Source organism: Thunnus thynnus, chromosome 17, assembly GCF_963924715.1.
Source record: "Thunnus thynnus chromosome 17, fThuThy2.1, whole genome shotgun sequence".
NCBI classification, from domain to species: Eukaryota; Metazoa; Chordata; class Actinopteri; order Scombriformes; family Scombridae; genus Thunnus; species Thunnus thynnus.
The window spans coordinates 21,215,832-21,273,722 of NC_089533.1; the positions used below are offsets into that span (position 1 = coordinate 21,215,832).

Here is a 57,891-nt window from a genome sequence, read left to right on the forward strand (position 1 = left end):
TCCTTATGAATTGTTTTTCTTGTGTATTGCTTTTTTTTGTAATTACTATAAATTAGATTGAAAAATCAAATCAATCTCTCCCTCTCCCTCTCTCTCTCTCTCTCTCTCTCTCTCTCTCTCTCTCTCTCTCTCTCGCTCTCTCTGTGTGTGTAATTTATTTAACTGTTAAACTGAACTTAGGAACCACAATTTACTTCTTTACTTCCTCTCTGGATTCTCTCACAGATATGTATAGGACAGAACACAATCATCACCCCTACCACACTATCCTATATGCGTTCACAAAAGGGATAGATCATCATGTATGTGGCACCTGCACCTCTCTGCAAGGAGTTCATGGGGAGTTCATTGACTCCGAAATGTCAGAGAAAATAACCACAGTCTGATAAAAATAAATTCATCAGGGCTATAGATCTATTGCAGTGCACAGAGGTGTGTATTTCAGCTCTGCAGCAGGGGGGTTGAGTATAGGGCCTAATGCCAAAAAATGGTGGTTGAAGTAAGTAAGCAAAGAATCATTAACTTTCTCTCCATTCATCTGAGGTTTTGACCAGATATGGCAGAGCACCGTTTCCTGTCTATCTGTGTAATATATTTTTAACTTTTCTCTTAACTTTGGGGTTGTTGAAGAACAAGTCTTCTCTCACTTCTCTCTCTCAGTTGATGTATAACAGTAATCGATATTTCCTATGGCTTAGCGTCCACTGTATATACTATGTGGAACACAAAATTACTGACAAGGGTCAAAACACATTCAATTAACATGTTATTTTAAATTTTTGTAATAAAAAATGTAGGGACATCACTGCTTCATTTTGCCTTGAATACTTTGTGCAAGTAGGATTTTGATATGTAAAGTGATTAAAGTGAAAGGATTATAGGTTTTTTTTAGCACATACAGAATGACCACTGAATCTTGTATCAACCATTAAAAAATGAGGAGTATCAGTGATAGTACTGCATTAAAGGGTTGGTATTAAGTAAATCATGGATGGATTTTTAAATCTGCTTCATTTAAAAGTGCACTTTATGAGGCTCTATAGCAATTCCAATGAATTGCTTGATAAATTAAGTGTTCAAACTCTATTTATGGCAGCTGTTCTTGCTAGCTCAAATATGGTATAGATCTTATTTGTGGATTGGGAATTTTCTCCATCTCTATGTGCTTAATCTTGCTTCTAAATTTTTATTGCCTTATCTATTTCATTTAACCTGACACACCAGATGGTTGCCGAGATCTTGTGAATCCAGCTGCCTTGCAAGAATCTCACTGATTTTTTTTCACATTTTATTGTATTTTATTGTTTGTTTGTGACATTTGACTTGTAAAGTATCTTGACTGTTTGTTTTTTTCATGAACTCTATGTGATATACCTTGACCTGCATTTCATGTATGTAAGGTATTATATAAATGAAGTTTATTATATTTAATATTTATTATATATTTTTTAGGTACATAAGTAACATAACTATACTTTTTATGGACAACAAGTTGTTTAAAAATCAGTTGGACACTGATACTTAAGATTGTGATCCACCTGTGAGTCTTCTGAGTCAATATATTTCTGCATTCTTTGCACTTTCACTACAAAAGCTTTACCACGTATTAAAAGAAGTAAATGATTATTTTTACTATGTGAAAACATATCTATTTTATATTGTTGAATAAAACATGCAATGTGGCAAACACACACACCCAGACACACTCATACACTCCCAGATGGTCAGGGTTTACAGCACATGTCGGTTTGTTTTATGGCTGGGCCCTGTTTAATTATTTACTCCAGTCTTTCTCAGGCCACAGTGGTGTCAATTACCAACACTCTGAGCTGCCTCCTCTCTTCAACTCCACGTCCAGTCTGATACGTTCAACTCCACTCTCACTGCTCAGAAAGGCTGTGGTACATTTGCTAGATGATTTAAGAGCTGCAGACCCTCTCAAGGTTTCATTGACGTTGCACTATTGTGGATATAAACATGTCGGGGGTGAACAGTGATCAGCTGCATCGCGCGACCTTGGGGATTTACTCAGTGAGTAACAGATACTTTGTGTTGGCCAACAGCTCAGATTAGACAACAGATTTACCTGTGAGACAAACAGTAAGTTGTTGTGTGAGTAAGAGCATTTATAACAGTGGTCTGTCTCAGGTTGTGATTTGTTTTCATGTGACTCTTCAGGAAACTGGAACACTGTTCATGGAAAACATGGCATGAAGATCAGATTAACTTTTTTTAATGTAATGTCTCTCAAGCAGACATGATGTGAATTGACAAAGTCAGTTTCAAATTCAAGGAGTATTTTCTCCATTTGGAACACCAGAGATCAAGAGTTTTAGGTTTTCTGTACACATGTTGAGAGGGAGAGTTTGTGCTCATAAATACAGATTGAATTAAAGATGGATCTTATTGATTCTCCTTTAGGTTGGTCTCAAAGTTTCTCTAAATTTCAAAATTCAACAGAGTCTGTGGTATAATATGTTTGTCTGTGTGTATGTGTTTGTTTTTCTCAAACAGGGCTTGATGGATGACTTCAACCCAAGCCTACAGAAACTGGTTTCACTGGGAAACAGCTACGTCCAAGCTTTCCAGGGTAAGACAGAGAGAGAAAGGAAGAAAGAAAAACAATATGTTAATCAGAATTTCTCACTTTAAGATTATCTAAATGTTTTGTACCGTATGGGCGTTCCTGTCTATGAAAACCACACACCTTCCTTTATGCGTCCTTTAAGTGTCATAAATTAAACAAACTAATGGTAGTACACAGTATACAAGAGCTGTTAGGTATCGATTTCACTAGAACTCATTCCAAAGTCCTTCAAAATTATCTGGCCGTGGTTATGAGCCTGTAACCAAGGCCTTTGAGGGTTGTTTTGACAACATTGTCAACAGACAAACAAGGAGACACAGCTATATTTAATTTTCCTATATAGAGGAAGTGGTTTAAGATATTGAATGTAGTTTTAATTGGCCACACTGGTTTGGATTGATTTTTATATCTATACTTCTATATTGGACTATGTTGGCTGTATGTCCCATAAGGTAGAAAATAGATTGTTATCATTAAACTCTTAATTTGAATGTGAATGTACAGTAATTGCATCTATATTTTATGTCTTCATTATCCACATTGTAATCATCTCTAATACCCGCATTGTATTAAATGTGAAAGGACTCTAAGATGCCGAAATGCAAATGGAATTCAGCTACAGATGCAGTTTTACATGGTGATACGACTTATATCACATTATACATGTTTGTTTAATGTATGCACTAGCACTAATGCTACATCATCAGCAATTACTTCATAGTAGAGCCACTGCACCAAATGCCCTGCAGACATAAAATACAGATCATGATGTCTCTCGTTGCCACCTGTACAGAGGCTATAAGTTCCCCCCTCTTTGTGTTCAGGGTAGAGCCATAACTTCTTGACATGTTGATCAGCTTTAGCCAAGAATGAAACTAAAGTCTGTTTAGATCCAACTGACACAGCTCTTATACTTAAAAGATTTTTAAAAAGGTATTGGATGATACTGAAGCATCAGTGTGTAAGCGGCATGTTGTAGCTGCTGGAGGTGGAGCTAGTTTGAACTACTTTATATACAGTTAGCTAGTTTAGTCAAGTGGTTCCCAACCTAGGGGTTGGGCCCCTCGAAAGGGTCAACAGATAGAATAGATAGACAGATAGATAGAATCATGTAAACAGGAATATAAATACCAGGTTTCTCATGCTACTTTTAAACATCATATCCAGAATATGGTGAAAACCAGGATAAGACTGAAAAATAAAGTTTAATTTTAAAATAATCATTTGTAGTAGAAGCAGTTGCAAGTGGTCAAAATGCAAAGGTAGCAGTGATTTTATGCCATAGACTTGTTTTAATCTTAAGCATATTTCCAAATGACAGCACAGAGATAATTGTGTGTATGGAAATGGATAGCCTATAACCATTTGAATTATTGAATAATTTCCTCTTTTGTAATTAATAGATCTGTTTAGCTGCTTTTGTAACTCCATGCGAAATGGGAAATGATGTGCCAAATAAATTTGCATTTCAAATGACTACATTGTGTGTGTGTGTGTGTGTGTGTGTGTGTGTGTGTGTGTGTGTGTGTGTGTGTGTGTGTGCGTGTGTGTGTGTGTTTCAGCTCTTGCAGTAACAAGCGAGGCCTACTTCAGTGCACTTTCAAAGATTGGCGAGCAGGCTTTCCAAACCATGTCCTCACGCTCCATAGGTATGTGCATCTATGCATTCATGCACAACTGACTCATGCAATCTCATGATTATTGAGTGGTAATAAAAGGGGGAATTTCTATACCTACAAGCCAGGATGTGAGTGTTTTGTCTTTGATGTGTTTATGGCCATTTATTAAACTAATTAAACAGTGTTCTTCCGTGTCATGAGGACCAAAGTTTACCCTCTGGCAGCACTTTCACAACACAGCTTTCACAATTACTAACACTCTGTGCATGTGTAAAATGTATGTGTGTGTGTGTGTGTGTGTGTGTGCATGTGTGATTAGCATGCGCTTTGATGTGTGAGTGTGTAAGACAAACTGCAAAGTTATTGAATGCAGGTATTTCACAGTATCTATAACAATCATTGCTTATGAAGACTAATAGACTTTTTTACCTGCAGCTCATAATACATTTAATACATTTATAGAGCTTTTATATATGTTTGAGTTTGTTTTTCGTGAGATCTATCTGAGAGACAGAGTGGGTATCAGATGCCAGCAGGGGGCATGAATAATAAACGATGACAGGCAGCGGGCCGTGCTCTGCTCACTTAACCCAGCCGATCTAAAATGGACTCATGTTGCTTTTAGCAGTTGGAGTTGATGATACTGTCCAAACTAGATCATTAGTCTACTCTCACTGTAGAGTGATGCAGTTCATATTTACTGAATATAATGTTATGTCATGGTAGAAAGTAATATTAAAACTGCTTTTTAAAAGAATTTGAGCTTTTATCAGGTGTTTAGGTCCCATCTCCAAAAATATTCCGTATCCGTGTCCATGCCACAAAAAATGTTTAGATTTTATTCATAATATTCTGACCTCATAGAAGTCAGAGTTGCTTTTTATGTGGCATAAACAGCAGCCACTGTGGCCACAAGAGACAAGCATGAGAAAATGCTTAAATGTAGTGTAACAGTGGCACAAAGTCAGCAAAACTGACTCAGTAATGTCAGTTACATAGCAATATGTATCTAAAGTGAGTGTATTGAAGAGAACGATGGTGTATTTTATTCCTTATTAACGTAACTTTACATTTGTGAGACAAAGAAAGTGTTATTTCTACTTTCAAAAGTTACATAGTCTCGCTTTAATCTTTTTCACCTGGGAATCACAGTGGCTAAATGTAAGTGTGTGTGTGTGTCAGCTGGTGTGTGTGAGAGAGTGTGTACTGTATATGGCAGTGTGTTTAAGAGATAAAGCCACAGATTTTGCATTAGTGTGTAGAACAAGGGTTAATGAATAGATAAGAGGTGGACAAAGGAGAAAGATTACACAGTTGCATGATTTTATTTTATTGTTTTCTAATAATATACTGTATATAATGTAGCATGTAATGCTTCTCTTGAAGGAGATATTCTGATTCAGATATGTGAGAGCCAAAGCAGACTCACCATGGAGATGAAGGGAGTAGTAAGTTACATCAACACTACACTAATCAGTCCATCACAACTTCTGAGTATGATAAAACCCTTATGTGCTTCATTTTCTCGCATGTTTAATATGATTTTGTGTGTGTCGTTCCAGTTCCGCTGGTTCAGCATGGAGGTTCTTCAGGAGATGGAAAATAACATTAGACTGGACATAGACTACATATCAGTGAGTGAGGGACAAACAAGGGCATAAGAAGGTCAAAAGGGGCTCTCACAGAATGACAAGCTGTTATCTCATAATTATATTCAGAAATTAAAAGTAAAATGAATAACTGCAGGGTATTCTGGGAATAGTAATTGACATAGGAGTAGTTTGTAGAGTGAGTTATCTGATAAATGAATCTAGCAATAAAGCAGTGGCAATTAATTCCACCACGATATTAGCATGAACATTTATCCTGATGAGATTGCCACTGTTAATGGAAAATGTCTTTAATTTCACTGGATTGGTATTGAACTGAGACTATACTGCAGTTTCTGGATGACTGAGATTATATAACAAAGACGTGCCCTGAATTCTCTGCTACACAGGGCAGTAGAAAGCACTATGAGATGGAAGTCCACAATCAGGCAGCAGCTCTGGATAGACAGCTAAGCAGAGGAATTAACCAGGTCTGTGTATTTCTCACTTTTTCTGTATAAGTCTATATATATATATATATATATTTACTGTATATATACATGTACTGTCAATTATGTGTATCCTCAGGATTGTAGTGAGTATGTGCGGTTCCTCAGGGAGAGCCATGGTGAGGCTATGAAAGAGGAGGAGAGGCGATATCGCTTCCTGGCTGAGAAACACTGTGGCCTGGTACAGTCCATCACCCACCTCATGAATAAGGTGTGCATCCTACTTTAAACAGCATTAGTGAATGTAATATTTCATGGTTTGTTTTGGCTTATTGACTACAGGTGCCAAGTGTGCCAGGTTTCTCATGCGACTCATTACAATGAATGTCAGGGAGACAATGACAGGAAGGCACTCAAAAGATAATTCACAATAATGTGTAATGATTATGTGAGATGTTATTGGCCCCTGCAGGGATGAGGCCCCTTTTATAATGAGGGTCAATCGCAGAGCAGTGGCTTTGGAGGTGATAGAAATTCAGTGACTTCAGCAGGACTGATGCCTTATTAACAGGTCGCCTGTTTGAACTTTGGACTCCCTGCTCACCATTTTATCACACCACCATACTGACCCAATTAAACATTTACTGTCTGGCAACTTAAGATCAGTAAACTTCTAAGAAATATATTTATTACTGCGTCTTGACCCACATCTTCATACTGTGGTACACACTTATAGAGAATTAGAAGTCTGTTTTTTTAATTTTCCATAATGAGTCACAGTCACAAAGCCCTTTGAGACTGTGCCAATGGTTGAGGACTATAATAAACCTGACACACATGTGTCTGATGTGTGTTTAACCCTCTGCAGCTGAAGAACTATTCAGATATTTTACTTAAGTGAAAATACCAGTACTTCTATGAAAAATACTCCATTACAAGTAAAAGTCCTTCATTCAAAATCCTAAGTAAAAGTAGTAGTATTATTAGCAAAAGTACTTAGTACAAAAGTTGTACTCTTATACTAAAAAGGAGGTGCAGAGAGTTCTGCTACATTATTTTATTTATTTTTCATGTTTCTCAATTATTTTTTCACTTATATTTTGGTAAAATATTAGAAATTTTGGCCTCAGACACTTGATTAAATGAAACCATCTAAAGGGGAAATATTTTTTGGGTGTGAGCAGTTAAATTTGCATGCCTTCGGGGTTCTCACATGGTTCATGCAAGGGTCGCAAATATGGTGTTAACTTCAATTAGTGACATGGCAAAATTAGCGAGAGGGAAGTGATCTCATGTTGCTCATGTTGCAATGGGCCCCTAAAATGTAACAAGGTGCTCCAAGATGCAGCTTTTTTGTAAGTGGTCACAAGCCAAAAAATGTATTTATTTTTTATATAAACTTGAAAAGTAACTAACAATAGATGTCAGATAAGTGTGTACTGGAGTAAAAAATATTTCCTTCTGAAATGTCATAGAGTAGAAGTATATAGTAGCAGAAAATGGAAATACTGATTGTTTAAGTATAGTACTTGAATAAACATACTTAGTTACTTTCCTGCACTTTCTGTGTGTGTACCTATATTTATTTCTGTTTCTATATTTGTGTGTGTGTGTGTGTGTGTGTGTGTGTGTGTCTGTGTGTGCCTGCGTGTGCGGCAGACAGGGGGTTCTCTCCAGCAGAGAGCGGATGCCTGGACACAGGATGTGGACGCCACCAGAAGACCTGAGGCCAGACGGCCCACCACACTTGACAACACTGTGAGTTCATAGAAATCAGTCACTCACAAAGCAACTCCACTGAGTTTATAAAGTGAGTTATTGGAGCAGGGTCTGAGACGGATTGAGAGAAGCTCTATAAGATCTGTCTGATATTATAACTTTTAAAATTTTGTTCTAAAGTTACTGAATGAACTGAATTTATAAGACAAATATTAGATAAGAAGTCATATTTTGATGGAAGTGGGTGTTATCAGCACCAAGACATGGACGATATTCAGACTTAATCTTCTTTTAATTACTACATTACACACAGTCACACAGCATGTTGGAGGGAAACAAGTGAATTTTTGCAAAATATTTTTGTTACCAGGGTGCCCTCTGGTGGTTTGAGCCTGATTGAATTTGAAGCCATCAGTATGACTCACACCTCTGGCATGAGGCATAATTTTGTTACGGCAAAGCTTTCTGAGGAGGATTTCACCTGATGCTTAAATAGAAAGACACAGATTGTCTCGCATGAATAAAAGACTATGTAATAGTGATAAGATTATAAGTATTTTTCTGCACAGACACTTAAATAATTGAAGCTGTCATGCAAACTAAATCTGTAATGTCTTTGAGCATGAATTCAGACAACTTAACATCTCAAAATAATAGGATTATGGATAATTCACAAACTCAAAGCATATTGTTCTTTGAATGAAGGCTGCAATTACTATTCAATTGAACAACAGAGACGCTCCTGAGATAAACCCTGTCAGTTTCAGTCTGTTCCTCATTGAAAGGTGACATGCCAATGAACCCTGCAGATCCTGCATCCTACTGTAATAACAATCAGAGGATTAACATGGATCCTGTGTTTGTTTTGGTTTGAGGTGGGATTTATTCCTGCCCAGAGAGAAGCCTGTGAGCCAGTTCAGGCAGATATTTTAGTTGCTACAATCACACACAACATGCTCTTCGTATTGCATCATGCATTATATCCAACACACCCTCCACATTAAGACGGTTTATTTAAGATAACATGCACTCTCTCAGTCTACTTTAAACATTTTCTATCAATTCCCTCCTTATATACTGTGTGATTTCAGTGATGCCACATTACATGATGAAGTCCTCAAATGCAGAAAGGTTGCAGTTGTCATTTGGAGCTGCTTATGTGTGAAATTCCAAACTGACAAAACTGGCTGACTGACCTTTTTTTAAATTCTGATATGAGTTAGCTGTTTTCCATTATGACTGTGGTGTTTCCTGGTGTTTATAAGATATATTAACATTACAACTGCAGTGATTAAGTTGTCTGGAACAGTGCATGTAATATAATGTTGTGTATTCTTGGTTGTACAGATGGGGATGAGGGAGGAGATCGGGAAGAGCAGAGAAGAGCAGCCCCTAGGTTTCATACCATCAAGACGTGAGTGCTTCATTTGAACAGAGCTTCAACCTCTTAGTTGTTGAAGTCCTCAAAAAACATTTTTTCATTTTACTTTGTTGCAACATTTTTCATTTTTTGTTTTGAATCACAGTGTTTCTGTAATATTCATTTTCGTCTGTAAGTCATTTGCAGCTCATAATGCCTCTTCCTGTATATCAGAGCTCATTTTGCCTTCACTCTACCAGCCGCTTTATCATTCTTTAAGCCGTTTATCTCTGTTTCTCCCTCTTTCGTCCATCTCTCTCACTCTCCCTCTGCATCGTTTTGCAAATTATGCACTTTCATACCTCCTCATTTGTACTTTCCTCTGCCCAAAGTCATTCTAATTATTAAGTTTGCTAATCTAGAGTAAAAATAGATACAGTGAGGGTGTATCAAAAACAGATATAAAGAATAAATAGAATATTGAATTGTACTTCTCCTTAAATTCCATGTTTCCCCTCTAAAAGATTCTTTGCCATTTAAGTAGGTTCACCAAAGCTGCTGCCTGTGTTGTAAACTGCCCTCTCTGCACCTATGTGTTTCATTTTTCATCTCTACAGCCCCATCTCCCTATGGAGGCATGTCTCGCTCTGGAGATTCAGCTGGAGGTGGTGGTGGTGTTGGTGGAGGAAGATCCATGAGGGCCCTGGTGGCCCACCAGCCTAGTGGCTCCAAACCCACCCTGCTGCCCTTCGCCAGGGGAGAGATGATCACTGTGCCAGTCCAACAGCCCAAGAACGGCTGGCTGTTTGGACGTTCTGACAGCAGTTCACGGTGAGAGATGTGTCCCTGTGAGTGTGTGTATCTGTCACTCTCTATCTGTATCCACTGTACATGTCAGATACATTCAATAGTTCAACATATTAAGTTACTTTACAAACATTATTACATTCAGTTTCGTAGACACATGCCCCTTATTCTTGGGAAAAATCAGCTTTTACATTTATAGAAGCAACCATGTTTCGGGGAAAACAGAATATTTTTTAAAAATGAGCATTGTTACAGGCTAGAAGATGAAAAGATGAAACTGAAACATTAATGATAAGGATAAAAACTACTAACAGAACCTTTCTGTACACTTTGTGTACTACAAAGTGTTCTTTTATATATTTGTACTTTTACATTAACATTGAATCTACTATGTCACCTTTAATTTCTGTCCCTTTCATTTTCAGTCAGGGATGGTTCCCAGCTTCCTACGTGGAAGCAGTGGAGGATTTTCCAAAGTCAACTAGCTCCAGGTAAACGTCTATTAAAATGGACCCAATTATGACTGTTGAATAACATTTTGTCATGCTAAGGGCAGAAATGTATAGTCATATCATGCTAACTTTTACTATGCATAACATCATGACAAAAGACAAGAGTTACAATAGAATGCAAGTTAAGTCCTCCATATCTGTTGTTAAATATTCATGATTATATACAGTAGCAAGAAGGTAGCAGTTGTCAACATCCCAAAGACACTGCCAGTCTTGCATTTCTGAACTACAAACAGAACTACAGATGCTGCCAAAGCCACTCTTCCATCTAATTTTATAACAAGACATAGCAGCTCAGTGAGGCTGCACTTTGGCACAGCAAAGTTTTGAGTGAAATGCTAACATCAGCATGCTAAAATGCTGACAGTGTGAACATGCTTATGTGTAGCAGGTAATGTTTACCATGTTCACCTCCTTAGATTAGCATGTTGCCATGATAACATTTGCCTATTAGCACTGAGCACAAAGTACAGCTGAGGCTGATGGGAATGCCATTAGTTTTGCAGGTATTTGGTCACAAACCAAACTGTACAACTTATAATTTTGATCTGATGATGGCGCTAGATGAAAACTCAGAGCATCGCCACAGTACAATTTACCCTGAGGAAGGATTAAAAAAAAGTCGCTAAAAAAAAACAAATGATCACTAAATTCAAAGACACCATCATTGCCATCTATCTAAAAATGATCTTTTCCTATTTTCTGTGTGACTTCATTTATAGTTTTTGAAGTATTTTGAGCCTGTTGGCTCAGTCATTAGCATCACTGCCTCACAGCAAGTCAGTCTGAATTTGACCATGGTCCTGGAGTTTGTATGTTTTCTCTCTATGTTTGTGTGTCTCCATCAGTCCAAAGAAATGCAGGTCAATCACAATGAAACCCTAATTGCTAAATGCCTATAGATGTGAGTGTGCCTCCAGCTACACTATGTATTAGTGAGTTCTGTGATAGATTGACAATCCATCCACTGCATGACGTTTGCCTTTCAAACCTGATACATAATACATTTTGCAGTTCCCCTAGGCTGTTCCTACTGTTTTATGGGTTTTAAAAGAGGGTCATCATGAAACTCAGGCCTGGAATAATAACATGAACTATTTAAGATATTTGGGTGACCCATTGCTGTGAGGTGGACCAGTAAGAGCCTCTAAACTAAAGTATTGTTCAGTCACTGGAGACACATGCCATGGCTAAATGCCTAAAATGTGAATGTAAATGTAGATCAAATGCACTGAATATATGTATTTGATGTGAAATCTAATGTAGTTCAAACAGCAGAGCATGCTTCATCTCATATTTTTTTATGTTCAAATCTAATATTCTTTAAGTCTGAAGTACAATGGGCATCTCGTGAGGAAAGGAGCTCAAGTGTCAAGTGAGAAAAAACAGATTTCATGCTTCTTCAACAAAGAAAACAAGGTGAACTTTTGTGTATTTTCAGTACTTCCACTCTCCGAAGCAGCAGCAGCATGAGCAACCTGTTCAACCAAGCAGGAAACAGCAGCCAGAACGGAGCCCCGCCCCCTCCGCCTCCACCTCCGCCATATATGTCTTCAAATAAACACTCTGAGATGCAACCAGTCACTCCCACCCTTGACAGAAGGGCAGAGTCGCATTCAGAAAACAAGGTATGGCAATCTGACACTGACTGATTATTGATCATGCTTAGCTGAAATCAATCAATTCTCTCTCATTAAAAGAATGAAAAGCTCTTCTACAATCTATGTTCAAGACATTTTGGGTTTGTAAAGTCTTTATAAGTTATAATTAATGGCTTTATTAATGGTTAATAAATCATTTACTAATGCTTTATTCATCAGTTAAAAACCCAATAATAGGAATAAAATTCTGAGGTAGCCAGGTTGTGAAAAATCCCATCGGTGTGCTGGTGTTTATGCTTTCTTTTTGATAATAATACAGTTGATATTACATTAATAAATTCTCATGGGTTTCTCACTTTCTAATAAGATATCAAGTCTGCATCACTTATTATAGATGTTAATAAGTGATTAATAGTGGGCTTTAATCAATCAAATTTGCAGTTGTACATGTTCATAAGTTGTTAATAAACAAATGTTTGTTTAGATTGTCCACAGCTGTTTTCCAGAAAATGATTTATTAGCCATGAATACAGCCAGTAGTTACAACTTATAACTCATTTATAAAGAGTGCCTTATTAGAACAGTGAGTTTTATTTTGGAATTTTTGGTTATATTGTCTTGATAAATCTGTATTTAAACTAATTATTATCAAGTTTTGGTAAAAGTAGTTTGCATTAACCAAAGCAGAGACAGCTGTTGAACACAGAGCAAATAGGGGAACTGAGTGAACGTGTATAACCGTAGACTGAGCACTTTTGTATTTTCTTCAATAAGAACAGAGAGATGATATGGGACAGCTCCAGTGAGATACAATATACTATGTATATCTTTGATGGTATTTTGCGTGTCTGTCCAGCAGGGGCACTGTGGCACGGTGCTGTTCTCAATGACACCTCACCCCTCTTTCTGGTGGATGCAGGGAGGAAGCTCTAGCTGCTGATGGTGGAGGTTGTGTGTGTTGGTGTGCGTGTGTGTGTGTGTTTGTGTTTTTCTGTTCTTTCTGATCCTTTGAATGCTGATTTTTAAGTTAAAGACCTATTTGAAGTTCGTTCCTCTTGACGAAATAGGTCTGATGTTGTATGCAACCCTTACCGTGCTGCTGTGTGATAATGATTCCTTGGAAATGCTTTTCAGTCACATAATGGTTTGAAAAGCATTTCTGTTTCCATTTCATGCAGAGATATTTTAGCAGGAAGGAGTTTGATGAACGGCCCTCCTCAACTGTGGTATTTCGGTTTTATAAAATGATTGATATTGAAGCAAATTATCACATAATAAAAGGGCAATAAGTAAGATATTTCATAATGGAAAATGGTGCTTTTAGTGACACTGCAAAGCGTTTCAGCTTTGAATCTTGATCTCAAGCCAACAGTGCAAATGACAAAGCAGATTGTGATACTGATACATTTTACTAGATGTCTCTGCATGGTTTCTGCTGTAGTTTGTCAACTGGACACACTATGAAGTGTGTGTGGGGCTGACTGGCACAGCACATCAGTGAGCAGCTTGTGGGAGGACTGACTGAAAGCACAAGGGTGAAGGGTCAAGGACTGGAGCCTGCTGAGACTCCATTAGCGCATATGTCTAGGTTTTGTGGTTTGGATTGGCCCTCGCCTTGCTCACCTTTTACCTTTCTCATATGTTTCCGCAGAGATCACAACCTCATGGATCACAACCAGAACTCTTCCCGAGGTAAGAATAATGTACCTTGAACGCATGCAGCTCTGCTTTGAAAGCGCAGTCGGTTTGTAAAATGTTCAAATGGAGGCCAATCATGTACTCCTCTGGAGAAACTAATGATATTTTTGAAGTATATCATGAACCCATTAAATCAGAGAACAACAGATGAGGGCAGTGATCTAAATGGCACCGAATCGCTTTCCTTCCATTAGAGTTTGAAGTGCAGTTTAGTACTGAAACCATTTTCAGTTATGGCCATTTGGGAACGATGGCTAGCGTTCTCACTTCAAGTGAACAGTTTGTTAGATGATGCTTGTTGGAATGCAGTGCCCATTTCTCTTCCTATAACCTCTACTGTTAGGCTCAAAGACATTATTTTGGGCCAGAGCATTTTCTTATATAAATTTTCTCCACTTTGTCTCTGTCTTCTTCTGACATTAATTTCCCTCTCTCCTTTCCTCATTCTTTTTTTTGCAGGGGTACCAACCCATTTGCTACAGTTAAGCTGAAGCCCACGTTGACCAATGACAGATCTGGCCCGCGTTTACATCGCTGATTCATTTCTGACCTTGGAAACAGCAGTGCAGTATGTGTGGCCAAAAAGCTAAGCTAAGCAAGTCCACATTGAGTGGAGATTGTTTTGACATTCTTCCGTTTGCTATAATGTCCTCCTACACCAAGTAGGAAAAGGGGACATAAAGTTGAATAAATATTCTAGGATTCTTGGGTGTGCAAGCACTGTAGATATACATTTTGTAGATCTCAGTAAACCAACCAACCACCATCTATTCATGTTTTTTGTTGTCCATAATGTCCATGTTGATTTTTACATGATTGATTCTGGTTTTGTGATCAGTAAAATGCTAATAATGAATCACTGTGATACCAATGTGTGCAACATAAAACAATATGTGCATTGATCTTACCTTGTCTTATATGATCATTCCCTCTCTGAGATATATGATATATTGACATTGAAATCTTCTCTGACAAGAAATGACACTTGAATGACTTTATTTGGCAACAAATGATTACTGTCTATGAAATGTATATAATGTACAGCTGATGTTAGGAATTGGTGGCAAAATGTTGTCAGGTAAGATGTTAAAGCTCAGGGAAGGAGCCATGTACTGTATGTAGCTGCTTCAAACATCTTTTTTTACGTCTTTATTGCCATTGTATTGTGTCTCTGCCATTTTTCTCTACGTGGTCTACTAAATTAAGTCCATAACCGAATGTTAATTACATTACAAATGTACTTTGGAAAAATGGCTTGTAGAAATATGATGATGTAACCTCTGGCAGAGAGTGTAATATCTCGTAAAAATAGGATAAAATGTCAGCGGCAGAACTGCAATGAATAATGCAATGCATTCATGGTTAATGTAATATCATCTTAATAGCATCATATTATTCCTTTGTGTATCACTCAATAAGCAAGTGACATATTGAACTGATGGCATAATGATAATATTGCTCTATAATGTGAAATAGTAACTAACAAGAACAATAATGAGTTACTATTACATAATAAACAGTCATACTGTGTTTATTAAAGGGACCTTGTGCAACATTTTGTCACTTTTATTCTCTGTGTTTGAGTATCACTTTGTCACGTTAAGAGGATGCCATTTCCACACGTGTCCTCTCTCTCTCTCTCTCTCTCTCTCTCTCTCTCTCTCTCTCTCTGTCTCTCCAGTTATGATTTGTTTTTCTTATGAATTGACATTGACCTTTACAGTCTGAACTGAACTTCTGCGCTTGTTGTTTAAGTGGTAGCTTCCAAGTTTGAGATCTGTGTTTATTTGCTTAGGCGGTATAATGGCCTACTAAAGAAAATCAGCAATCCCGCGTTGCCTGTTCTCCGCTGGGTCTTCCGCTGGGGATACTTAACCCAAATTGAACCTCAGTATGAATCCAATTCTGCTAATGGCTTTACAGCATGGTTCTGTTAAACTGGCACAGCACATCTGAATAAAGACTGTTTGGCAAGTGGAATAATACAGCTTCCTCCTCCCTTTTCATATTCATATGTAATATGGAACGCGAAGCAAACGCTGGATAATTGCACCGAGTTTGTTTTAATGCAGTTTCTTCTTCTTCTGTCACTACTGAGATGAAACAGACAGTGCTAATGAATACTAACAAATGACACTGAGGGATCATTATGACCTCCATAAAGACAAAAAGCTTTTCAAGGAACACTTCTTTATACATTATTAGGTTGCTGTCAAGCTATTTTTCACCTGATAAGAGTAAAAGTGACAGCGAAACAGAGAAAGAGGGAAAGAAGGAAAAAAATCAGATAAGAGAGTCTCATCAAAGCAAGGAATTAAGAGAAGGGTCTTAGTGAGTCACAGTTGTCGAGGCTTTGTTTTCTTATCACTTTATTTTATTCTTTCACAGCTTGACTTCTTTCTTCTTTTGGTATGTTTTACAACAGCTCATTACCAGAGGAAAGAGGGATGAATAGATGGATGTAAGGATGGATGGGGTGGTGGTGTGAGAGGGGTGGATTGGAGGGAAAGGAATGCAAGAGGGGAACAGTGCCAGAAGGAGAATCGATAAAGAAGAGAAAAACAGAAACAGGTACAGAGGGGAAGTGAGGAAAACGAAAAGAAAGAGGGGGACGTCAGAAACGTAGAAGGAAATGAGGGTCTCTCTCTTATAATCTCAGTTTTCTTTACATATCTACTTTATGCTTTAAAATGTGAGGTTTATTCCTGCAGGCATGTTTTATATCTATACATAAACAGAGACAAGAACAGTTTGTATAAAAAGGATAAAATAAATAGGATGAGTGTAGCTGTGGGGGCATTTGATGGGGAGATGTGTGCGTGTGAAGGTATTGGAGCATTTAGGGCTGCAAACCACAGCGTACTTCAGTGCAGCATTGTGCTTAGTGAAGAGAGCAGTGGGGGAGAGGTTGAGGAAGAGGAGTGTGCGTGTGTGTGTGTGTGTGTGTGTGTGTGTGGCAGGAATCGGCTGCAGTCTGGTGGGCTGGGAGTTTGGGTGGGGTGGTGAGGTGTAGGTGCTGGGTAGGAAGTGGGGTCAGTGGGTGTCAGGATGTGGCGGGGGTTAGGAGGTGATCTTGGAGCGCTAGTCAGCCATGATAGGTGACTGTTCATTCTTTCACAAGGGCAGCGAACTCTGCAAGAGAGGGAGACAAAACAAAAGTTGTCAGGATGTTTGAGTTTTTCACATTTTTCCAAAAGCTTCCATTACCATATCTCAGTAATGTAATGTAATATAAATTTCAAGTTATGCTTCTTTGGTATAGTAATACAAATGATCTACATAAAAATGAGTGTAATGTAAGATTGTCGTGACCATAATGGCACTGATGTTGTAATCTGATAACCATCGTTAATAATTAAAAGCCCAAAATAATAATAAAAAAAAAAAAACCTGCAGTGAACTACTGTCTTTTCTTATGGATTATTCATTGAACAAAAGAAGTTAAACTGCACACATCATCACATGTAGACCAAATAATGACCAATAAATAAATGTTTGGTTAATTCCCACACTGACATTCTGCCAGTGTGTGTTTGCATGTGTGACTTTTGCCTGTGTGTATCTGTGTGTGTGTGACCTTGTGACACTCCCACTAATGGAATTTGATGTTGGTGTTTACCATCGATTCCAATCTTGCCATCTCCATCCTTGTCGGCTGCTTTTAAAAATGCTTTGGTTTCTTTGTCTGTCAGGTCCCTGCCATCTTTGGCAAAACCCTTCAGGACGAATCTAGACACAGACAGAAAAGCCAAATGGATCTGTGTCACAGAAATATAAAGTGTTGTTTGCAACAAGATCATTCGTTGCCTCTTTTTGGGTTTTTATTTGTGTGTGTGTTTGACTTACTTGAGCTCCTCCTCCTCTATGAAGCCGCTGTTGTCGGCGTCCAGCACCGTGAAGACCTTCTTCACATCATCAGAAGACTTGGCCTTCAGACCGATCATCTCAAAAAACTTCCTATGATCAAAAGAGTCAGCAACTACGCACATACACACACACACACACACACACACAGGCATACAAACCCAAAGATGATTAGTAATTTGCATGCACCTCTAAACCAACGTACACATGGGTAAGTGTGCATACTCATAAGCACATAAACAGGAAGGGGATGAAACAAAAAGTTACTTTAAGTTACTGAAAGTTGCTTGTTCTGATCTGGGTGATGAAGCCCAAAGGCAAAAGAATTAATTGTAACAAGGCAGCGTGACAGTTATAGATTGCATGTTTGCCAGAGGACCTGTCAGTTCTGGGTCATGGAGCTCTGTCTTCCTCTTTTGTCTGTCAAGTAAACACTACAACTAACTACAGGTATGCACATGTGTAAAAGAAAGACATGACACTGACAAATTTATACAGACATTTATATGACATATTACACAGGCCTATAATGTCCAGATAGTAAGTATTTGAACAGTTACACCTCTTTTGTTCTTCAGGTTCTTGTGCTTCAGCACATTCATTTTCAGATAAAGTAATGGATACTACATTAAAGTGCAAAGTCTCAGCTTTGATTTGACTATGGTTTACGTAAATATTGAAAGAACTGTGTGGGAGATGTAGCCCTTTCAACACATAGTGTCCAAAGTTTAGGGGTTCAAACATAATTGGACATTTGGCTACTACATGTTTCTTGGGCAGCTGTGTGTCATTTAAACGTGTAGCTCAAAGGCTATGTTCACTCTACATGCTGAAGTGGCCCAAATCCTTTTTTTTTTTTTTTTTTTTGCCTCCAATTTACTCAGACATGATTTTTTCACAGAGGTGTGAACTAATCAAATCAGATTTTTTCATATCAAATCCGGGCAACTTGCATATATGGACTGATTTGTAACCTATTTCTGGATATGCAACCGTTGTCAGAATGGTCAAGTCAATGGACAGATGAGGAAGTTTCACATTTGTTGGACATTTATGGAGAAGCTTCTATTCAAGCCAAACTGGAAGGAACTTATCTTAAATGAATGCTAGCACAGCCATGTCATCCATGTTTATGATCTGACTGTCGCACGAATTACGTTATTGTTGTTATTCTTGTCCGCATGCGGTTCACATTTCAGTTAAATCTGCACGAGTGGCATATTAGGACCTCAATGGTGTTAACACCGGACCAGAACTTATGTCACTTACAAACATGAATATGAATCATTACCACAAAAAGATTGGATCTGATGAAAAATCAAGTTGAGCATTAAGGCCTGTAAAGTGAAGGTAGCCAGGGTTGATTGAGATTAAGAGTTGGGGAGTTGCCACTCAGATTGAGGTGGAGTTGTCTGTCATTATGAGGAGTAAAGAGGTGACCATTGAAGTGAAAAAGATAGGGAGAGAGAGATATCCAAGATTTTCCAAAACCAACAGTTGGGTACATTCTAAAAAAGTAAGTGTGCACAGGAAAACTAGAAAATGGCAAACAAGCTGGTAGACGGAGGAGTCTTGTGTCATTACTTTATTTTAAACTGAAAGTGCTGAGAACAAAACATGTGTAACTGTCCAAATACCTACTGTCTGTATTGCAAATCCATTAACATTTGTAGCAGCGTTAATTTTGCCGATAAAAGCTTTAAGCAAAACTATTCATTAGTATCAGATTTTGCATGACAAACTGTTTCAGCCAACGTCAACAGTTATATTCAACACCAGCTCAAGGCTAATCCAAGCTCTGCAACGTGAAGCTGAATCCTATCCCTCATCATCCACCCCCTAAATCCTAATGAAATCTGTGAGGTTATTTGGGCCAGAGCTGGAACGCATTTGCAGCCAAGTGTTGGTACACTCAGCTGCAATCAGCCCTTCACACCAGGCTACCCTGTGATTTATCCGTGGCAAGTTTTTACCTGCAAATGCATCCAGAGCTTTCTTGATGTCATCAGCGTTGAGGATGCTGGTCATTGACATCTTGGCTGCTGGAGAGGAGAGATGAATAAGGGAAAAGAGAAAAAGAGACAGGGACAGGGAAGAAGAAAAGGACAGAGAGGGGACAAGGTTAAAAACAAGGTCGTTAGAGAGCAGAGAGAGAAGTCCTAGACATTCTCGTATTACACTGGTGACACTCTAGAATTGGAGCAGGAAACCAGGACATGTGAGAGGGAGGTGATGAGTGACAGAATGAATTAGTGACAGTCGAGGAGGAGTGACAAAGGGAGAGAGGAGAAGGAGATGTGACGGAGGTGGAGGGAGGACATCGTAGAGGGATGATGTTGAGGGAAACACTTGTGGGGCTGGGGACCTGTTATCAGGCTGCTGTGGAGGTGGGAAAATGTATCAAAAATGTTCAAAACTGAGGGAAAGATTAAGATATAAAGTAAATTCTAGCATGAAGGAAAGGAGGGGCAGAGCAACCAGTGAAGTGTTCATAACAATGTTTTCCATTTTATGAGTGTGATATCATTGAGCAGTTACAGATGAAAGCAGGGCAGATGGCCAGAAGCCAAGTCAGCAGGGGTTTAACAGACCATCTGAGTCTTCTGCTGTGTCTGAAATACCCGAAGAGGATTCAGTTTGTCAGCCCAGTCCAGACGGAAAATCTTCTTGTACCTCACACTATGAAAGGTGAGCCCAGCACTTAACAGCGCTTTGGCTTTTCACTTAGTGTGTGTGACTGAACCTGATCACCGCTTATGAAGTTGTCACCTTCTCCCCGACTTTGACTGATGCCCTCCTCTCTTCTGTTGCTATAGCAAGTACACATATACAGCTTGTATAAACTTTGGGCTGAATGCACAGAGGATCTTCAAGCGAGCAGTGGAGGAAGACAAGGAGTCTAGAGAGCTCGAGCATTGAGGAGTGAGTGGGTGATGTGGATTAAAGGATGCTCATTGTGGTCTGACAAACCTTGATAGGGATTTGCTTGTGCCAGACATTATTTCAAGTAGTCTGTGTGACAGATGATTGACACTTCACTCGCACATCCACACAAACTTCCTCAACCAATTGAACACACACACACCTTGAGCTGTCAGTGGTCTTTGCTTCCAGTTTCCAAACCAGAAAAACATGGTTTGTTCTTATTCTTTCAATAACTTTTTATGCGCAACAATCTGACGTCAGCCCATTGACAAGGTAGAAAAAAACGCCACAAACATTCAAAGCAGGTTGAAGCCCTTGCTTTTGACTGGCAGGGAGCATTTCTACATATGTTAACCTCAAGTTTTGGAACTTTGACATGTTTAACATAAATATCTGAAATTATAACAGTATTCATATAACCACAACCAAGAAAACCACAAAAAACATAATAAGTCCCCTTTAAACTGTGACTTTGATGCAAAGTGAAACATGAAATTAAATGTCTCGAAGAAAGGTGACAGTGCTGAGACTATATCACCATCATCCTTGTACCATCGTCATCACAGTGTTCCCTCTGTGCAGCAGATAATGCTGAGCTGGCTGATATCATCGCTCTGTCCTTCTCAGAGTTGGAAATACAGTCTGAGTTGCCTGTACATTTCCACCCATTACAAATCACTCATGCTACAGAATTTTGCTGCATCATGCCTCAAGCAGTCTCACTATTCAAATATAATCCGCTTCATTATTCGTCAAACTGTGCTTTTATTTGGCTGCATTTAAGACTAATATCCACAATAACACTAATGTTATTCATTAAAACATTAGTGGGGAAATCATCATTAATTGAGCAGAGATCGAACTAATAATAAGAATGACCATATTTGCAATGATGATACCACACAATTAAAAGAAATTATGACACATTTTAGAAGATGGTATACTGTAGATGTCTAGATCTTTAAGTGTTAAGTGTTTAAGAAATAAACTACTAACAGATAAATGTAGTGTTAACCACAATCTGAAGTAGTTCATGAATGTCTTCCATTGGTGTCACACTCAGCTTCAATGATGTATGAGCTTCTGGAGAGGTACAGTGTTATCTACCTCAGAAACATACTGCTGCGTGCACAGATCAATACTGAACAGTGCTTAACTTGTGTGGCCACACATCCGATCTTTTATCATTATAAAAGCACAGCCTCCTTTTCTGACCTTTAGCACAAAGGTATCCAGGGAGGGGAAAAAAACAATTTACCGTGAAATAAGGAGGATAAGATTGATTTACTGAGATATCTTTGTCAGTGTGCTGCCAGTGGAACTGTATAAAGTCACCCACAATAGGGACCCATTGTGGTTGTGCGGATCTGTTCTCTGTCCCTGCAGATTTTTGGTCTCAGTCAATAAAAGATGTTGAATTTACACAAACTCTGGATTCTTTAATATGCATTGATTGCTAATCTGTTATTTTATCTGTGGGTGTTTTTATTTTGCAGGCATGTCTTCTGTTATGCTACATAGTCAGTCAAAGACAAATTTTGTTATGCAAACACATGATATCTTCTCATAAAAACCCTTCATGGTTAAATACATAAATTTAAAATACTCAGAGCAAAAGGCTTTACACTGGCAACAAGGTTTATAGTCAACTGAACACACAGTATGTGCTTCATATGAAAGGAGAAGAATAAGTTCCTAATATGTGACATAAAAATGGAGTTTAAAACGTTTCTGCAGGACATCTCCATGGCCTTCCGACATGTGAGGGCTTTGAAGCAGAGCAATAATGTGATACAAGGGTTTCCTTCAGTGGGAAGTCCCATCACCCTGATGGTCACATTAGGTGTGGGAAACCTAACCATACTGCAGGGCTGCCAACTCCCACATCTACTGTAACAGCTGCATGACTGTGTGAATGCAAGTGTGTCTGTATGCACGCAAGTACAGTATTTATGTGTGTTATGGTGCCGAGCAGGCTAGCCTGAAGAGGTGGGAGGCTTAAAGAAGAATGTCCTTGCAACTCATGAAACTTGAGCCCCTTGTGCTCATTTGAGCGGTGTGTCTGCATTTGTTGGGGAGTCTGTAAAAAGCAGAGAAAATGTGTGTATGTGAATATGTGTTAGCGATATAGAGAGACATACTGCAGAACAAAATATGCCACTTCAATATCATTGCATGCCAGTTGTGAACTGGAATTGAACTTTTGTCCTCTACAGAAATAGCCTCTGAAGGTATTGTTTGAGTTGTTTTTTTGTTTTTTTTTGCCTTCATGCCGCTGTGTCATTGTATTTTAAGACACTGAGCATTGTTTTGTGGAATCATTGTTTTTACATGATTCATCCACCCCTTGAGCTTTATGCTATTTCAAGTTTAACTGAGGTCACCAATATTCAGATTTCTTTTGTTATGACGTACTGAATATGAAAGCACATTCTTCTGTATGTGCCTTTGGCTATTTATATGAACCCCAGTGCTGTAGCCATAATACACACATAAGCTTCTTCACTGGCTGGCAGTGTTCGAACAAAGAAAAGTTTACAGATCTACTAGGACAGATCCAAATTTGAGTGGATAATATTAAAATGCTTTACAAATGACGGCCAATATATTTCTTGCCTTGCCAGTCACAGTAAGAAATTCTTCATATTTATTTGTCTTAAGCATTTTCTTGTCACATGACAAGCTTTACCATGCCCACTGTTGCACCATAAATCTGAGGAACATGAACAACTCTACCAGACCGTTTTCCCGAAACACAGTGGCCCCAGTGATTTTCGTCTCCCATAAAAGCTTTCTATCTGATTTACCACTGATCTGTACAGTTGATCTTCAAATAGGCTTGGTGGTTGAATGTGGTTAGAGCTATCTTTTCAGTGTGCATTACAATGTCTATTGATTTTACAGAGAAGCTGATAGGGAGAGGAAGTACAATGGTGTTTGTTCGAAAACAAAAACAAATGCACACACCCATGTACGCACACAAACCCACAGTAAGGAAAGAATGGATTTGATAAGTAGTGCAGAGGCCTGGGGATCATCTGGCTGTTATCACCGCTGTCCACTGTCTAATCCTCTGGCAGGTACAGGGCAGGATAGCTTAACCAGACAGTTACAGTTTGGCAACAATACCCTGCGTCTATGTGTGTGTGTCCAGCTGTACAGTATATAATTGTCTTTCTGATTGACTAAGTCAGTTTGTAAGTTAGAAATGGTGTATTTATATATGTGGGCACTTCTTGCTTATATGATCATTTTAGTCACTTTGCCGAATTCGATGCAGATAATCTTAAAATCTGTTTAACCGTATTTTTATTTTGGTATGTGTGAAAACCAGACAAAGAGTCTCCAGCCTCGCTATACTGGCTCTGTGAGGCTGTAGCCAACTTAGGCTGCATTTAGACCGAAATCAGCCTTGTCTTTAAGCAATGCAAAGGACTGGGTTGGTGGAGGCATGCTTTTTAGGTACCGGTAAGACACATCTGATAAAGGTTTATCTCAAGGTTTATGTCAAAACACAGCATAGTGGTTGATAATACTCACAGACAGGATTTTACAACTCTAGAAAGTTATCATGGCAGCAACTGTTTTATCTTTCATTGTGACATTTGCGAGGTAAACAGCAGAAACGTGGCGTTGATGTTATAAAGTAATTCACCAGGAATGCACGGTTGCATGTATGTGATTGGCCAGCATTATGTTGCGTTGCAGCAAAAGTTGAACCAGGTTACTTTTTTTTCTGGACGACCCTGTATTGTTTTTCTGAGTCCTACGCACCCCCGCTGCATCAACGGAAATTAGCTAATATGTTCACAATGACAATGTTAACATGATGATGAGCAGGTATAATGTTTCCCTGTTCACCATCTTAGTGTGTTAGCATGCTAATATTTGCTTATTAGCACTACAAAGAAAGTACAACTAAGGCTGATGGGAATGTTATTAGTTTTGCAAATGCAAATTGAATGATGATGCTAGATTAAAAATGTATTTAGGTTTCATCCTCCAGGGGCCATGACCGTCTGTATGAAATTTTGTAGTCATGTACATAGTGTCATAGCCTCATAATTGTTATTTCAGTCTGGACCAAAGAGGAGGACTGATCAACATTGCCATCTCCATAGTCATGCTACTAGCATGGCTAAAATGTATTTGGGTATATGTGCATGTTCCCCTGGTGATACACTCACACTCACATAGGAACCATTAAGGTTCACAGTCTAATAAAGTACCACACTAATGAGATGACTTTGCAAAACAAACATGTGATGAAAGCAGTCTTAAGCACACAAACTCGATATACATTTGCATAAAATATTAACAAACACATTAAAGATGTAAATTCCATTTAATCATCCATTGAAAGCAACAGCGTGAAGAGTGTTAAAATGGCACACATATTTAATTCTGACACACAAACAAAATATGTGTCTTCTGCATTAATTAACTGAGATGGCAGCGACTTAAGTATCTTTCCTTCAATTAACATTCATGGTACATAATGCACCTACTTTACATGCAACATTTTTTTACATATCTGTGATCACCCATAGAATTGTAAGTACACAGAAAAAATTCTGAGGAGGAACTTTATGCTTTTTACTACATCAGCATTTTGACAAAGTTACGTTGCCCTGCAGCACAGACGTCAGACTGTAGTCAATCTCATTAGATGTAATTAAAAGTTGACCTTGAAAGATATCACAAGTAAGCACTGCAACAAAGTTACGCCTGTGCCTCTTACTTTGGCAGCAAACCACTGCTATCAGAAAGTAATTACCTTGTTGATATACTGTCTCTGTATCTAAATCTAATCTCTAGTCTATAGAGGAGCCTGTAAAAGGAGATAAATTACATTTCATCGGACTTTTCTTTAGCTCAGATTCTATCACCTTTCCTATTAGTTTCATCTATCACTGCATTGATTACAGAGCAACATTAAGAACTGTAAAACCACTGTAATTTCAATATCAACCATCTGCTATCCATATTTGTGCCTTGTGACAGGTAACCCTCATCTTAAAACATGTGATCTGTTAATGCTAGTAAACTTAAACATTCATTTTTGTTGCCCCATTTTACAACCCCATATAACCTCTCTTACCTGGTAACTGGCTGACAGGTGTTGATTGGGCGGGTAGGTGCAGGAGGGACGTCAAATAAAAGATCAGAGGCTCTGCTTCTGTTTTATATGTGTCCTCTCCAACTATTTTAGGATGAAAAATGGAAACCCAGTTCAGCATGGGGTCAGTGATGTTCGGCTGCTGGGCCCAGGCGTATCGCTTTCCTGACTGCACTCATGCTAATTAAACATTACTATTAATAATCGTCAATCTCCACCTCCTCATTCCAGACTTCTTTTCTTATGATCACCCTTTCTTGGCCCTCCCTTCCTCTAAAGCTCACTCCTTCCTCCCTGCAGCCATTTGATTTCTCCACCTAATTTTCTCACTCCTCCCACCCGAGGGACCTCGCTCTGTCCTCTAATCCCCCTCTGATCTGATCTCTCCCCTTCTCTTTGCTCTGCCTCTCTCTGTCTCTGTTCTGTTAAACTTTTAATTTTCACTTTCAATTCTCATCTACCGTTTCCTCCTCCAAGGCATTCAGCATCATCAGTGATAAATTATGAGGCCCAGTGCTCCTATACCACTAGTGGTTTTTCTCTTTTGCTAATCTAAAACATCACAGAGAAGAGAGTAATAGAACAAAGCTTCTTTTGGCTAAATCTTCAATCAAACCCATGTTACATGCCCCGGCCTCCTTACTTTTACTACATCTGTCATGGTTTGGTTGAAATGACAACTGTTGCTGGTAGACTTTATCAGCTGTAGCTAGCTAGCTAATTAAGCAAATGTAAGCTCCATGGCTTTTTCATGTTTCCAGCTCATTTTAAAATGATAATCTTGTCAAAGGGGCCTGTTCTTGATGGCTAGATACACAATACCATGCTAAAAGACTGAGGCTGTATGCTGCATGTCTCTGGAATAAAATTAGCATCCTCAACAGTTGATAACTGTGTTTGGCTGCTTAGCTTACATACTTATTCATATTTTCAAACTCATCACTTTTAACATTACAAGAAAGAAGAACTAACTGAAGTGTTTGGCCAATGTACTTCTTGGGTAATGTTGGCTGGTTTTACTGGTATGTAAACTACCCCAAATCTAATAAAGAGTAGAACAGAGTAGGAAATGTTAGCCTAAACTCTGTAGCATTCAGGAAACCAGCTTTTACAAAGTGGAGAAATTCTACACAGTGGATGTGCAAGTCCTGAACAGGGCATTTTTTAACATTAACTGTAACCCCATAAGCTAATCTAACCTAGTTAGTTAATAATGTGCTCATTGACCTATGTTAGAGCAGACAAATAGTGTCTCCATTCACTTTCACTCTTGTGTTTTTGGCTTTTGAAAGCCTAAAAAAAGACATCAGCCCCATGTACACTGGAAAAATCCAAGGCTTGACAGGCTTCCTGTGCCTAGTTACAAAATAACAAAGCTATGATTGGACAATTGCTGTTCAGGGGAGGGGGTTAGCAAACAGTAAATTGATTCTCTCACAGGTCGCATCCATTTGAAGATTGAATTTAACAAAACATTCATGGGCATTGTGGTATTATGTGACAGCAATAGCCAGATGTGCATTGATCTTGAAAACCTGTATGGTCTACTACATCTACAAAGCCACACTGTGACTTTGTAGACAGAAAATGTGAGGGCCCCATTGCTTTTCATCGCTAACCCCAATAGTAAAACACTAAGACACTGGCAGTATATACATCCCTCTGAAACAGCACTCCCTGCCCAGGAATCCTCCCTAAGGCTCACTTGTAGATGTGAAGTGATTATATATCACAGCAAACATCAGCTGTTTCCACCAGTGGTATTACTGAGGACCCTCTCACAGTGACCTTTATGGGGCTTCGGTTGGGAGAGACTGATTCGAGACTCAAAGGCTACTGTCTGTACATGAAAACCATAAACAAGTTTTGTTGGGAGGGACAGGTTTATGTGTGTTAGAGTGTCTGTGTGCGTGATTTGAATGTTTGTGTGTGTTGGAGTGTGGGGAATGGTGCAGAGTGTGTGTGAGACATGAAAAAAGGGATCTGTGTTCTCTGCTGTGTGATGCTTTTGACGACAGGTGTCATTATCTTTGTTGCTGTCATGGTATTATATTGATGAGACAGCTATCAAATTTTTGATAGACTTTTTACTGATGTGGGATGTTTCATACCAGAAATTTTGAAAGTGGCGGAGATTTCTTACCTTTGACACTTAATCATTTTGTAGAGACTGTCCTTACCTGCAAATACTTAATGACCTATGTTTACTGGCAAAAGCCATCTTATGGTCATGTGAATAATCATACAGTAGTATGTTATACATTGATGAACAGTGTTGTCAGTAATACATTACTGCGGATGTAATTACTTTTTTCAATAACATGGTGTGTAAGGGATTATGGAGTGCTATGTGCATCACTGAGCCTACGCTACTGCTAGCTGTTGGATGGTCAGTCAGTTCTTCCAAACGGTCTCCTGCCTGCTTGTTAAACCACAAATGTCTCATCTTCTATATCTACATGTGTTAGATACAAAAAAGCAGCATGTGGGTGTGAGGAGGATTTTGAATTGCTTAAAGGCAACTTTGATGGAGCTGACAGCTGAGTAACGAAAGTAAAGTAACAAGTAATATAACACATTACTTTTGCTGCTGAGTAATGTGTAAAGTAATGAAATTACCTTTACAATAAGTAATGTGTAAGCAGTAATTGATCACAGTTTTCAAATAATTTGCCCAACACTACTAGTGAACTATCTATTTGTCGTTTTGGTATGAGGACTAGTTGATCCGCCTAGCTCTTTGAAACTTGCCTTTGAGTCTCTTTCGTCTCTTTCTGTCCTCTAATCTGTATTCTCCTCTGCATAACTGCACAGGGACATCACTCCCAATCCAATTCTAACCTTCTTCTCAAAGCCCTAAATCTTTTTAACCATTGCATACCCTTTCACTCATCTCTCTCTAAACCGTGTTTATCTAATTTTGGTGCAATCACGTGACCACTGTTCCTCTCTCGATATCTTACTCTTTTGCTGGTACAAATGTATCACCTTCTCCATCCCCTCACAGCAGCCAAAGGCTGCAGAGGGTGGATTGCTTTGATCCCATGATCTACCAGGGTGCCTCTTGCAGTTCTCTTAGGGCTGACAAGGGGCTCAGCAGGGGAACAGGAGGAATGAAGGAATGAGAGAAGGAGGTGATGGAGTAGTGACAAGTTGGGGAGGGAGGGAGATAGAGGTGGATGATGAAAGGGGAGAGATTAAAAGAGGAGTTCCATCAGAGCAAAAGAGAAAAGCAAAAAGCGAGAGATGAGACCAGTGAAGTGGTAGAGGGATGGAAGTCAACAGGAGATCTTACCAGGGAATAGCAATGTTAGATGAGGCATGGATTGGAGTATGGGGTGGGGATGAGAAAACAAAATTGTCGAAAATCAGGAAGAGATACTTCCAAAATTGAAAGGTTTTATCTCATCCAAAGCCTGCATGGCTATTGCTTGGAAAGGAAAACCATCTGGTTTGGCTTCTGAAGACTAAAGGGAAACCTCTCGTAGACTATGTTTTTCCTCTGTTCCCTTATTAACGGCAACATGACATTCTTAATCAACGCAAACTCCTCATAGCTAAACACCATCAGAATTTCAGTCCCAGTTGTCCTTTCGGCTTCATTAAAAAGGCTTTTGGCTTGTGTGATTACTTATGGGACTCCCATTCATAATGACTTGTTTTGGATTGTTTCAAATGGATATGTGAGTCACATGGGAGCTGACTGGCATATTAATGCAGGAATTTACAACCTTCCACAGTGAAAACGTATGTGGATTTTCCACTGAGGCTTCCTTTGCAGTCAAGCAAACCATCTCCACATCTATTGTTAATCACACAAACAATCACTGTTTATTGTGAAATCCTCCTGAGGGTGTTTCACTTTAGTTTGTTAGTCAAATGATGATCAAAGGTTTGTGATGCAGAACAAACATGTTAGTTCAAATTTTATGACAGTACATTAATTATTATTTTGAATTTGGAGTTAAGCGAGTCTTGTGACTTGATCTTCCCTACTAATTTCCACCTGGTGTTTTCATTGACTTCTTTTGGCATAACATACAAACTTTGCATCTAACTTCCTTCGACACAGGTTTTGAGCACATCATGAGACATTTATATTACTTCCTGAGATTTAGAACAAAGAGAACTTATTCTTGGGTTCAACTAAGAGGATAAAAGGAACGAGTGATGGTGCTAAGAGAAGAGAGATACTGAGAGAGAGATGCCTTTGAACCTGAGTCCAGGTAAGCCAACATAATGCAGACACGTTTTGAACCTGTTTAAGGGTAGCAGAGCAAGACAGAGAGAGAGAAACAGGAAGTATACTTCCAGCCAGCTGTTTCTCTTTACATTTTGATTTTGTGCACTAAAACAATATGGATATGGAAGAAATTAAAAAAAGAAAACACCTAAAGATCACAAGACTTTTTTCTCTTCAGCTGAGGTGTATCCAACTCCTGACTATGTTCTTTCCTACAGACTTTCCACTATTCTTATCTTGACATTGTCATCCTGTATTTCCTTCTTTACACCTTTGCAGATCTATATTGAGTCACTTGTATGGTTCTTTTACTGTCTGAGCTATCAAGTTTCACAAGGAAGGTGTCTTTCTTCACTACGTATGCTCTCCATGAACGGCTCAAACCTTTGATTAACCCATTCTCAATTTACACCCCATCTCTTTGCCTTCTTGTCACATCTAAGTCCATATTGTTGTGATCTGTTGAATATCATATTTGTAGATAACACTCAACACATGATAAGTCACTGTCCCGCTATACAGATGATACTCAACTCTACATCTCCTTCCTGAATCCGACACAAAAGTTCAAGAATGCATATGGGTTTGCCTGACTGAAATATCCTATTCCTATATTGTCCTCCATGATCTCCTTCCTCTTCACCCCACAACATCTCTCTTTCACCACTGAAAAAACGACCTGTAACTATCCCATTCAGCAACATTCTTACATTGTCTAACAACCAACAAACCACATAAAAAGAAAGAAGTATAATCAATTGGAAAAGATCGTACCACCATTGACTTGTGATTCCCATATCCTCTGGTGGGTGAGGCTGCTCTTTGAGGGCTTCATATTAGAGTTAAATGTCATTAAGCAGAGGATCCTTGCAGGCTGCAGATCCATCTTTTATGGTTATGTGATATCAGTTTCGCCATCCTTTAGAAAAAGGTTCTGTCACAGTTTCATGAAACGGAAATTACTCATTTTTTACTTTTTAGTGCACTTATTAGAACTCCTTGTGTAAGATGAAAAAAAAAACACTCTATCCACTTGATTGCCATTTAAAACACTGATATTAGCTTGCAAGGCCTCCACAGTACTCCCATACCTTGCCTTGTGCTTAACTACTATACACACATTACCAAGACACTTATTTGTTATCAGTTGATAGAAGGGTAACAATCACATTATCATCTTCTATTACAGTGGCACCTATTGTTTACTGTAAATAGCACACCAGACTACTTATGCTGTTCTTTCTGGATAAGAATATCTGCTAAAATCCTAAACTGCATATGATGGGAACTGGGGTCTTTGATTTCAGTTTTCTTCTGAACTGTGCAGGTTGTATCCACACAGCAAGGAGGCTTTGTCTTACTGTAACATCTGATCAAATTATGCATTTTCAACAGAGTTCTTCAATCAGCATCTTTTTGACAAGGTTTTGCATTTTACATAAAGTCAATCTGTTTGATATATTTAGTTTGGAGCAATGTGCGAGTGCTGAGGATTGAGCAAAGTGACAGGCTTGATAGATGCTGACATGATAGAGGGAGAAAGACATGACAAGACATGAAAGACACAAGACAACAAATGCTGAAGTAGACACTAACTACAGTATAAGTGCATGTCACGGGAAGAATGCTCATAACATTTTATATTATTCTATCAAGAATAATATAATAATATAAGAATAATTTCTCTTTTCTCGATAGGTATTATGACACACACACACACACAATAGTGTTTGTGAAAGAGACAGAAAGAGAGAACAGAGCTGTTATACAGCATCATCTTCGTCCTCCACGTGCATTATATTACTCTGTCTCAGCAGTTTTTTCCCATCTGTCTGTCTCTCACACTGAAAAGGTGCAGCATTGAAAAAATGAGAAGACTTAGAATGGCAAGGGAAACGTTAAAGGCAGAGATGGATGGAAAAATAAAGAGGCAGAGAATCAGAATAGAAAAGAAATGGAGAAAATGTCATGTGCTGAGCAGGGGGAACGATAGATAGATAGATAGATAGATAGATAGATAGATAGATAGGGGATGAGGGGACATGATATCTGACAGCAAAAATGAGAAAGAGACAGGAGAGGAGAGGAATGATTCGCCTGTTAATAGGAAATCCAATCCAATCTCGTCTGCTGTCTGTTTTTGGGTGTGTGTGTTTGTCCATGTGTGTCCAGGATCCACCTTCTTAATCATGGTTCTTTCAGCATAAATATCAAGGCATCAAGACAACCCCCACCCTCACCCCCCCACCTCTTGCACTGTATAATCAGATTCTGTAAAGATATAAGGCTTAACACATCAGGCTCATTTTGATGCAAAGGAACAGTCCTCGCTGCAGGGCCTGCAGATATTGGACAGAACTCTATCAGAAGAACAGAGATACCAAGAGACCTAGAAGACAGTAAGAATGATTGACCTGTCTGTATACACACAGAGGGATGATGCGTTGACAGAGAGAAGCTGGGATGATGAAGAGCAAAAAGAGGAGGCAAAAGGCTGTGCAGAGGAGGATTTGTTGGCTGTGATTTAGGAAGGAAGATGTATGAGTGTGGTGATGGAAGACTGTCAGGCATTCATCTATGTTTCAGTCTGTTGCTCTGGACAATCTGGAAAATTAGATCTCTCAGGTCAGTGTTGGAACTATCCAAGCCATGAGGTGGCTGTTGTTTTTATCAGCCACAGTATCCTCATCATTTATAACTTTGTAGGCTATAACATAAAAATAATTTTAACACACATCTTCATTATGCTATGCCACGAGCTGGACATGAGTTTATAAAGATTAAAATGTGGAAGACGTAAGCCTCCTGGAGCTCTTTAGAAAAGACCAGCTCTCTCTACGGCATGAGAGCTAACCATTAGCATACTGATCAGAAAGATCCACAAGTATCATAGGCTAGCAACAGCCTTGACACTGTACCTTCCACAGAGCCCATCATATTGCACCGCCATGTTTCTACAGTAGCCCAGAACAGACAAAACAAACACTGGCTCTAGAGAGGGCCTTTCATGTTTTTTGCAAGTTTTGCAGCCACCGTAGGTTCTCCTACATGCTTGGAATGGGAGGGGTATTCGGCTGGTTGCAATCTACAACCTCACTGCTAAATGCCACTAAATCCTGCACACTGGTTCTTTAAGTTTATAGTCTTATTTTTATAGATTTTGCCACAGTTACACACAGTTTTACAATAAGAACTATGAGGGCAAATAGCAATTTTTAAAGTCCCCAATTGAACATACTATCTAAATCATGTCCTAATATAAATATTATCCAAAAACAAAAATATCTGCAGAAAAAACACCAGCATGATATGAACACACAGAAGATGCACACATCAAAACACAAGTTTAGAGAGACATACACATAAACAACCACATACACAAACTGGCACACACACTTGCAAGGAATGCAGAGGTGAGCTAAAGCGTGTGAAGTGCAGGGTCTAGATGAGCGATCTGGGGTGGTGGGGTGTGATTCACACAGTATCTGGTGCCGGCCTTGGCTGGCAGAATAGCGTGAACCCAGGCAACAGGTGTCTGGGAATAGTTGTGAGTGACTTGACCAACCGGTCAAGGCAGATGGCCACCCAACTTGAGCCCGGTTCTGTTTGAGGTTTCTTCCCCTTGAAGGGCAGATTTTCCTTGCCACTATCGCCAACTGTTTGCTCATGGGGGAATGTTGGGTCTCTGTAAATTAAAGAGTGCGGTCTAGACCTGCTCTATGTGAAAAGTTCCCTGAGATAACTTCTGTTGTGATTTGGCGCTATATAAATAAAACTGAATTGAAAAAATTGACTTCAGAAGCAATATGAGTCCAATCACCCAGATATGATGGAGAGACTACGAGAGAGAGGACAGGAGACAAAAGGGAGAATGAAGTTTTGGTCAAGTTAAGTATCCAACCAAGTAAAAAATTGTTAGGATGAGGGTTGTGATATATATAATTGGAAAAAGGAATGCTGATGGAAGTTGAAGTGGGGAAGAGGGACTATTTTGTGAGACAGCAAGACAGTAGGTGAATTATATCTATTGGAATAAAAAAGAGATAGAGATAGAGGAAGTAAGATGATACAGAAAAAATAGTAGATAGTATAGACTATTCTACCACAGAGTGAATGGATGTCTAGATCCATGTCTAGAGTATGCGTGGTCACTGGTGTCCCTAGAGGAGGTGTACAGTTTCTACAAAACAGGATTTGAATGTAGTGACAACAAGCAGCAATTACCACGGCTTGAGGCTGAAGCCCATGTGGATTCAGTGCCACCGACGGCCACTAAATTCTGACTCTAAAATATCCCTGGCTCCAATTGACTCCCATTCAAAAAGCGTCAATTTCTCTCTAGAAATACTAAGTCAATAATTTTTCTTCTAAATTCAGGCCCTCCTAATAGGTGTGCTGGCGGTCATTTTGGAAATTATTGCTCCGTTAACAAGATCTGAGTTGGACTATTGTTGCAATATTTCAGAAAGTTTCATGTTATTTGATTACAATATCTGCCCCCTTAGCACAATTTACTTGCTCAAGTACTGTATTTCATGCTGAGTTAATTTATAATGGACAAAGTTTTTTACATTTTTCTCATGAATGGAAACAGAGAATGCCTCCCGAATGTTAGATTTGAAGGTAGAAGTTGGTGGATTGGTAGAAGTTCAGGTGGTCTATAGTTGGGCATCTAGGACATTTATCAAACTTTTTCACATGCTGGTGACACCACAGAGACATGCAGTGATCAGAATTATAGTTATGACTGAGAGAAATTTAAGTACATTACATTAAATGACTGTCCAGTGTAGTTATTCTATCTGTATTCAAATGCATGTCACGTACACTCTGTTAAACTGGCTGCAAACTCAATCTAAATCATGTGGAGTTAAAGTGACAGGTGGGCAGAAACAGCGCTGTAAACAAATCACAAAATGGGTATAAAATGTTTGAGTTATGGTTCATACAGCACATCAAACATTTTGTTACAGGGGGATAACATTGATCTGTATTGAAGTCAGACACACACACATGCTTACATGCACATTAATCAGATAGGCAATATGAGCAAATGCATCTTAATTGAAAATTATGTGTTACTGGAAAAATTCCTTTATCTCTACAAGTGAGAGTTTGCCTGATGTGAGAGATTTACAGCATTTAAAGAAAAATGGAAGATGAAGGGAAATTAATGAGGAACATTGCTTTACACACACACACGCACAAATGCATCATCATCGCTTACACTTCAACATACAGATACATGTAACCCTCCTCCTACTCTCACAGTTGAACACCTACACAATTTGCAAACATAAGTATGCAGATATACACATATACAGTTGATCTACACATTAACTGCACACATGCATATTCAAAAAAAAATGAACAAAGAAGCAAATGACCTTGAAGTTCAGTGTGTACAGAGAAATGTGGGCAGTATATTGAATTCTAACAGATCACTAGTGTCAAGCAATAAAAAAGAGAAAATCTCTGAAGATTATTCCACTATTAAATCCCTTCAAGCCTGAATTATATCAGTAGCACATGGCCACATCTGCACATTATGATAATAACCAACAAAGATGTCTGTCACAGACGGCCTGACATTCATGTGTTCCCTTTGTTAATCCAAGGGCAATTTGGTATTACCGCGCTACTAAATGCAGCATATTAGAAAAACATTGGAGGAATAGCAAGGCAGGCATTCATGAAGAAAGCAGCACCTGTTCTGCACTCTCATCCTGCAGATGTCTGACTTTATCTGCTCTTTATGGACAGTATACGTTTAAGAGTCATTCCTAAGTGAATGGTCCATTAACACAGATTGTGCTAACTGGCTAGCAGTGTGCTGTGTGCTGAAAAGCCAGCTGCATTGCAGTTAAAATCGAATTTCAGTCAAGGCCTAACTCCCGTGAAGAATTCTTCTGCACACTCTGCCAGTTTGCAAGGTAGAAAGGAAGGACCTATTATCATTACATCATCAATCAATGAAACGTCTAACTGAAACCATTTGTGTATGGCATAAGGTTAGTGTGTGTATCTACAGTTTAATTGTGAGCTCATCTATCTATGTCCATAATGTGTGTGCACCTGTGAATGTATTTATCTTCAGTGTGTCTGTCATGGGCTACTATTGGGGACAAATTTCAGACTAAAGACCAGTTAATTGGGGAGGGCTTGTCCATTTGGGGACAAAAGTTGTGTCTCCAATTTGGAAAAAGCTGATTTTTGGTTCAGTGGTTGGGGTTAGGGTAAGTCTCCAGGAAATTAGTGTAAGTCTATGTAATGTCCCCAAAAGTGATATAAGTAAACGTGTGTGTGTTCATTAAGTACATGCACGTATATCTATGTATCCATGTGTTGCAAGGGGAGAGGAGGTTCACTCTGACACTAGAGAGACTCTATAATTAAGTCAAGTTAATGCACTGGAATCTCGTGTGCATCGATCTACTCCGTGCTAATGTCCCATGGCAGCATGAATGTTAGCCTTATTAAGTGCACACCTACAGCTGCAGTATGATCTGATTAGATAAAAGAGCACTTGCTCAACCTGCACTCTGAGCCATTGGTTCAAACAGCAGTGACTGCAAATATAATTTAATGAAGTAGGCAAATTATGGAAAACTTTTTTTTCCTGTGGAACCCAGAAAAGCAAAGTCCTCTTATCTAATTATAACCAGAAAACATCACACCTACCGTGGTTAATTCTATGCCCTGCAAAAATAGAAATCGGTTTCCTTTTAATTCCTGGATTAAAATGAGTTCACCAGTGCATTTTATGAAGGAGAGTGCAGAGTGTAGTTATAATTGAGCAGTTTGGGTGAGGTGCTGCCAAGCGTTTGAACAAACTCTGCATCATTCATAACTTTTTGGGGAAACAGATGTAATAAATAATTTGAAGAACAGCTTGTTCTTACTGTTCCCTCAGCAGAAATACATAAAAGACTTGATTAAAGAACACAAAAACAGACTCACCTGGGATTTTAGAATATTACTTGGCAAATATGTTAATGTAAAAAATTATGCTAAATGATGAGTGTAGATAGCCATACAAAGTGGTTTTACAGCTAATGCAAAGTTTAAAAAAAAGTCCCTGTGGAACAAGTTGGTCAATGGGCACTTGAATTATTAATACTATGAGGTATGGTGTAATTTAAATATAGGTACTTTTGTAATTAAATTTTATGCAGGAGAAAAGAAAAGAAAAGAAAAGAAAAAGAAAGGAGGAACAAAATAGAGGGGAGGAAAGAAGAGAAAAGGAAAGAAGAGAAAAGAGAAGACTTGTTTTAGAAACTGTTCTGTCAGAGCTCCTCTGTGGAAACAATGAGCATCCAACAGCCCCAGGATTCAATTTCAGCTTCAGTTTCTTCTCTCACGCTTTCATGCATAGCTTGCTTTGGATCAAACAGCCTCCTCGAAATGTGACTTTATCTGCTGCTGGCACACCCTTTGGCCTGTTCATCTCTCTCTACACGCACAGAGACACACGAACACACTCTTCACTCTCATCACAATAAGTCAATGATTGTACCTTTACATTAACCTTTCTGACCTGCTACAGTACAATACCATACATAAAGCCTGTACACACACAAATAACAGAAATTACCATCCAGCGACTATTCCTGTTCTGAGCCTGCAGTGTTAATTAACTCTTCCATCAGCTGTGGGGAAGCATTACGTAATGTGCAATATATACTGTATGTGTTCCAAATAAGTGTTTATGAGTTTGTGTAGGTATTTATACATGCATGTATAGATGAACATGTGCCTTCATATATGTGAGTGGGATTTGTTAGCGCTGTGGTTGAACAATGGAGTCATGCCTGCATGTGTGTGTACTTTCATGTGTAGGCTGAACAGTGAACCAGTATTGGAATCTGTTATTGTATAGCCTAAAGTGCAACGATAATGTAGGAGTTATTCCATAACATCACACTCCTGTTCTTCCCCTGACCGTCAAGCTTTGTATGTGTGTGTGTGTGTGTGTGTGTGTGTGTGTGTGTGTGCGCGCGTTAGAAAGAAAGAATGGAAGAAAGAACCTCACAGAGCTCACGAAGGGGAATAATGATCAATACTTTGACCTTTGTTGTTACCACCTGAAGGGTAGCTGCTGCACCCAGTGGAGTTACCAGTCTGCAAAACTTACACACTTCACTACCACATGTCAGCATTTACAGTTTTCTATGTGTGTGCATGCGCGCGTGTGTGTGTGTGTGTGTGTGTGTAGCACACAGAGACCTGCAGGGTGTACAGTTCTTCCTACATACTGCACAGTACTCCAAAGATTTTTCACTTCTGTCATCTCGCAGAACAAACAGATGAGGTGAATATAGAGCTGATAAGGTGGAAGACAGAGCGAGAGAGAGGGGAATACAAAGGGAGTGAATGACAGGAAGAGGAGAGAGAGGAGCAGAAGGAGGTGTGTTTGAGAAAGAGTGATTTCCTCTGATCCACTCGTCCCCCATGGCTTCAGTTTATCATTCATTCAATAACGCTATGCCCGTCTTCCCTGGATGCTTGGCAACATTAATAGAAGCTGCCAGGAGTTAGGACACAGGTCACACATCAGATCACACACATTTTTCCCCTCTTTCCCCTCTGCTCTCAAATCACATCGCGCAAGCCCGCAGAGACAGACACACACACACGCTCGCAGTGGACTCAGTTGTAGTAGTGGTTGAACCGGGCCTGCCAATAAAACGTCCTGACCTGGAATCGGAGGTGACAGGTGAGGCAGGTGAGGAGAGGAGCAGGGAGGTGGGGGAAGGTGGAGCGGGGAGGGAGACAAGGAGACAGACAGGGGGAGTAATTAGGAGAGACATGTGATGCTGGAGAGAGGAGACGGGAGAGATGAGACAGAGGGAGGAGGGGTGGGGTGAGAGAGGAAATGATAACAGGCACGTGTTCACATGAGTGGTGCTGACTCTGCTGTGATGAGTTTGATGAGATCAATGAGGGGCCAAACTGTTTATGGCCCTCTTACATTATCTTTTACTCTTTTTTAATCATGTAGCTGGACCTTTGTCTCAGAGAAACTATTAATTTTTTTGTCTTTTTTTTCCTTCCCTCATTTTCCTATCACCTCTCCCCTCTGGTGGATTTTTCTCATTTTGCCCTCCCTCCTCTCCTCTTCATCTTCTTTTCTTCCATGGCATCCCATCTCCACTCCTCTCGCCCTCCCTTCTCCTCTCGTTACAAGGTAACATCTTGTGCCAGGCTGCAAGTTAGGTCTTTCTTTCTTTCTGGAAGGAACGCCTGTCTCTTTCTCTCACTGATCTGGGCGCTGCCAGCTGTCAATTTCATGATGGTTTTCTCATTTCTTTCAATTCATCATCATGCCATTTGCTATTCAGGTGAGATGAGATGAGATCAGTTGCCATGCCTCGATGGGCAGGTGTCTCTTTGCATCTCAAGTAGCTACTGAATGTTTCATATAAAGCAGATGTAACTAAACATGCAAATGTACTGTATGCGTGTAAGACTGTGCAGTATGCATATATTTTAGGAAAAGTGGGAGAACTTTTGTTCCTTTTCACTGATTTGTCAGCTTTTTGTTCTGTGATTGAGGTGGCAAATGGGTAAATAGATCTTTGTACTCTTTGTACTCCTTGTACTTTGGTGATCTGTATTCAAAACACTCATGACTCATGAAAACACAGTCTGTCCTTCAAGGGTGAGATCAGTTTTACTCTAAAGTAATTTTAGCCACACTATAGCAGCACACCTCTAGGGTTGGTCGGTCCACCACTTTGGTCCAAACTGCAATTGCCGTGAAGTTTGGTACACATACAAATGTCCCCCTCAGAATGAATTGTCATAACTTTGGTGATCCTCTAACTTTTCATCTGGCGCCAACATCAGATCGATTTTTTATTTGTTCAGGTGTTCGGTTTGTGACCAAATACCTTCAGAAATAATGGCATTCCCATCGTCCTCAACTGTACTATGTGTTTAGTGCTCATTAGCAAATGTTAGCATGCTAACACGCTAGACTAAGATGGCAATTATGGTGCACATTATACCTGCTAAACATCAGCATGTTAGCATTGTGAGCATGTTAGCATGTTGATGTTAGCATTGTTAACCATTACCATTACTCAACCTTATATCAACCTTGTTTCGGTTCCCGTCAAGGCACCATGTGAAGTTCTTACATTCACATTAAATGTTTCATTGTTTATGATACTTCTTATGCACTTGTCTACTTCCAGTTGTTTCTTACTAATTTATAAAAAGAAGGGAAAAAAAGAAAAATCTAGTGCTCTTTCTTATTGCACTTATCAGCCACTTGAGAATTTGTAGTTCTTTTTGAGTCTAAAAGCATGTATGATTGTGTATCAAAGTCTGCAATATGACAAAAATGTAATGTAAAATGTAATTATGTGTATCCTTAAGACTTAACAAACATGTTGAATGCATTTCCTTGTAGTTCCTAAGTTAAGTCCCATCAGCAGAGTCAAGTAGTAACCTAAAGAACAACTTTCTACAAAGGCTCCTCATGGGCTCCATATTACAGATTTATTGCACACTGCGCCAGTCTGTCTCTGCCAGCTACATGATTTAAAAGGTGCTTTGAGTGAGGAGTGAGTGAGTTTGGGGGAGGGTGTGGGTGAAGGGAGGTGTGTCCTTGGATCCAACTTTTATCCATTTAATGTCAGAGTAATGACAGAGTGCATCCAAATAAGTGCTCTGATATCTTAGCCAAACTGGGAGGCAGAGTGAAAATGTTGAAGACTAAATAGCAACACAATTTGCTTCCTCTGTTTTTGCTTGCATGTTTTTCCTATTTCGATGACAGTTTGGCTCCATTCTCGGTTTTTACTTTTTTTCTGTTTTCTTTTTAATTCAATTTCCCTCATTTGGGTATGTGGCTCCTCTCCATCTGCTTGAAGCTGCAGAGACAATGTGTCCCTGCACCCCAAATTAACACTCTCATCTATCTCTGTGCCTCTCCATCCATCTACTGCCTCTCATTTGGCTGTCCTTTCCTATCTCTCTCTCTCTCTCTCTTTCTTCTTCCCATCTCCTTCCATTAATTTTACGCTTTCATATTCCCTCTTAGCAACACACATCTATGCGGTCTCATCTCATCATCCTCCTCTCCTGGCATATTTTGCATCCCCCATCCTCTCACCCCTAAATCCTTGATTCCCCCACTCCCTCCCTCTCTCCTTTTATCTCTCTCCATCCCTGTGTCCCTCCACCCCTCTGGCAGGATCATTTGGCCGCAGCAGACGGGCTCTTATACTCCAGGTGTGATGCATTGAATGATGACCACAGGAGGACCAGGATGTCTCACACACACACACACACATACACACACACACACAGCAAGCAGCCACTGGCCCCGATCAGCGCACCAACCTTTCTCTACCCGGCATCTCTCCTTTTTTTTCTTTCCTCTTCTTCCAGGAAAACTATCTGTCATGTTTTGCCAGTCAGCGTCTGCTGTGGCCGCTTTCTATAATACCTGCTTCAGACAATAGCGTTATCACTCTGTGGCTAATAAATGGGTTCGCAAAAACACACTCCGTTCATATATAGCTAGCACACACAAGGAGACAGACACACTAATATATAATGACATTTCACATAAATATACACACACAAACAAGCGTAGTCCAATCCTTTTGAGGCTCCATGTGACAAATGTGTATTTCATGCCATCGCCTCGTCGACTGGGTCCTCTGCCAAGCCATTACTCTGTCCTCTCCTCTTCTTTCTCTTTTTCTCATTCCAAATGGATTAATTCATCTAGCCGATTAAATAGACAGCAGCATCAATAGTTTTCAAGACTGCGCTATCATAATTTTGCCTGGAGGCTCAGTGAGGTGTAAAAATGGCTATTATAAATTGTTGGGGAAGACATAAGAATCACTGTATCTGAATAGGAGTCACTGAATGGAAGTAATCTTTCATGGTAGAAATCAATGCAACGTTTGTGACTGCTGAGGAGAATTTTCTGAATTAATTACTTTTCTTATTGGTATTTTTGCATTTGTGTGAGCCTTACTTGAGGGACAGATTAATGCAGTTTCATCATTTATCACAAAATGAAAATGGCTCCATTGTTAGTAATTTTAATCAGGCAAACTATATAAAAGATTTGGTATTGCAGAGGGACCCAGCAAAACAATGAGGACATAATACATGAAATAGCTCATTTATCCAGTTGCCACCTCAAACACATCAGCTGTCATTGCAAGGACTCATTTTATATTCCTGAAAACTAGGCAAGATGGCTCTTTTTCCGTTGCACTTGATTTTTTTCTGGTGAAATGGACACTACTGTAATAAATCTATGTTTCAAATAAATAGAAACATTAAGAAATGACCTGCAGGGTTTCCCTTCAATTACTGTGAACAATGTGCAGCGCATCACTCAGGCCTCTTCTATTGCTCCATCAAGCAGAAAAGGAAATGAGTTTAGGATGTACTGTGTGGGTCAAGCTAAAGACAAGGTTGCGAAACTGTCTTCACTATTACAGGGAACACTGTGACACCTCAGAAAACACTTGCTATCATCATGGGAGCCAGTGACACTATGAATAATCTGTGATGACGATCTACCTAAGGAAATAAATAAAACTTCAGTATCACAACTATAACAAGGCTCACTGATTTTTAGCGAGTGACACAGGACAGATCATACTGTGTCTGGACAATTTGTTGCACTTTCTCACCTCCTGTATGTGTTTTAACGATGGAGGTCGATTTATTTCAACTGACATGTCCAAATACATCTTAAACCCTTTTGCTTGTTGGGGCAGCAGGGGAGGCCTGAGTGATGTGCTGCATGTTGGTGGAAGTCAGTCTCTGCAAATCCTGAAGGTAAATCTTTTAGATGGAGGTGTGTTATCCTGGACAGGTTGCTATAGTCAAACACCCACACCTAAAAGCAATTTAGAGCCCCTAATGCATGTTATTGGACTGTGGGAGGAAACCTGAACACCTGGAAAAAACTCAGACACAGGTAGAACATGACACAAAAAGACCACACATTCAAACCCAAAGACATTTGTTTTCATGACACTGGGCAAAACCAGCAGGACATATACGCTGCTCTTGAAACAGTCATGTACAGACACACATGCTCTTTACACAATTACACAATTTGCTAAACTGCTGTGTGTGTAATCATCAACCTTGTCTTTTGTTTCCCTGCTGATAAGATATTAACCTGGTCCACTGAATTGCTAATAAGCTTAATAAAAAGCAGATGTGACCATCATGTTAATAGTATTTTTCCAGATTTTTAAATTAAAGATGAGGCAGAGAACAGGGGTGTGACGGCAGCAAAGGCTGCACTTCTGTAGTGTTACTCGTGCTTTGCTTCACTAACAGAATACTTAAATAATATACATGACCTTGACTTTGACTATGAAATGCTAGTTTCTAAGTGTTCGCTGTGATTGGTGTCAAAATCCTGCAGGCTGCATGTCAGTCAAGAGTGATCTCCCCTCCTCTGTCTCTTTACTGCACTGCCTCATCTTTTTTGCTGTCTTCTACTCTTGTTTTATTCCTCAGCACTGCAAAACAGGTTCGGACACAAGTGCATAACTTGAAGCCTGACAAGATGGATTCTTGTGTGATCTCATGATGCCGGGATCTCACAAATCCAGCTGCCTCGCAAGTTAACCTGAAGGCCAGGTTCCTAGCAGAACACATATTCACAAAAACCCACTATTACACTTTTGTATGCATACACTCTTACAGAGCAGGTGCTGCAAATGGAGTGAAGCAGGCTATCAGGAAGGTGCATACAGGTACTCTCACACACACACAAAAATATACTCATTCATAAGTGTACACACACATTTCTGAACATCATGACTGCTGGATAAGGCACTGACTGGAAGAGTCAAAGCACTGTCATATACTGTATTACAAAGTTCATTTCAAGCAGGAAGCAGATCTGTCTCACACACACTCACACACACACACACACATGCACTGGAGCTGCTCTATCACACATATAATATTCTATTATCACACAAATGAAATGCTACACGCGTTTGAATTACTCTGACACTGATGGATTCGTGTAATGGGAAAAACTAAAAAAGTGGAAAAGCATCAAAGTGGAACTTTGACCTTCACCTGACTGCGACTGCACTGAGAACAAGCTTTACAGAAGAATTTCTAAAGACTGTTACTTGTTACTTTAACTTGAAGGTGCGACATTAGAGAGGGGGTGACTAGTTTACTGTAGTGTCTTAAAAGAGTGTGCGTGTGTGTGTGAGTTTGTGTCTCCCCAGCTGAAAATACTGCAGTCTTCGTCATGCCTGGCTGGCTCACAGCAGTGTGATGTAAGGGCCTATTTTTTTCCTCTGCTGCTTTAAAGTGATGCAGTCCAGTTTGGCTGAGCTTTGTTTAGGGAAAACATTAAATCAGATGAGACAGATATCGATGGTGTCACAAAGAGACAGAGTGTGTGTGTGTGTGTGTGTGTGTGTGTGTGTGCGTGTGTGTGTGTAGTGACAGGGGGACTGGTGTGGCACTCAGGGTAATGCAACACAAAAATTGTTTGAGCCCTGAGTAAATGGGGTCACAGAGTGTCACGAGAGACGTGTATGCTTTCTTACTCATACAGACACACACCTCTTCAGGGTGGTGGTGTACATACACACACACACACAAAATATGCAGCGTTGGCATTAACAGTCACAAAAATCCAAAAACACCCCTAGCCTTTTGGCGCAGATCCTGCCCTCCCTCTCTTCCATTTTCCCCTGTTCCACTTTGTTTCCGCTAATGTTGTCACTCTGTCTCGCTCTCTGCCAGCCGCCCCACGCAGAGTGAAGCATTGACAGTGTTTACCCTTCCATCCAGCGGACAAAAAGGGATCCTATGGGGAGAGTTGCAGACAGGCCCGTTTCTATTGATTTTAATAAGGGTTGATGGACTCTGAGGTCTGACTCACTGCATACTGTCTGTGAGGGGCACAGGACCTTGCCTAGTTAAGCGTCCAACTGTAAAACAGCTTACTTCATCACTGATGAAGTAAGCTGTTACTTGTAAGCTGTTATTTGTACACTGTGAGTTCATCTCAGGTCTTGTTTTTGTCAGGAGGGAACAGCCCATTTTACTCAAGAATTTTGTATCTTGCTCAAAGGCTCTCACACAAATGCTTACTCATGCAGTCTTTCTACTCACCATGTCATGATGATGCCTCAGTGGCCTGTAAGACTAACTGAAAGAGGGGTGAGCTTTACACCCAGTACATACACCCACCTTCCCAGTACAATCGCAATTTATACTTTCAAAAGCTCCTTCAAGTTAAATTTGAGTGTTGAATTTGCTTAAAATCACTGTCACACAAATTTTTAGATCAAGAGTTTGGCTTGTTATGGAGATCAGTGACAAGTCAAATTAGCAATCCTCTGTTGTGAACATGTTAATACAGTTCACTTGTAATACAGTTTGTAATGTGTGATATTAAATTCCTCATCTCTACTCTCAAGGCAGCTATTTGCTACAACAGTCCAAAGAGTTGAACATTTTAACGTTTTGTCCCTGTTTCAGTGAAAGGTAGGACTCAAAAGTATTGAAATAATCAAGTAATAACCAAGTAATGTCATTTTAAGCTTTATGACCTTGGTGACAAATAATACAATTTCTTGCTTATTCATTCTTTCCCATTCACTCCTCTTAAGTAGTGCTGCCCATTAAGGTGCAACATTATTTCAACAGCTAACTCACAGCTTAGTTGTGGGTGTGGGTTGTGGTAAGTACCCAGGTGTAATTTTATATAATTGCTCATATTTATCAGCCTGTCTGATCTGTGAGTGCTTCAAAAGCAAGACTAAGAGTCAACAGCCAATGCTAATGTCAGCATGTTAACAATGACAATGCTAACGTACTGATGTTTAGCAGGTATACTGTTTACTATGATCACCATCTTAGTTTAGTGAGTTAGAATGCTAACATTTGCTAATTAGCAAGAAAGACAAAGTATGGGTGAGATTGATGGGAATATCATGAGTTTTGCAGGTATTTGGTCACAAACCAAAGTATTGGACGAATTAAAATTCTGGCTTGATGATGGCGCTAGATGAAAAGTTAAAGTTATTGCAATTCATCCTAAGGGAAACATAAATATCTGTACAAAATTCCATGAAAATCCTTCCAATAGTTGTTGAGACATTTCACTCAAAACCACAAATGTGAACCTCATGGTGGTGGAAGAGGAAAAGTGAGGACCACTAAAGTCAATAGGATTCATCATATTGTGCCAGTCCATCTCATGGATGTTGAGATATTTTGCTGGATATGTGAAAACTTTGACCTGGTAGTGGTGCTAGAGGAAAATTTAGCGGATCACCAAAGTGATTAGGAGTCATATGGGCTCCATGGATATCTGTATCTGTATCATGGCAATCCGTGCAATAATTGTCAAGATATTTCACCAAAACCCAAAAATATCTAAGGTGAAAATCAAAATTAGCCACTGCACACTGTAATGACTTTACTGTGACTTTATTAAGAGCGTACAACGCGTTTCGCCTGTAGCTTCTTCAGGTTCGCTCCTGAAGTCCATGTTCTGAAGAAGCTACAGGCGAAACGCGTTGTACGCTCTTAATAAAGTCACAGTAAAGTCATTACAGTGTGCGGTGGTTAATTTTGATTTTCACCTTATATGTTCCTGCGACCGACCAGCACCTGTCTGAATATACTGGCTGTGCATGGGGAGTTCTGTCCAAAAATATCTAACTTATGGTGGCACCAAAGTCATTAAGATTCATAGAGAATAGTAAAACTTTACTGCAGCTATCTCCTAGAGTTAGTTTGACTTTGTCACTGGGCACCACTTCTCGTTGCCCTTCATTCTAAATCAACAACCACAACTGATGTACTGATGAGAGCAGACTCAGGGAAACAGGCAGTACCTGATGTGTCTTATTATCTTACAGGGAAAAGTCAAAGCTCCATTGATCAATATTTGTGATCTGAACATTGAATCAGATGACTCCCTGTAATGTGAAAGGGTCACTCGCGCTGTCGATCCCACTGAGAATCAACACCACCATCTGCACCACAATGCAGCTTTCAGCCACTTTTGGCCCGTTGTCTTTGGTTCGCCTGTCAGCTCTTAACAACCACTGTCGAGGAGAAAGTACACAACGAACCGCATCTTTGAAAACTATCCACCTGCCCATCCTTCATGGAATATAATTCAAGTATCCTTTTTTATTAACATTTTACCTTTTGTCTTTGTGTCTTTTCTCCCTATCTCTTCCTATTCATGCATCTTCCATTCATCTCCACATATTCTCTGTCTTGCGGTGCGTCTCTATTTCTACGTCTCATTGTCCTCTCGTCTTTTTGTCTGTAGAGCTTCTTTACCACTCTATTGTTGCCTCCCTTTTCTTTTTGGCGGGACGCATTCACTCTCGTCTCCCATTCTCCTCTGGCCTACAGCATTATAGGCTACCCAAATAAAGAAAGGAAAACACGATTTGTATTCTGCACCACGTCTGTGATGTGAGAGGAGAGGGGGAACGAGGAGCGGGGAGAGAAAAGAGGCAGCAAGGAGAGGAGGGGTTATTAAAGTCACAGTTTGAGGAGTGGTTAAATTCATTGGACATAAATGCGGGTGTCTGAGGGCATTCGCCTACATTGTTAGCAGATTTGTTTCTTCTTAAGGAGATTGAATCAGCAATCGTTTGAATGAAAATAACAAGCACAGCAAACACCAAAATACAGTCATGTGAGAGAACGTAGTACACTACAAAACAGTGTTATATCATTGTAAAGATTCATATTTCACTCTCAGGCAGAGTTCTCACTTGTGCTGCTTAGATCTCAGAGAATATTATTCTTCTTTCTACTTTTGTGCATCACTACATGAGTAATTTGTATATTGACACATGACTTGCCTGCAGTGCACTTGAGTTTGCTGGTGGTTGTTTAAGATCGTCTAAATATAGACTCTTGTATGCTCACAGTTGGATAATGATGTGTTTAGCGGAGTAGGAGAATAAGTGGGATGGCTGTCCACACATAACAACTCAAGTGTTCATTAATACACTTTTTTTCTTTTTCTTTTCTTTTTTTTTTTTTAGATTTACAGTGCTGGTGGCATGATGTATGCGCATGTGAATCTGTATTCACATGAATGAGCGATTCTCACCCATGCAAGAGTGCAAGTAGATGCCAATTTGTGCCAGTATGTGTGTGTTGCCCTATCCCTAACCCCAGCAGTGATGCCTGGTCAGCAGCAGCAGCTGACACCCTCTTGTCACTGACAGCAGCTCCTGCAGTGCTGAGCGAGAGAAAGAAAGAGAGAGATGGGGTGGGGTGGAGGGTTTGGGGAGGCTTGCAGCATTGACCTTGCAGCAGAAAACTATAACAGTTACAGCGGTAGTAGCACACTCTTGACTGCTCATACACAAAGACACACACTCTCCCTCTTAGCGTCTCATGTTCACTCTGACCCTCGGTGCACACTCTGGTGCTCAGGACATGCCTCGGGCCTATATGCCGGGGCCAGCCTTCTTATAAAGCAGGAGAAAGAGAGCAGGAAGGAAAATGGGCGGGAGGGAGAGGGTTGAGGACGGAATATGTACATTCACATAAAGGAAACAAATGTGCAGTCATTCATGAAGTCACAAAAGACAGAGACAGTGTAACTGAGTTATAGCTGCGGGAGAGCAGTGAATAGAGACACACACACACAGAGTCCGAACACACTTCTAAGTAGGTATATACATGTATAAAGACACATGTGAACTCCAAAAATGATTCACTCCCATCAGCATACAGCTTGCACATGTAAGGTAGTGTGTATTACAGTACATAATGCTCCATTTATGCAGGCACAGAAAAATGCACATACATGCGCCCTCAAACCCCCTTGACAAATGTCAGATGCAAGAGTCTTTGTTCCATACCAGTGCAATATGAATGTGAAAATAGCCTCATCAAAGCATCATCTGTTTCCACCCTAATGCCTCTTACTGATGATAACCTCAGCCTGGCGTCGCCAGATTGAATATGACACTGAAGTGGGTCTCATGACAGAGCGCAATATGGGATAAACATTGTCACTGAGGATTGCTTCTGAGACTGCTTTTGTTTATCCTGCTGGCTCTGATCACTGATATGAATTCTGAATGAAAACATCACAGTATTTAAAGCTTGGAAATTTGTTTTGTTGCTTATGCATTTTGGCGCATTTCCCCTCCAAAATAAAACCTGCAGAGAAATATTATAAAAGTTAGATATATTTTCAAACCATTTTCTTTTATAAGTTCAGGTTTAGAATATGAATCTTTTCGCCCCACTTTTGACTGTGTTTGGAAAAGCTATAAACCCTTTTCTGTTTAAACTTTTAGATGTCATTGGATGGCACATACCCCAGCCTTTAGTGCTCCATATTTATCTGTGAGATGGAGGTACCACAGACCTTTTGACAGGTCCGTTATCACTAATGCATGTTGAGAATCAACACTTTATTTTGATTTCAGGCAGGTATCAAAATATATTAAATATATCATGCAAAATTCCAATGATTCATGAAGGAACATTTGATTTAAAGTTAAAGATATAAAAAAGTTATGTCAAACATATTTGTGTTTGTATGAAACTTACCGTGACATTCAGTTTTTTCTGTTATTTTGCCTTGGACTGTCCTTTTCCATGTTGCCTTTCTCTGTTTATGACATGGTGTATCTGTAAATCTATTGCTCAATTTATAACTTGTTCAACCTGCTGGCCTCAATTTGTGATGCTTTTGCATCCATTCATATCTTTCCATAGACTTTGAATCATGCCACCTTTAAATCTCTTGAGCGCAGTCTGAAGGCACCTTTAGACCAGTCCACCTGTCAGCAATTGTGTGCACAAGAGAGAGAACCAGAAGGACAGAGAGAGAGAGAGAGAGAGAGAGAGAGAGAGAGAGAGAGAGAGAGAGAGAGAGAGAGAAGGGACAGGGGAAGTTTTGATGTTAAATCTTCAGGTTCAGGTAATATGTGGGCCCAGCAGGCTCTGGCTTTAATGAATCAGACTAGCGTTGAAATTTCAGTTGGGAATGGTTGAGTAAAGAACAGAGTAGGCTAGTAAAGCAGGCGATAATAGAGATGGAGGTAGAGGAGAGAGAGGATGGATGATGGGATAAGGATTACAGATTAAATGAAATGTAGAGTCAGGGAATTAGAAATGAAGGTCAGTTGAAAGGGGAGTACAGTAAGAGGAGGAAGCGATAAATGGAAGGAAAACTTCCCTGCAGCTATCCCGGCCTTTTTTCCTCAGAGGCGGGATGTGGCCTGGGATCTGACATTCAAGGGGGATTGATGGATATTGTTCACAACGAATGCTGCTTTGCAAGGCCTCAGCCTCGGCTCATCAAGCCTAATCTCTGCTATTGAAATGAGCTGTCGGTCACTTCATGAGTTGATAGGCTAATGCAATTCCATCTGACCATTAACAGTGCGTTGCTCCACATTATCTTGAGCTGTTTCAAGATAACTGTGCTTTTCAGTGCTAGAGCACTGCTCTTTTCTGTTGCACTGGGAGCCAAGAACTTTTCACTTTATTACTTTGAAAACATTAGATGTCGGACATTTGAGAGCAGGTAACAGGTAAAGTACTAAAATTGATGCTCCATTCCTTTTTGGATTTGAACTTCATTTAATTTTAAAAACCCAAAAGATATTTTGACCTTCTTTTAAGGATTGTTGACCTTAAGACTATTAAACTCATCTTATGCTGTTGCTCCTGTTCAAATCAAGTGGCAAATTAGCAGTATATGTAATGATAAAGTGCTGATAAGTTTGGTAATATTCATATATCCCTTTACTGTTGTAGCCCCTAGACAAAGTATGCAGTTTATATAAATGATGGGTTGGTTTTTTTGAATGAGGATCATATTTTATGTGAGTTGTGTGTCTGTATTAGCTCTGTCTTTTCTTGTCTTTAACTTTGATGGAGCATTAATATTAAAAATCAACTGATAACTACTTTAAAGTTCAATGAAAGCACCAATGAAAGAGCAGATATTGTATAATTCCGCAGTGCAGAGGGACAGAAACCAAACATGGGACAGAACTGCTTTTGTTGACCGAGTGAACATTTAACCTTAGGGCATTGCTTTAAAAAGGTGCAAATCTATATATAAGACTTTGTTCCCAAAAGGTGGAGGCTTTAAGTGGCTTTGACAAAATAGGTCACATCATCATCCTATTTAATTTTTCTTTCTAAAAAAAAAAAAAGACCAAGCTCTAAAATAAGAAATGTCTCAATCCATTTTCACTCGCTCTCTCTCCCTCCTGACCATGGGTTCGTTAATGATCTCATTTAAGAGGTCATGGGTTCTCTAATTGGAAGCGGGCTGACACCTTTTCTGCTGCGCTGACCTCTGTGTCAGTCTAAAGTTAGTATCGACTTTTGGACCTTGGTAAAAATACTCACACTTGTGTCGCCGCTGTCCTCAGAAACACATTTAATTCTTCAAATAGCTCAAACAACCTTTGGACCTAAGTACTCCCTCAAGGAGGAAAAGTGATTTGCTTGAAGAGCACTTGAAAAAATGGTAAGTTATTCTTTGGCCTTGCCTCAAATATGCAGCATGAGAGAGAAGGATAGAAAGAAATTGAGATAAGCTGCAGTGATAAAGCACAGAGGAAGCATAAATGAGCTATAACACAGGACATCTTTAAACCAAAGACAATTTAAAGTAATGCAATCAAATGGCAGCATAACACCTGAGACCTTTCCACTCATTGTGATCGTGGGCAACACCTTTACATGAACTCACAAAGTCCAGCTGAGCACTGTCCGGCAGAACACTATGCACCGCTACAAGCTCATCACTTATGTAAATATTAACCAAACCACAACAGCTGATGTTCCAATAGATGCTGTTCACTTCACGCTCATAATTCCTTCTTAGCAGGTGGCTCATTTCCAGCGCCAATGCCATTCACACACATGCAAACATCTGCACACAATGTTCCAGACACGTGTGATAATAAGCCCCAAAATGAGAGCGTCAGGCACGTTTTTTTCTGATCATCCTGCATATCAGTGAGCTCATCAAGCTCTCTCCAGATGCCATCTGCCTTGCACAACATCTGTCCTTGACCTTGGCAATTGAAGACTCACCAGTGATGGCTCCAGAGAGCATGTCTGCCAATCACAGCCTTCTGTCTGGGCCCATCATGATATCAGGGGCAATTTCAATATATTTATGTTTTGGCAATGTGATTGTGTGGTTGGTGGGAGGGTTGGAGAGGTGGAAAGTGCATGTCATTTTTGACCTGCACTGCACCAGTTTGTGTGTCTGTATGTTGAATAATGTAAATCTTATCTGATAGCCAGCAAAACCCTCAGTTTCCCTTCCTTGCTCAAACCTGTCACCTCAGCGAAAACATGTGATGTCTTTTTCTTCATTCTCTTTTATCAGAATCTGTGTTTTAATTAATGGCTTTTAACAAGGGCCCTGAACACTGGGTTAATTGTGCTTTTCATGACAAAATCAGCGCAAATGCAAATTCTCTCAGAGCGACCTCCATTCCGTAGCTGGGAACAGTGTTTTAATTATCCAGACAACCTCTTAAGTGGTGGTGAAACCTCGGTGGTGAGGTGACCATATGCTCAGCACTCACATCTTATCATGCAGTTATATATCAGCTCACAGGTGGTGGAGGACATGAAGAAATGGGAGAAGAAGATGAACGCTGATAAGAGATTTAAACAATAGTGAAAAAGAGGAAAGAAGAATAGGAAGGAACACAAGGAGAGCAATGGGGGGGGGGGGGGGGGGGGGGGGGGAGTATTTTAAAAATGAAGGTCAAGAGGAATGATCAAGAGAAATGCTTTGATTTTCCTTTCTTTCTTTTCTATTCATTTTCCTATTTCCCAGGGTGCATCTTTTTACATTGATGTTTGCCCACATAAGCACCGTGCTACTCCCTCGCTACTCACAATTAACCGACCCCTTCCTGACACTCTCTCACCTACTATCACAAGCCCACACAAACAATTGCCCCTCTTTCCCAGTAAAATGACATTTCCCTATCCAGCCCACCCATCGGCATGTTTCCATCCTACTCACTCACATTCACAGTCATGTCTCCACAGAACATTGAACAGCAGAGGAGAGAAAATAAAACAACCAGAGGGCAACTGGCAATGTAGGACAAAGGATAGGCTCTCCAGCAATACACACAAACATACTGTATATACACACACGCATCGATGCCCACACACAATCATCACCTCAACCACTAATGAAGCTTTTTTCATCGTGTTTCACTTTTGTTCTGCAGGTCTGCACAGTGCAGCCAGGGTAGTGACATATAATTAATACATTTGTATATGTGAAGTGTTTAGAAATATTTCGTTACAAGTAAAAGTTATGCATTCAAACACCCTACAAAGGTTTACAAGATAAATCTGAAGGGTATTGAGATGATTATTCCTTTTTTCTAAAATATTGGGTAGTTTTACCTTTTCGGGCCTCAAACAGTGTTTAAGTAAAGCCATAGCCAGAAGTTTAGAGGGGAAATCAATATTTGGTGGAGCTGCTTACAACTCATTGACATCTAAAATTTAAAATTTTATCATAGTTTTATAACTATATCTATGAAATTAATGCAATTGCCATCTGAAATTAGTGGATTAGAAGTGTAAATTATCATACAATGGAAATACTGAGGGAAAGTACCAATACCTCAAAATTATATTTACGTACTGTAAGTACACTACTTGAGTAAATCTACTTAGCTACTTCTGTCTGTATGTGTCCCTGCTTTGTGCATTTTGTTGCATTAGTCTTGTCACGAAAAGTGTCAGGAATTCAATCTGTAGCACAATTAAAAGTCAACTCACATCTGATATTTTAAGCAATTTCACAGTTTTAGACTAATTTTGAATTTGTAGTAAAATCAGGGTGGATACTGTATTTGCATGCACTGGTAATGATGATCACTAATTGTAAGGTCTAAGTCACACTTTTTGCACATTCTTTAAAAGCACACCTTGTCTGGATCATTCACCTCATAGGAAGCTAAATCAGGAGCCATACTGTAGGTGGCGATATACACAAGCGAACAGTTGATAACCCTTACATGTAATGTCAGGGGAGAACAGATTACAGGAGCCTCTCAGATGAAACAACAATACAGCAGCGGAAATCCAGGATTTTCTTCTTCTTACAACATAAAATGCAATGTAATTCCCCATCCCCATTTCTCAATTTGTTGTGACAATGTTCATGTGGAGATGTGTGTTTTTTCACATGAACTGTGACAGGGACTAATATGGAAACACACTAAGGGATACACATTTTCTTTTATTTTGACTGACAGGCCACAAGAGCCACCCCAAACCAGTATTTAGCAGGACTTAGAGCTCCCTGCAGTCAATCAGAGCGCTTAATTTGATCACCTTGCTCACATATTGTTAATATACTGTACACACACAGGAACACACACTCTCACTGAACCCCCAGTCTGGCTGTTATGGTACTTTTCCCAGTTCACCTGTCCCAATACCACTGACACAAGTCCTAAATTTCTCCTTTAATGCTTCTCCACACTTCCCTAACCGACACACCTACTGTATCTCTTTCTTTTTTTCCTCTCTCTGTCTCTGTCACACACACACTTGTCCACATTTCCACTTTTCTGTCCCTCTATTTGCCTTCCTTGCCTCGTCTCATACACTGACACCCATAACCATTCTCTCACACACACACACACCTTCCGTAGCCACATTGTGTGGTCTCCTCCCCGAGGAGCGTTATATCACACCTGGGTATCACTGAATTCCCATGAAATCAGGAGAAAGTATGCTTCCATGCATCACACCTGACTTTTATATCTAATGGGGAAGTGGTGATAAAGCTTATGAGGAGGTATGATGTGTGAGTTTAAAAATGGAGAGGGATAGCACAAGGGCTGGAGGGAAGAATGGTGTGTGGATAGTTATGGTCAAGGCTGTGTGTATTGTATAGTATTCTGCTTTTCATTTAACTAAAAAGAGGATCAAGTTGTTTTTTTTAAATAATAATGACTAATTATGTGCTTCCCTCTGAGGTCAAGCTGATTTAATCTTTGCCTGTTCTATGAAATGTGGTGGGAAATTTGGTAGTTTAATTGTCTCGTTTACACAACTTACATGTGGTGTACCTCAGGGGTTGATCCTGGGCCCTATTCTTCTCTCTATTTACGTGCTTTAATTTTTATGCAGATGATGCACGATTATATCTTTCTGTCCACCCTACTGATTCTTTTAGTTTGATTAGCCCTAAAGGACTGCTTTGAGGGTATTAAATGTTGTATTTCTTGTAATTTTCTCCAGCTATTTGCCCCACACAGCCTGACAGTCTCAATTAATGGAAAACCTGGCTTGATGTCAACCAACACCAAATTATTGGTCAGAAATATGGGTGTAACTTTTAATTCAAACCTTAACTTTGACAACCAAGAGAGGCTCTAAATCTATATTCAGCACTCAGTAAAAAAAAAAAAACAGCACTAAATCGTCTTCAGATGGTCAAAAATGCAGCTGTATGGCTCTTAACTGGAGCTATGTGAAGAGAACACATAACTTCAATTTTAGAAACCTATCATTGAATTCTCATTGCTTCCAGAAAATTCACATCTATAAAACCCTATCAATCACTTATACGGCATTGAACAGATTAGCTCCAAGCTATATCTCTGACCTACAAAGCCCACTAATAAGGGCACACATCGAGGTCGACAGAAGAAGCTCCTCTTGCAGCTCCTGATATGTACATTTGCAACCAAAGGTGACATTTGCTGCCATGACGCATAAACTGTGGAATTATTTCTAAATTTCCTATCAAATCTCATTCTAATCTTTCTCTTTCTGTCTCTCTCTTTGCTTTGCCACCTGAGCAGGTATCTAAAGTTTCTCTCCTCTTCACCACCTCCCTGCCCTTCAGGTCCAACGCACCAACAGCCATCTTCCCCTTTGCCCCCCTCCCCAAACAAATGTCACTATCTAATTGGCCAGCCCTAGCGAGGCAGGAGAGCATCGCTGTTTGGACAGCTGTTAATCTTGGAGGGTTGGCAGTGGTTGCGAGATTGTGACAGTGGCGGTGGCAGGGAGAGGGATGACAGTCTGGTACAGCATTGAATGACGCAATCAGGGAGAAAGAGTTTAGGGGGAAAAAATGAGTTTAAGGCTGGTGCAAAATCACCGCTCATGCTCCAGTCTGTCCCCTCATCTGTCTGTCATTTGTGACGTTGAAAAAAATGGGAAAAAAAAAAGTGCCAATATACATCATTCATTGTCTCTACATTTTTGTATAGTGTGGGCTGTGTAATATAGATAGTGTGTATGTACAAGTGCACACCCTGCAGTTTCATTCAAGCTTCTGCTCCAAAGCCTCAGCATCACCCGCACAGGAATGTAATGGGTTTTCTGCCCCTCCTCCCTCTCCCTCTCTTGCTCCATCTCACACACACATACACACACTCAATGAAGCACAGGCAGACACACAGCGCTCAGGGAACCAATCACCATCGCCTGTTTTCAGGTCCTGTTTGTGAATGGGATTTTTTACGGGAGAGGAGGAGGCAGGCACCGCTGCGTTTGTAGGCATGCAGCCGCTACACCGGGGAAACATCAGCATCCCATTCTCTCTTCTTCTCATTTTTTTTCCCTCCTTCACCTGAAATATTTCTCTCGCTCTCTGTTGGCTGCTCTCTAGTTCATTTTTGATGTTTGTTTTTTTCTTATGGCCTCATTTCCATTTTTGCTTCTCTTTCCCTCATATTTTACTCTCTCAGATTCTTTTTTTTAATGCAGCAGTCAATTATGATGCATCAAAAATAGCCTTTCTTTTTCACTTTTCACTTATCACCATCATCATCATCATCATCGTATACAATACAGCTGTTTGCCTCTTTTTCACTGTCCGGTCATGTCACTTTTCCAAATACTGCAGAACAGCTTGATTCACCTATACATTTTTTTTGGTCTGTCATTCCTTCTCTTTCTCTTCTTCACACCAGTCATCCCATCTGCCTCCTAAAGCAGCAGCCTGTGCAAGTAAGGTTAATGACCACCACCAACACACACACACAGACACTTACCTCCACTGATAGAGTCTTCGTCCCGTGTGCTTCTGAAACCTCAGTGGTTGAAGGAAGAGCAGCGAGCCTGTGAGCTTCTGGCAGCCAAAGTGGAGGGCAGACAGAGAAGGAAGAGAGAGAAAGAGATAAAAGATGAGAGAAGCAAAGACAGTGAGAGACAGCAGAGAGAGTGAGAGGTATGAAGAGAGAGAAAGAGAAAGTGGACAAGAACGGACGGCTGCGCGATCCAAGAGGAGGAGGAGGAGGGTGCTCAGGCTGGCTGGAGGTGAGATGAAGGAGAGAAAGAGAGAGGGAGGGAGAGATAAAGGCAGAGGGAGGGAGAGAGAGAGGGTGCGCTGGATTGGGATAGGAGGGGATTGTGTGATGTTTGAGAGGAGGAGGAGGGATTGCAGGGAATAGAGGGAGAGGAAAGTTGGAGAGAGGAGGGAGGAGGGAAGAGGATGGATGCGGAGACAGCGAAGAAAGAGGAGAAAAGGGTAAGACCGAAGTGATGAAAGAGTGAAGGGCAGATGGAGAGAAGTGGTGAAGGTGGAGGAGAGGTGGAGAGAGAGATGGAGTGCAAGTAAGAACATGAAAGAAAACATAGAAGCAGGTACGATCATGCTGTAATCTTTGAAGAAAATAACCATGAGACTTCAGAACACAGCTCCTACTTTACTCCATTACAAGTGTAACCTTTTACAGCTCCCAAAAAATAGAAGTACAATTCATGTCAAGCCGTCACACATGGCCGGTCCCTG

General features: G+C 39.8%; 2 protein-coding genes across 5 annotated transcripts; one reads left to right on the forward strand and one right to left on the reverse strand.

Moving 5' to 3' along the window:
- The first annotated feature begins 1,787 nt into the window (after positions 1-1,787).
- baiap2l2a (BAR/IMD domain containing adaptor protein 2 like 2a) lies at positions 1,788-15,496 on the forward strand. The gene is made up of 14 exons (XM_067570452.1): positions 1,788-2,031; positions 2,515-2,590; positions 4,150-4,236; positions 5,593-5,654; positions 5,769-5,840; positions 6,206-6,286; positions 6,384-6,515; positions 7,904-8,002; positions 9,311-9,377; positions 9,941-10,154; positions 10,556-10,621; positions 12,084-12,270; positions 13,895-13,935; positions 14,401-15,496. Exons 1-14 carry the CDS (start codon positions 1,978-1,980, stop codon positions 14,477-14,479), a joined length of 1,317 nt encoding a protein of 438 aa, XP_067426553.1. The 5' UTR covers positions 1,788-1,977; the 3' UTR covers positions 14,480-15,496.
- A 797-nt stretch (positions 15,497-16,293) lies between these two features.
- On the reverse strand, positions 16,294-57,441 carry pvalb6 (parvalbumin 6). Of its 4 annotated transcripts, XM_067570455.1 has the most exons (6): positions 57,152-57,441; positions 25,832-25,933; positions 19,779-19,847; positions 17,788-17,920; positions 17,561-17,670; positions 16,294-17,073 (listed from the first exon to the last, which is right to left on the reverse strand). In XM_067570455.1, exons 3-6 carry the CDS (start codon positions 19,837-19,839, stop codon positions 17,048-17,050), a joined length of 330 nt encoding a protein of 109 aa, XP_067426556.1. In that variant the 5' UTR covers positions 19,840-19,847; positions 25,832-25,933; positions 57,152-57,441; the 3' UTR covers positions 16,294-17,047. The 4 variants fall into 4 exon arrangements, with proteins under 4 accessions (XP_067426556.1, XP_067426557.1, XP_067426555.1 ...); XM_067570456.1 differs by lacking the exon at positions 25,832-25,933 and having other exon boundaries at positions 19,779-19,844; XM_067570454.1 differs by lacking the exon at positions 25,832-25,933 and having other exon boundaries at positions 57,152-57,440.
- Between the last annotated feature and the right edge of the window lie 450 nt (positions 57,442-57,891).

Excerpts from the sequence above, each read along its gene's own strand:
- baiap2l2a (XM_067570452.1), top strand. The coding sequence starts at position 1,978 with ATGTCGGGGGTGAACAGTGATCAGCTGCATCGCGCGACCTTGGGGATT. Across the intron at positions 6,287-6,383 it reads TAAGCAGAGGAATTAACCAG|GATTGTAGTGAGTATGTGCG; the intron begins GTCTGTGTATTT and ends GTGTATCCTCAG. Across the intron at positions 10,155-10,555 it reads CGTTCTGACAGCAGTTCACG|TCAGGGATGGTTCCCAGCTT; the intron begins GTGAGAGATGTG and ends TTTCATTTTCAG.
- pvalb6 (XM_067570453.1), bottom strand. The coding sequence starts at position 25,970 with ATGCTGAACTGGGTTTCCATTTTTCATCCTAAAATAGTTGGAGAGGAC. Across the intron at positions 17,921-19,778 it reads AGCTCTGGATGCATTTGCAG|TTGCTGACTCTTTTGATCAT; the intron begins GTAAAAACTTGC and ends GTATGTGCGTAG. Across the intron at positions 17,671-17,787 it reads ATAGAGGAGGAGGAGCTCAA|ATTCGTCCTGAAGGGTTTTG; the intron begins GTAAGTCAAACA and ends GTCTGTGTCTAG.